Source organism: Arachis ipaensis, chromosome B8 (assembly GCF_059453495.1).
Source record: "Arachis ipaensis isolate K30076 ecotype BB chromosome B8, ASM5945349v1, whole genome shotgun sequence".
Classification (NCBI taxonomy): Eukaryota; Viridiplantae; Streptophyta; class Magnoliopsida; order Fabales; family Fabaceae; genus Arachis; species Arachis ipaensis.
Window position 1 is genome coordinate 21,451,175 of NC_142443.1, and position 72,089 is coordinate 21,523,263.

General features: G+C 33.1%; 4 protein-coding genes and 1 pseudogene across 12 annotated transcripts; 1 reads left to right on the forward strand and 4 right to left on the reverse strand.

Annotated features, from left to right (window-relative positions):
- Window positions 1-8,063: 8,063 nt before the first annotated feature.
- On the reverse strand, window positions 8,064-11,412 carry LOC107611882 (G-type lectin S-receptor-like serine/threonine-protein kinase At4g27290). 4 transcript variants are annotated; one of them, XM_088496089.1, is made up of 7 exons: window positions 10,078-11,412; window positions 9,818-9,943; window positions 9,523-9,671; window positions 9,232-9,442; window positions 8,898-9,135; window positions 8,650-8,800; window positions 8,064-8,372 (listed from the first exon to the last, which is right to left on the reverse strand). In XM_088496089.1, exons 1-7 carry the CDS (start codon window positions 11,345-11,347, stop codon window positions 8,076-8,078), a joined length of 2,442 nt encoding a protein of 813 aa, XP_088352215.1. In that variant the 5' UTR covers window positions 11,348-11,412; the 3' UTR covers window positions 8,064-8,075. The 4 variants fall into 4 exon arrangements, with proteins under 4 accessions (XP_088352215.1, XP_020964703.1, XP_088352214.1 ...); XM_021109044.2 differs by having other exon boundaries at window positions 9,818-9,946; XM_088496088.1 differs by having other exon boundaries at window positions 8,898-9,442.
- Window positions 11,413-11,959: 547 nt separating this feature from the next.
- On the reverse strand, window positions 11,960-16,510 carry LOC107610687 (G-type lectin S-receptor-like serine/threonine-protein kinase At4g27290). 5 transcript variants are annotated; one of them, XM_021109048.2, is made up of 8 exons: window positions 15,138-16,478; window positions 14,908-15,030; window positions 14,662-14,822; window positions 14,370-14,580; window positions 14,040-14,277; window positions 13,800-13,950; window positions 13,157-13,482; window positions 11,960-12,085 (listed from the first exon to the last, which is right to left on the reverse strand). In XM_021109048.2, the coding sequence occupies exons 1-7, from the start codon at window positions 16,393-16,395 to the stop codon at window positions 13,186-13,188; spliced, it is 2,439 nt and encodes an 812-aa protein (XP_020964707.1). In that variant the 5' UTR covers window positions 16,396-16,478; the 3' UTR covers window positions 11,960-12,085; window positions 13,157-13,185. The 5 variants fall into 5 exon arrangements, with proteins under 5 accessions (XP_020964707.1, XP_088352556.1, XP_088352557.1 ...); XM_088496432.1 differs by lacking the exon at window positions 11,960-12,085 and having other exon boundaries at window positions 12,968-13,482; window positions 14,662-14,819; window positions 15,138-16,510; XM_021109047.2 differs by lacking the exon at window positions 11,960-12,085 and having other exon boundaries at window positions 12,968-13,482.
- Window positions 16,511-19,947: 3,437 nt separating this feature from the next.
- Window positions 19,948-20,571, forward strand: LOC107610688 (uncharacterized; annotated as a pseudogene).
- A 9,953-nt stretch (window positions 20,572-30,524) lies between these two features.
- Window positions 30,525-34,259, reverse strand: LOC107611878 (G-type lectin S-receptor-like serine/threonine-protein kinase At4g27290). Its single transcript, XM_016313759.3, has 7 exons — window positions 32,774-34,259; window positions 32,319-32,459; window positions 32,071-32,219; window positions 31,776-31,986; window positions 31,449-31,686; window positions 31,205-31,355; window positions 30,525-31,044 (listed from the first exon to the last, which is right to left on the reverse strand). The coding sequence occupies exons 1-7, from the start codon at window positions 34,257-34,259 to the stop codon at window positions 30,739-30,741; spliced, it is 2,682 nt and encodes an 893-aa protein (XP_016169245.2). The 3' UTR covers window positions 30,525-30,738.
- Window positions 34,260-42,379: 8,120 nt separating this feature from the next.
- On the reverse strand, window positions 42,380-44,780 carry LOC107614213 (large ribosomal subunit protein bL19cz). Of its 2 annotated transcripts, none has more exons than XR_015896948.1 (5): window positions 44,535-44,724; window positions 43,720-43,971; window positions 43,538-43,624; window positions 43,032-43,435; window positions 42,380-42,982 (listed from the first exon to the last, which is right to left on the reverse strand). XR_015896948.1 is itself a non-coding variant. In XM_016316443.3 (5 exons), exons 1-5 carry the CDS (start codon window positions 44,652-44,654, stop codon window positions 42,627-42,629), a joined length of 699 nt encoding a protein of 232 aa, XP_016171929.1. In that variant the 5' UTR covers window positions 44,655-44,780; the 3' UTR covers window positions 42,380-42,626. The 2 variants fall into 2 exon arrangements, 1 of the variants encoding a protein (XP_016171929.1); XM_016316443.3 differs by having other exon boundaries at window positions 42,380-42,732; window positions 43,302-43,435; window positions 44,535-44,780.
- Window positions 44,781-72,089: the final 27,309 nt, after the last annotated feature.

Sequence of the window (72,089 nt, forward strand, 5' to 3'; positions counted from 1 at the left end):
ATTCAAAATTAAATTAAAAGTTACAAATTAAAGTGCTACAATAACTTTTGTGTTATTTGATAAAAAAAATTATTGGACACAACTACCTCAAATCTAATTACACTCCAAGTCACTAATAACACTAAAACATCATCTCAATTCAAAAATTTATACAACCTTATACTTAGAAGTTAAGTGATTTTAACTTTAAAAAACTCTTAACAATACACTGTTACTAAAATATTTGTCCCAATAAAAAATACTGACACAACATATCTATTAGGTAATACTATAAAAATTTTATTTATTCAAAATATTATTTATATTGCTAGTTTATATTCTTTATTGATTATAGGAATCAACTTCTGTAACACCCTACCATACTTAATCTTATACTTAAGTCATAAGACTGAGATAGTAAGGTATTACGACCTCTAAGAATAGTAATATATATATATAATAATAAAGAAAAATATATTTAACTAGGAGCCTTGAAAAATGGGTAAAACAAAATCGCAAAATAAAAAGCGTAATGCTCAGGAAAGGATTACTTGTGTGCTAAGAAACCTAATAGGAACATGATAAAGATAAGCAAAAGAATAAAGGACAACCAAGGAAGCAGCATAACTAGCCCCTAACTCAGCCTGCGAAGCTAAGGCTGGCCGGAGGGTATATATATACATATAGACATACATAAGTGTTCTCAAAATATCCCAAAATACCAAAATAAACTCCTAACTCTCCCTTAACCTATAAGAGGAGCAGCATACATAAGTTACTTGGAGAGTAAGCTAAACATATATATATATACATATATACAGCCAGAAGCCAAAATACACCCAAAGACTACTTCGCTTTCCAGGATCCAGACGCCTAGTGAGGAGTCTCTCGACCTGCATCTGAAAAACAACAATACAATAGGTTCTCAGCATGGTAAAAGTGCCACGCGTATAATAAATAAGGTCCTGAGAATGCCATAGGCAATCCTAGAACTCCGTTATACAATTATCCAACTTAATTACTAATCAAAAACCATAAACAGGGGTAGGTATTCTAAATTTACCTAACTTACTCAATTTCAATCCACACCTATCACCAAACCAATTCTCCATTTCCTCCATCCCTCCATCATCCATAATTCAACAGGAACAAACAACCAAACAAGTTCAAGCACAAGTAATGAACATATAATACAAGTAGCAAATATACAAGTAGCATGTGATATATATCAATTAGGCATTCCCAATTAAGGCATAGCAAACAAAGCACACATATGCATATGATGAATGTCTATCCTACTGGCCGTGAGCTCACGTGTCAGTTATTTTGCCAGAACCCGACACATCTGGTAGCTAACCCAGACATTGGTCTCTAGGTTGCGCATCTTCAGGAGGATCATAAACGAAGGAGAGTGCCTTTCCACATCGAAGGAGTGTGCCTTTCCACCTTCTCCTGGAGGATATACGAAGGAGAGTGCTTTTCCACATCGAAAGAGTGTGCCTTTCCACCTTGCAACCAGAGAAGAATGTGGGAGAAACAATACGAAGGAGAGTGCCTTTCCACCTTCCCCACATCTGCATCACGACAAGAGAGGAAACTTCCGTCCTCAACTTGCCATATCGACCATTTCGGCCACACACAGTCATTCCCAAATCTCATCATTTATCATCATCATTTCCTTACATTCGTTCCTTATAGCCATAACAACATGTATTCATTTAGCTTTCACATTATTCTCTTGTAATTCATCATGTTTACCCTTTCCGGGTCCCGATCAAACTATTTATCAAACTCTTCTCAAACTTCTTAATATCGAATAATCTTAAAATCAACCCAACTCTAACATTAAATCAATCACATCACATGAAGATTAAACTTTAACTTCTCGAACCCATGACTATCACTAAGACATCCTCGACACTCTATTTTCTTTTCTATTTTTAATATAACAAATGAACTCGGAATTGCACAAACTTTATGTCCAGGCGTTCATCTTGAAATAAGATTTCTAACAAATCAAAGATCATAATTTTTTGATTTCTCTAGCCTCAGGAATAAAGGAAAAACCGTGACTGCTCTGTAGTGCATAAAACCATAAAAACAGCAGCAGCATGTGATATTCAAAATTCAATATAAAATTTAAGTTAAATCCAATGACTTTAAAAATTAATGTAGTTAAACTTTACTCATCCAGGTTTCTTTCTCAATTGGTTTCGAGTTAATACCATTTTTAATGAAGAAGTTACATTACCTGGAAGTTAAGTAAAAATGAGTCAAAATCTGTTTTAGAAACTAACAAGCTTAGTACCTTTCAATTTGAATAACTTTTATTACAAAGCTCCAATTAAGCTAAATTTTGGTTTGGAAACTCCTAGCTCATCCAGAAACAAGTGTGTCTTGGTTGCAACCTAATTGCTATTCAATTCTAAGAGTTACAAGCATTGGAAGTTGATGCATAGCTTGCTGAAATCTATTTCTTTTCAGCTTTGACCACCAATATTCAAAAATTCACAACTCCTAATCCTCAACTCTTAAAATTCTGAAGTTTTAGAGAAATAAAGCAAGTTAATCAAATTTTATAAAAAAATTGGTATCAAAATTCTCGTTTTAACGAGCTCTATCCTATTTTGATACTAGTTTTTTATTTTTAATTTTTCTATTTAAAATTTGATTTATTGACTAATTATTTTCCGATTTTAGCGGGGTTTACAACTTCACTAACACTAATATCATCCGATCTAGATAACATACCAATCAAGAGATTAAAGAAAAAAAAGTAAATGAATTCAAAGTACATTTTCAAATGAAGAACATACATACAAAGATAGAACAAAAAAGACAATAAAAAATGTATACAAGTTAACAGTTTAGAAAAAACACGTTTTCATAAGAATATATAGAAAAAAGAATCAAGTCTAGCAACAACCAAAAATAAAAAAAATACTACATAAAAAGACTAAGTTAATCAATTAAAACAAATGTAAAAATAAAAACAACAAATAAAAATATAACTTTATACAACTTTAATATAAAAAATTTTGATATTATAAAACATTAAATAAAAATACATCAAATTTAATATTAATTTATATATAATTTAATTAATTTTTAAATAATATAATATTTATTAAAATATATTTTATACTATCATTAATTTATTATCCTACGCGATCAATCTAATTAAATAAGTTGTGTATTAGCTATTTAAGCTGAATAAAAAAAAATAAAAAATAATATAATTAGATAATATAAATGTAATGTTCCAAGTTTTTCACTATCGTACCCTCTAATTTTATCAAAATTCCTAAATTACCCTTATTCTTTCTTCCCAACCCTAATCCTAATTTTATCCATACTAACTCTCTTCTAACACACACACACACACACCCTGAGAATAAAAGAAAGAAACAGAGAGAGAAGAGAACCAAGACGGGAGAGAGAGAAAGAGAAGGGGGTGCCTTCCTGCGTTGCCGTGCCTTGTGGCTGTCGCCGAAGCATCCATCGTTGCTGCGATTGCTTGGGTCGTCATTGAAAGGAGCCATTGTTAAGCTTGAGGGAGCAAATAAGGGAGAGAGAGAGAAGGGAGTTCGCGGAGGAGGAAGAACCGCTACGAGGGAAGAAAGGGGGTCGCCTCCGTCGTGGATCAACCATTGCCGTTGAGGCTGCCGTCATCACTGTTGGGGGCCGCCGTCATTGCTGAATGAAAAGGGAGGGTTTGAGCTGGCCAGAGAAGCGGGGAAGAGAGAGTCGCGATAGAGGAGCGGTTCACCATCATCGTGTCTGTTGTTGCAATCTACGGAGCTCGTCGTCAGGGGAGCATCACCGACGTCACTGCTAGTGAACCGTCTTTGGTCTTACTCAGCCCCACACCTCCCTTCATTCTTGTCTCTGAATCAGCACCATTTTCCCCCGTTTTGACTCCATTTGCAAAATTTACTATCGCTTTGCTTTTGTTGTGTTTCTTCTGGAGATTATCTTGAGTGCTAGTATTGGTGATATCATGGAATGGTTGGAGCTGTTGATGATTTATGATTACATCTGTGATCTAGCCCTGGAAGTTTCTGTCACCGTCTCCGTCCAAATTCTCTTTCGTTCCATTCTATTCCAACCTCTCACCTTTTAATTTGGCACTCCGGGCTCGGTCTCTTCGGTCCTTTAGGACCAAGTTGTGAGTAGGCTTTACATTTATAACCGTTAATTTTCTTTTTGGTTCATGCTATTCTGAGTTTCTATTTATATTTATAAAACTATTGTTGAAGAACTTTGATTTGATTAGAATAATTGATTTATTATAGTTGAAAAATAAAATATTTTTATGAAGCTTATATCTTAGAAATTTTACATGAGACTATATATATGTTTGATGAAGTTTTATATTATTTTAGAACATTTGATTTTACTCGAATATATACTTTTGAAGCATTGAAGTATTTGTTAGTACTTACTGACTTTGAAATTGTGAAATGTGTTTGAAATTACTTATGATCGAAGAAGCTATGATAGAAAATATTTCTTATGAGAAAGTATTATTTGATTTGATTCAATACCGTATGTATTTGAAAGATCGAAGATTTATTATATTTGAATTTATATGTTTTGAATTGGTTTGGGAGGCTCGTATTAGAAAACTGTAGTTAATGACGGTTATGACGTTAACTTAGATGCATCTAACTCAGACTCCAGCTAGCAGGGGTGTTGCTAGCCTAACGTGTAGGCCACACGTTAGATCTGTTATTCTGTTAGGACACACGAGAGGAAAGGGCTACCCATTGAGGTGGAGCCGCCCAAGTGTGGACTTTTGATTTGATTTCTGTATGAGAACTCCCTTATTGATTCACTTATTATTATCAACTATTATTTTCTAATTAAAAAATTTCTTTAATAATGATGTTTATATGGTCTCATGTCGATTATAGATGTATTGTCTAGTCACTGAGTTGCAAAACTCACCCTGTTTTCCTAAAAATATTTTTCAGGAATAAATATTTGATTATGTGAGCCTTTCAATTCAAGAGTAATGACCTGCAATGGGTATCTATTCGTTGTTGAGTTCTTAGACGTCATCTGCTCCATATGTCACAGGCAGGATCCACTCATATTTATTTTATTTTTTTGTTTGTTAAAAATATGTAATTATTCATTTCATACATTGTAAATTCATTTAAAATATTTGTAATTTTTTTATTTAGCTTATATTTGAGTCGGTTAGACTTGCTTGGGGATTATTTTCTTGAGCGCCGATCATGGTTCATTTTGGGCCATCTATTCTTAATATATAAAAGTAGATACACAAGTTTACCCACATTACTTTGAAGTTATTCTTCTTTTTCTATGAACGCCATGTCAGCAACATTGCTTACTTGGCAAAATGTTAGAATCAACAAATCAAATCTTGCCAAATCAACTCTTATTTTCAAACAAAAAAAACTAAAAAAACACAATAAAAACGAACAACTTAACTTTTTCCAAATCAATCCTTATTTCTAAAACAACAAAAACACAAATTAACATTTACCCAAAAAAAACCCTTACCTTTCTCATACTTCTAGAAACCCTCTTCCTCTTGCACCTCTCCATACCATCTCATGAGCCATTATTTTTTCCTACCTACATCCTCTTCCGGTCCCATGAGCCATTGTTTTTTCCTCGAAATAAATTGTCCATCGCGATGTCCATCTTCGGTGGAGCTGCATTGCATAAATTGCAGAAACCAAGCCAAACTCCATTCCTCCTATTGCGGTTTCCTGACGGAGCTCGATTTTGGATCTCAGGCCAACGTCACCATTCTTTCCATGTATTTTTCTAAAGATTTTCAAATTTGTCGTTTACTCTTCTCATTCTATTGTTATAAATAATATTTTAATTGTGAAATCATTGCAAGTAGCACAGGTTTATGTATTCCTCTTTTTTTAACGGGTTCTGTCAACTAAAATTAATGTGCATTTAAAATTATTCCACAATCTACATTTATGTGTTCTTCTTTTTCAAATTGTTATTTCACATGTGCAATATTGCTTCCACAATTTACTTGGAATGGATTATCATTCTTTGACCATGTCTTATTCTCTTTGTTGTAGAAGGATTTGCAATGGTAATGACAGACTCGAAGAGTTAATACCCAAAATTGCTAGATTAAAGAGGCGGAGAACAATCCTTTAAAAAAAAAAAAAAAGAAGACAAGAAGATATGTGCCTCCAACATATGATTCTGCAGCTTGGTTTGTTTAACATAATTTTTATTGCTCTTTCCTTATTTTATTGTAAATTGATTCATAAGGTGATTTTGATGCCTATTTTGAAAATGTAGAAACACAATTATTTGAAACACTTAGATCTATCCAATTTAGACAAACAAGAATGAGGAGAAAGTAATATCTCCGGTCGTAGAGGAGTGCCAATTTAGCTTCCAGTTTAGGTTAGTACAAAAGAGTCTTATAACATATTCTGTTCTATTTTTTGTATTGATTTTTGGTACGAATGGAAAAAAAATTCTTTTGTAATTGTTTATGAATCATTACGTAGGATTTAAATAAAATATTTTGTATTTTATTAAAACTCATAAAAATCAATGAAAAAAAGGATAATTTTTAGGTCAAAAAATCACATGAATACTAATTTTGTAATTCGTAGAAAAATATGGATATCTTTTCAATTTTATTGTGTAATAAGATTGTCCAATCCATTAGTTAAATCAAATTGTTGAGAAAGAAATTGAGAAGCCTATTTGTATTTTTAATACTTCATAGGATAATTTTAAAAAAAAAAATTACTTCAATAATAATTTTACAACCCTTGAAGAAAAAGCTATGTCTTAGATTAAGAAGTATTGCCAATTCAGCTTTCACTTTAGGTGAGTACAAATTATTTTATAACATGTTTTATTCTAATTGTTGCTACTCATAGCTAATTAATAGGAAAAAATCCATATAATTTGTTGTAGTTGTTTGCTATGTAGGATGAAAATGAAATATTTTGCATCTATCTATCTATCTATCTATTTAAAACCTGATACCAACTCTCTCCATAATGAGTTTAAGCCATCTTTTTTTTACTAATGATGCCACATCAGCAATTCTAATGACTTGGCAAAAGATGAAAATCAACCAATCACTATTTAGTAAAATGTTTTAAAAAAATTAAAACAAAAAACTCTTATATATTATTATTCAATTGAAACATCAAGTACTAATTAAATGCAATAAACATGGATTAAAAGTGTCATAATAATAATAATAGTTATAAAAAATTTCAGTTACAAATATTCAAATTTTACAACTTATACATATTAAGACTCTTACTACTCTTCATTTCTTAATCTCTCATACAAATTGTCAAAAATTTCTTAAATTTAATATAATATCCACAATGAGTTTAAGCAGTCTTTCCTTTGCTAATGATGCCACATCAGCAATTCTAATGACTTGGCAAAAGATGAAAATCAACCAATCACTATTTAGTAAAATGTTTTAAAAAAATTAAAACAAAAAACTCTTATTTATTATTATTCAATTGAAACATCAAGTATTAATTAAATGCAATAAACATGCATACATTAAAAGTGTCATAATAATAATTATTATAAAAAATTTCAATTACAAATATTCAATTCTACAACTTATACATATTAACACTCTTACTACTCTTCATTTCTTAATTTCTCATACTAATTGTCAAAAATTTCTTAAATTTAATATAACATTTTTATGTTTTTCATTCTCATTCATTTATTTTTTTAATTATTTACAAACAAAAAAGCTACAAGAAAAGACAAAGTATAGCCATTAATGTAAATCGAAAAATGAAAAAAAAATGCAATTTTGTATAACTCTAATATAAATAACCTATATCTTTTTTAAAAATAAATAAATTCAAAATCTATTTATAATATGTTCTTTAAAATATTTTTAATATAACATTAATTAAAATATACTATATAGTATAAATAATTTATCTCTCCGCGCATTGCGCGGGTCTCACTCTAGTGACAATAAATTTAGAAGGCTAATAATAAATCTAAAGGTAACTTATTTTAATATATTACTAATAGATATATGAGTTGATTACACAACTCATTTGCATTGAAACTAAAAAACATTACTATCTTGCCTCTAACAATGTGATGGAAACATCATTTTTTGAACAGGTTTCATTGTTTATGGGTGAAGAACTACTTTCTTGGTGAGGATAAAATGCGGGCTGCTTTGGCGGAGCAAGCGGCTTATCATCATTGAGCATATGGATTACTGATGACATGTTAGGCCTTTGTTCTGGTCTCTCTTGCACACACAAAAGCCCTATGTGAATGCATCTCAACACTTGAGCTTCATCAACTGAATCACCAAGTGATTCATCTACCAGCTCCAGAGACCTTCCTTCACTCCACAATTTCCATGCCTGAAATAAATTTTAACATGGAATGCAATATATTTCGGTATGAAAACAGAGAGTGTAAAATATATTATATAAGAAATATACTCATGGCGTTTTGATACCTAGGTGAATTATGAATTGGTTAAGCGATATGTCACCTAATCGGTAAATTCATGCTGTAGTTCCAAGACACTTATCAAACACAACTTAGGAATTGATAGCTTTAAAGGATTGGCAATGTACAAGAAGCAAGCTAAAATCACATTCAACAAAAACTAATTATTATTGATTATTTACTTACATATCCAAGAAGGTTCAGATCTTGGTGTGGAATTGAGAATTCCCTGTTCCTCTTCGCACTCACTACCTCAAGTACGATTACACCAAAGCTGAACACATCGGATTTCATTGAGAAAGAACCACGCACTGCATACTCCGGAGAGATATAACCACTGCATTGTATTACGTTTATCACATACTGAAAATCAAGGGGGGAAAAGAAAATAAAGAAGGCTGCAGCTACAATTAGCCATATTTTAGCCTACTTACTGAGTTCCCATGACTCTCTTTGTATTTGCCACAGTTTGATCTCCTCCAAACGTCCTAGCAAGGCCAAAGTCTGATATTTTAGGATCTATACCCTTATCAAGAAGGATATTGCTCGTTTTCAAGTCTCTATGAATGACTCTTAGCCTAGAGTCTTGATGTAGATAGACTAGTCCTCGAGCTGTCCCGCCAATAATTTGAAATCGCTTGCCCCAATCCAATAATTTTCTTCTAGAATCATCTGGTATGTCGAGTGCATTCAAGGTTAACTTGACATCTACTATATTGTGGTAATTGTGAAATATAATGAGAAATTCAGAATGGTTTAGAAATGAACCAAAAATGAAGTAGTCCAAACTCCTATTGGGCATGAACTCATAAATCAAGAGCTTCTCTTTTTGTTGAATGCAACAACCAAGAAGTTTTACAAGATTGCGATGCTGAAGTTTAGCAATTAACTGAACTTCAGTTTTGAACTCCTGAAGTCCTTGCTGAGAATTCTTGGAAAGCCTCTTGACAGCAATCTCTACCCCATTTGCGAGTACACCCTAAAGTGATAACAATTGTTAGGACCATATAGCATATAACAGCATCCCAGACATATTCATGTTAGTTACTAGTTTAGCACCTTGTACACAGGTCCAAATCCACCTTCACCTAATTTGTTGCCATTAGAGAAGTGATTAGTGGCAGAAGCTATGGTTGATAACTCAAAGCTTGGAAGATCAACATCCTCATTTTCTATTTTGCAAGCATGTTGCTTCCAGCAGAATATTTCTAGCAAAACAGGAATGATTATCAAGCAGAAATATATCATATGTTCTTTAATAGAAGTATTGGTTTGATTTGTTGGAGTGAATGATTTGTAATATTGCAAATTCATATGGTAGTTGCAGTCACTAATTAATGTATCATGTATTCACCTGGCTTCTTAGGTTTGTTTCTCCATACATAGATTGCCAGTCCAAGTACTAAGCACATGACTAACAATGCGGATCCAACGATGATTCCTGCTAGCTTCTTCTTGCTGGAATCATTGTTCTGATTATCTTCTGAGATATCAAAATTCAAGAGCATTGTTCCTTAATAATTCTTACATTAGTGTATTTTGAAAAAATAATGTAGTCAATCATAAATGGAAAAAGCTTGATGAGGGAAAGGAACAAGAAACCAAAGTTTATACCTAGATCTGAAATAGTTGTTCGGATATAAAGTTCATTTACCCCTTCTTTCATGTCAATGAGATCATGAAACCAAATTAAGCACCCACTTCCTTGGCCGCGGATATCCAAATTAGCATATGCTGTGCAAGAACAATTTTTCAGACACAAATCCTCACATTCTTGCAAGTTCATGGTCTTGTTGTACCAGGAAGAAGATGTGTCAGGCAGCACCATGTTTGTGAGCTTCTTAAATCCATCTTTGCTGCAGCTCAATGGAGTGATCCTAACACAACCATCAGACCAATGTGATTCCTTCCATTTTTCAGGATAATTTGGTTCAAATCCGTTCAGGCATGCACAGGTTGGAAATGCAGTGTTAAAGACACTACAGATAGAATTTGCACCACACACTGCATACTTGTCACATTGTGTCGCCGGCATTGAAAGAAGAGTCTCCCAGCTGCCGGTTTGTCTTAACCAATGAAAAGACTGAAGATTTCCCCAAGTTGTCACCACAATTCTCACAAAATTAGATATATTCAAAAGATTGTACTCATAAAATATCTCTTTCTCATTGAATACAAATTCATTTGACAGTTGAGTATAGCGCAAGTAAAGTGTAGCCCCTGAGAAAGTAAGACCAGTCCATGGTCCTAATCTAACCATTATAACGGTTCCATTTGTTATAACTACTTGTGGATAGCCTCTACGGTCTATTTTAGCTTCGTAGTATCCACGGCTAGGATCATCGGTGCTCTTCCACGACGATACAGATCTCTCTAGGCCTGTCACAAGATCCAATCCAAGCTTCATTCCTGGCAAGAATGTGTCACTGGGATAATCAAAGCTCTGCCACAGAATTTGCTTCTCATCATGTCCATCTTTAACAACAAGGTTTCCTGAGTCCAAGATCTGCGCAACTAGATTCCGATTCTCTGATTTTCTTGACATGTTGGAGGACCACACAGTGCTGTTGGTGCTGCCATCAACAAGAACAAGTCCTTGATCAGTGACTTTTAGAATTCCAGATGTGTTGTTGAGTGGTTTTTCTCTATTGGCCACCCATACTACTGTTAAAGGGGACACATTATAATACCAGATGCCGAAGTATTGGCTATTTGAGTTTCCTGGTTTAAAGAAGCCAACTTCAAAGGTTCCTCCGCGCGAAATTAATGTCTCTCCATCACTGATGGACTGACTCAGGGCTATACTGTCCATTGAAGTGGAGGTTCTTAATATAAGTGAGAATAGGAAAGACCAAAACCATAGCAGAACCTTCAAGTTCTGCATTGTTGTATTAAGGAACTTGTTTCTCAGACAAAAACAGGGAAAAGTGGTATGAATTATGGAGCTGATTTTCCTGGATTGGTAATTTTTAAGGAAAAATATATTTTATTTTTTATGTAAACGTGAGTGTTACTGTGTTAGTACCAGAGGAAGAGCAATAATAGAGCCACTATTGTGGAATATGTTTTGGTCAAATCTGTGTGTAAGAGATAATAAATTATTACTTGACCATATGGTCAAAGTATTTACAAATTATGTTTGAATAAAAAAATGAGGGCTGCTACACATACAAGTCTTTATGATTACAAGTCTTATAAGTTGGCACAAATCCAACAAAATACACGCATTACACTCCCACATTCAAGAGTAAATAAATGCACGTTATTCAACCACTTTCTGTTTCCAAAGCACACTATTCATCATGCATTATGAACGACTCTTCTTCTTCTTCCTCCATGAAAACGAGTTTCTTGTCAAATTTGAAGATAATGGAACTTCAAAAATACACCTAAACGATTACAGAAATACACTCAAAGGATTACAGAAATACACCCAAACACTTACAGGAATTCACCCAAACGATTATAGAAATACACCCAAAGGATTACAGAAATACACCAAAGGATTACAAAACTACACCCAAAGGATTTAAGAAATACACCCAAAATTTGTTGAAATACATCTTATGCATAATTCAGAACTCTTTCTCTTTCTCCTCCTGATCTTCTGCTGCTTCTTCTTCTTCAAAAACAATTTCAGAGCTTGATGTCAAAAACAATGGAAATCGAGAATAACGAAGAAAGAAAACAGAGAGAAAAACACGTAAATGAAGAAGGAGAAAGAGAAGGCAAGAAACGAAAGAAAAAAAGAAGAGAAAGAGGAAGAAGAACGTGCAACAAAAAGAAGAAGAAGGTGCGGTGAAAACGTGCAGTACGGTTCGAAACGCGTTAATATAAATGACTTGTATAAAAAAACGCTTGTACCTGGAGAATTATTCTAAAAAAATTGACTACGATTCAGAACACAGTTTAGAAGTCATACTCATATCTAAATTAAGTAGCACAATCTACGCTTAGGTCCCACAATGAAGAATTACTTGTCTTTCCATTTCACTCTTCAACTATCCCATGTTAGTAGTAGTAATATCAGGGAAATATCATTTTATGTTTTTTTGAGAATAAGAGAATTCCATGGACCTGCTGTAACCTTCATTATAAGCATTGTACTTCATTAGAACTGCTTTTGGATCTTCTCCAGTCTTGGTATAGTTACAATATAGAGCTGAGTTATTTGTACACCGAGCCATTACACGCTTCTAAATTCTAATGGTGGAAGAGTGTGTTTAGTTCGATATACGAGGCAAAATAAGTATATGGAACATTTCTCTTTATTATATACTCTCCCTAACTGGTTTTATTAAAACTGCTTGCAAAAAAACATGTCTCAGATACTAAAAACTGTGGCATAAGAAATGTTTAGTGTTGCTTGCTACCATTTCCTCTTCTATTTGTTTGTGATTTTAATATAAGGGAAATACTTTCTCCTCAAAATTCTTTAGAAGCATGTTGTTTGAAAAAGCATGAATTTACCAAACTGTTTACATCTCATGATGCCATGGCTATTAGAATTTCAGGACAGAAATGCACTATTCAGAATTGAGATAATAAGACTTTGCTGATCAACATGGCTCCAATTATATCTATTTGAAAAATGAATGATGCTAATGCCATCATGAACCACATTGTTAATAACGCCATACACACATAGACAAATGAATTTTCGAGCAAGAACTTCATGAAACAAGTTACTTACAGAGCTAATTTGCATTGAGACTAAAAAGACTATCTGGCCTCCAACAGTGTGATGGAAATATCATTATTTGAACACATTTCACTAGTTTTAGTTGAAGAATTACTTTCTTGGTGAGGATAAAATGCTGGCTGCTTTGGCCGAGCAAGCGGCTTATCATCATTGAGCATATGGATTACTGATGACATGTTAGGCCTGTGTTCTGGTCTCTCTTGCACACACAAAAGCCCTATGTGAATGCATCTCAATACTTGAGCTTCAACAACTGAATCACCAAGCGATTTATCTACAAGCTCCATAGCCCTCTCCTTAGTCCACAATTCCCATGCCTGGAAAAATACATTAAAATTTGCCTATTTTGGCATCACATTAATTTATCTATCAGTAGCTCTAAATTTTTAGGAACCACTTTTGATTTAGTTATTAGGCCTTGTTTGGTTAGTGTTTTGAGACAGAGATAAGACAAAAAGAGTTGAATCTCTTTCCCTATCCCTGGTTTTTGAAAGGATAGAGAGTTGGCAAATTTTGTCCCATGATAGAGACATTTTTATATGTCTACCAATTTCTGTATGTATCTCCTTCTTGAGTCATGTTATATATCTATCCTATGATAGTTACCAAATAGGGCCTAATGATCATTACTTACATGTCCAAGAAGGTTAACAAATTGGTGCGGGATAGAGAGTTCCTTGTTCTTCATCCCACTAACGACCTCAAGCATAATTACGCCAAAGCTAAACACATCAGATTTCATCGAGAAAGAGCCATGCATTGCGTACTCAGGAGAGATATAACCACTGCATTATTTTAGCTTTTATGTCAAACAATAAAAATCATAGCACAGAAAACAGTTGCACCATCAAGTAACACATGTTAGCCTACTTACTGAGTTCCCATCACTCTCCTTGTACAGGCCTCGGTTTGATCTCCACCAAATGTCCTTGCGAGACCAAAGTCTGATATTTTTGGATTCATATCATTGTCAAGAAGAATGTTACTTGTTTTAAGATCTCTGTGGATGATTCTTAGCCTTGAGTCATGATGTAGATAAAGTAGGCCTCGAGCTATCCCACTAATAATTTGGAAGCGCTTAGTCCAATCTAATAATTTTCTTCTACCATCATCTAACATGTAAATTAAATCCAAAGTCAGCTTGACATCAACCTGGGGGTATTGCAAACCAGAACAATAAATTTGGGATGGTTAAGAAATGAACCAAAAATAAAGTGGTCCAAACTTCTGTTTGGCATGAACTCGTAAATCAAGAGTTTCTCTTTTTGTTTAATGCAACAACCGAGAAGCTTTACAAGATTGCGATGCTGAAGTTTAGCAATTAACTGCACTTCAGTTTTGAACTCTTGCTGTCCTTGCTCAGAATTCTTCGAAAGCCTCTTGACAGCGATCTCAGTGCCATCAGCAAGCACACCCTGATAACAATTATTTGTATCATATAATTTGCAAAGACCGAAGAATATAATATTATGATGTACATAACCAAATTTATATACCTTGTACACAAGTCCGAAGCCACCTGCTCCTAATTTGTTGTAGCTAGAAAAGCAATTTGTGGCATAAAATATGGTTGATAAATCAAATGTTGGAATATCACTGTCCTCCTCCACCCTTCTGCATAATAATTCTTTCCAGAAACCCACTTTCGACATCCCTGCTGGAAATTTTGTTGGCAAAGATTAACAATATATCAGAGGTTTCTAAAATTAAAGTAGGGTCAGGCTTGAAAATCGCACACTGACCTGGCTTCTCAAATTTATTTTTCCATAAACATATGGCAAGTCCAAGTATTAAGCATATCATGAATACAGCAGAGCCAGTAATGATGCCTACAAGCTTCTTTTTGTAAATCTTCTTGTTATGTTCTGAGATATCAATATTAAAGAGCACTCTAAATTAGCATACCTTTTACACTGATAGATTACCAAAAATATCTTCTAGTCAATCAGAAACCATAAATCAAAGAGGCTACCTAGCTCCGAAGAAGGAACTCGAATATAAATATCTTGGCCACCTTCATATGATTGTCTCATATCAATCAGATCACCGAACCAAAGTAAGCAGCCACTTCCTCCGTCGCGCTTATCCAAATTTGCATATGCTGTACAGGAACAGTTTTGCAGACATAAACTCTCACATTCTTGAAGGTCAATGGTCTTATTATACCTAGATGAAGACGTGTCAGGAAGAATAATCCCCGTGTACTTCATGAACCCATCTTTGCTACAACTTAATGGAGTGATCCTAACACAACCATTAGACCAATATGACATATCCCACTCTCTTTGAACCTTTGGTGCAAATCCTTCCAGGCAAGCACAATCTGGAGTCTTCACTGAATTGCAAACAGAATTCTCGCCACACAATGCATAATTGTCGCACCGAGCTGATGGTATAGTTATGAGAGTCTCCCAGACATTGGTTTCACTTGTCCAATGCAAAAGCTGCCGATTCCCCGAAGATGTCATGATGTATCTAAAAAAAGTAGAATTGTCAAGGACTTGGAACTCATAGAATATTTCCTTTTCATTCAAAACAAACTCAGATTTAAATACTGGACTTTGCTTATGATATGGAAGTGCTGTGAAGCTAAGTCCATTCCATGAACCTGCCCTGCTCATTATAGAATCTCCCTTCAATTGAACTGCTTGTGGATAACCTCTAAGATCTATTTTAAACGAGTAGTCTCCGGAATCAGGATCGTCTGTACTTTTCCAACAAGTTAGGAACCTATTTAGTCCTGTCTCTAGATTCCATCCAAGTTTCATTCCTGGCAACAAAGTATCACAAGGATAATCAAAACTTTGCCATAAGAGATTCTCCATTTTACCACCATTTCCATCTCTCACAACAAGATTTCCTGAGTCCAAGAGCTGTGCAACCGGATTCTCTGCTGCTTTCGACACTTTGGAGGACCAGAATGTCTTGTTTGAGCCATTGTGCAGTACAAGAACTCCTTGGTTGTTGATTTCCAACACTGATGAGTTGCTGTTGATTCGTTTGTTCCGGTTGGCAACCCATGTCAGTGTTGAAGGAGATTGCTTGTACCATATTCCCAGGTATCGACCACTTGAGTCTCCGGGCCTGAAGAATCCAAGTTCAAAAGTTCCACCAGCTGAAACCAAAGTATCACCATCTTTCATGGATTGACTTGGTGTAATCATGTCTAGTGAAAAGGATTTTGTTATAAACACCAATAATAAGAAGCAAATAGCTCTAGTTCTCATCATGTTTTTTATTGGAAAACAGAAAGGAGGATGTTTCACGAACACAGAATTTATGTTATCAAAAACTAAAAGATCTTTGAACAGTATTGAATGCAACAGAAAGGGAGCAAAGTGAAGTTGGGATGAAAATATTATTCTATTCTTATATCTTTTATGTTATAGATCAAATAATAATCTATATATTACAATTTTAAGGATTTTTTAGTTTAGGGAATGGAATTAGAAGATTTTGTACAAAAATAAAACTTATAGAATTAATTTTTCACTTATGGTGCGAGTCAAAATCTAATTTAAATAGAGTTTGACCAATTAAAAAATGGGTAATGCTAGGGAGACAAAAAAAACAGACAGAAGTTACCTTATTTAGCATTCGTTAAAAAATTAACCCACCACTCACGTTTTCATTGGGTTATAGACATATTTCGTCATGTAGTATAACTTTCTCGTGGCAGTAAATATAAGTTAATACTCAATTTGATTTTTGAATATGCATAAAATTTTAATTTAATCCTTGAATTTTTAATAGCTTTTACTTAGTCCTTAAATTTGGTAAAACGTGACTTACAATAGTCCTTGGGACAATTTCGAGTACCCAGACGTCAATGGAGCGTTGACATAGTCAGATACCACACTGAAATATGTAAAACGACGTCGTATTACTTGTTTTTGGAAGAAAAGTTTTAACAAATACAATATTGTTTTGTACTATTTGAATGTCAAAACAAAAACAATGTCATTTTATAGAATCCAGCCATCTAACTATCCATGTCACGTCTGTGCATTGTTATGGGACATTCGCAAAATTTAGATACTAAATAGAAATAATTAAAATTTTAAAGACTAAATTATTTTACGCAAGTTTAAGGACCAAGTTAAATATTATCTCTAATAAATACGCTACAAGAAACATTTTTCAAAATATAAATCTTAATGGATTATGGATGGCTCTTATAACAAGTAATTTTGCATGGACAACGGAGTTTGATTGTCTACTCAAGTTTTTTGATATGTTGTTGGCGTGCTGCATTAAAATAGCTCACTCAAGCCTTCAATTCTGACTTTTAAAGATCCCAATTTCAACTATGATCTGAAACAGAATGATGCCGACATTTTTAGTATCCTTCCTTATTACTGTTGAATTTGCTCGAAGTCTCGAACAAAAGTATAAGAAAAGCAAATTGAATTATATACTTTTTAATTGACCTTTATTTTTTATTTTTTTCCTAATAAAAAAGAGACAATAAAATGCTATAGGAAATGTAGGACCTAATAAAAAAAAAACAACGATGGGCCAAGCCCATAACATTTCTTTCTTTTCTTTCTACTCCAACGGCACACAAACATTTCAATGCAGCAATACACATATTATTACATTACAGAACTCCTCACCACCAATGCTACTCTCTGATCTTCTCTTTTCATGTCACTTCTTCAACAATAATTTCATACACTTTTATTTCAATTAATTTTTCTACTCTTCTTCTATTCCAACTCTATTATGCTCTATTTATTGTGTTCTCTTATATTGACTTTTATTTCAAAACTCTATTGAAGTAGTCTAAATTTAAAGAAGAAAAAAAATCACCTTTAATTTAAGCATTACCAATTATTAAGACATTAAGGTGATTCTTTAACTTGATAATTATTTATATCTTTAATTTTTGTCATGTTTATAATTATGAGTATCAATATATCCAAAAATTTAGGATTAAGATAAGATAGAATTTGAGACATTTTAGTATATAGGTTCTATTATATCAATTGATGTTAAGATTAACTTATTAGAGTTGTTATTGTTATGTTTGTGGTGTTAGATACTCAAAGGAACCACTCTCCTTACTTGTTAGAACCTCTGGAGTAGAAATTTCTCTCTTAAAATTTAGTATGTGAATAAACTTTGTATCTATAGTTAAATTTTAGTATTTGCATCATTTTTATAATTATTGAAAATAATTTTATAATTTATTATTTAGTTATTTACTAACTTATTTGTCAATATGATGTTTATGTAAATATTTTACAAAGAAAATCCCACTTGAGACATAATATTTTACGTTGAAATGAATGAAGTGGTTATTTGAGAAATTAAACTACAATGTAAATATTATCTTGCATATACACTTTGAATGTAAATTTAGTATTGAATTTGGATAAAGTTATTACATGAATTATTACTATTGAATTGATGGTGTATTTATTGATTTGTTTGACAACTTTTAGCTTGATAATAATTTGTATGTCAAAATATTTTAGCTTGATTTGATCCTTCTTGAAATGATGGATGAATTTGATGTCATTTTGGATATGGATTGGTTATCCTCTTATCATGCCGATGTAAGTTGCTACTCCAAAATAGTGAAATTTGATATTCCAGGCATTTCACCCTTTGTTTTCTTTGGTGGGGGTTGTTCTATCTTGACTAATCTTATCTCTTCTACAAGTGCTTTACACTTGATGGATAAAAGGAATCAAGGATTTCTTGCAGTAGTTTGGGACGTTTAAGGTACATCTTTCAACAAAAAGATCTTAATATCAGACAACATAGATGGATGGAGTTGCTTAAGGATTACGATTGTACCATTTTATACCATCCAGGTAAGGCTAATGTAGTTGCTGATGCATTGAGTAGAAAATCTATGTGTAGTTTGAATCACATTATTTTATCAAGGAGACCTTTAGTGCAAGAGATTCACAAGTTGAAATCTGAGGATGTATACTTTAAGTTTGAAGGGTCAGGACCACTCTTAGCTTATGTACGATCTTAGTCCTCTCTAATAGAACAAATCAAGTTTGCGCAAGGTGATGATCCAAAGTTAAGAAAGCTAATGAAAGATGTTCACAATAGGAAGAACTCATATTTTTCTCTTGATCAAGGTATTTTACGTTTTGGTAACCGTTTATTGTGCCAAATAATAATGACTTAAAGAAAACTATTATGGAGGAGGTTCACAATTCTAAATATGCCGTTCATCCGGACACTAATAAGATGTACTAAGATTTGAAGCAATTATTTTGGTGGGAATGCATGAAAAAAGATGTAAGTACTTTTATTTCTCATTGTTTGACTTGTCAACAAGTTAAAACTGAACATCAAAGGCCTGGAGGGTTGCTACAACATATTGAGATACCTGAATGGAAATGGGAGAGAATTACCATAGACTTTGTAACAGGTTTACCTCGTAGTTTTAAGGGCTACGATTCAGTTTGGGTAATAGTAGATGGAATGACGAAGTCATCTCACTTTCTTCCTGTGAAAATTACTTATACCGCAGCCCGATATACTAAGCTTTATGTTGATGAGATATCTAAGCTTCATGGAGCCCCAATGTCCATTATCTCAAATCGTGGGCCACAATTTAAATCTCATTTTTGGAAATCCATTCAGAATGCACTTGGAACAAGAGTATATCTGAGTACAGCCTTCCATCCACAGACAGAGAGAATAATTCAAATTTTGGAAGATATGTTGAGATGTTATGTTTTGAATTTTGGTGAAAATTGGAACTACCTTTGATTGAGTTTTCTTATAATAATAGTTACCAAGTCAGTATCTAAATGGCACCATTTGAAGCTCTTTATGGAAGGCGATGTAGATCACCAGTCGGATGGTTTGAAGTTGGTGAAACCAAACTGTTGGAACCCGATTTGGTACAAGATGCGATTGAAAAAGTTCGCTTGATCAAGAAACATTTATTAGCAGCTCAAAGTAGACAGAAGGCCTATGCTGATCATAGGAGACGTAACTTAGAATTCTCGGTGGGTGATCAAGTTTTTCTTCGAGTGTCACCTATGAAGGGTGTGATGAGGTTTGGCAAAAAAGGTAAGCTTAGTCCTCGCTATATTGGTTCTTTTGAGATCTTGGAATGAATAGGCACAGTGGCGTATCGCTTGGCACTACCACCTGATTTGGCTATGATTCATCCAGTATTCCACGTGTCTATGTTATGTAAATATCTTCATGATCCATCTCATGTACTTACTCCCCAATCAGTGAAATTGAAAGAGGATTTATCATTTGAAGAAGAACTTATTGCTATAATTGATCGACAAGTAAGGAAGTTACATTCTAAAGAAGTAGCCTCTGTAAAAGTAGTCTGGAAGAACCATTCGGAGAAAGAAGTAACCTAGGAACCTGAGAATATAATGCGTGACAAATATCCGTATTTGTTCGAAACTTAAGGTATTTTCATATTTGAAATTCGAAGACCGAATTTTTTAAGGTGGGAAGATTGTAGGGCCTAATAAAAAAAAACAAACAACAACGATGAGCCAAGCCCATAACCTTTCCTTCTTTTCTTTCTACTCCAACGGCACACGCAAACATTTCAATGCAGTAATACACATATTATTATATCACAGTATCCCTCACTGCCAATGCTACTCTCTGATCTCCCTTTCTCATGTCACTTCTTCAACAATAATTTTATACACTTTTATTTCAATTAATTTCACTACTCTTCTTCTATTCCAGCTCTATTATGCTCTATCTATTGTGTTCTCTTATGTTGGCTTTTATTCCAAAATTTCATTGAAGTAGTCTAAGCCTGAAGAAGAGAAAAATCACCATTAATTCAAGCATTACCAATTATTAAGACATTAAGGTGATTTTTTAGCTTGATAATTACCTATATCTTTAATTTTTGTCATGCTTATTATTATGGGTATTAATAAATCCCAAAATTTAGGGTTAAGGTAAGATAGACTTTGAAACTTTTTGGTATATAGGTTCTATTATATCAATTGATGTTAAGATTAACTTATTAGAGTTATTATTGTTATGTTTGTGGTATTAGATACTCAAAGGAACCACTCTCCTTGCTTGTTGGAACCTGTGCAGTAGAAATCTCTCTCTTGAATTTTAGTCTGTGAATAAACTTTGTATCTATGGTTGAATTTTAGCATTTGTATTATTTTTATAATTATTGAAAATAATTTTATAATTTTTATTTAGTTATTTACTAAATTATTTGTCAATATGATGTTTATGTTAAATATTTTACAAAGAAAACTTCACTTGAGACATAATATTTTACGCTGAAATAAATGAAGTGGTTATTTAAAAAATTAAACTACAATATAAATATTATCTTGCATATACACTTTGAATGTAAATTTAGTATTGAATTTGGTTAAAGTTATTACATGAATTATTTCTATTGAATTGATGGTGTATTTATTGATTTGTTTGACAACTTTTAGCTTGATAATAATTTTTATGTCAAAATATTTTGGAAGGTTCTATGACAGAAACTGCAGCTAGCGGTAGTAAGCACTAAACTTGGTGCACCTTGTCAATATATAATTGCATTTTCAGGACCATATGAGATAAAATGGTTCCTATCTGTTTCATGTCCACAAAACTAGTAGAACATATCTGTTTCAGAACTCACACGAAGAAAAACAACCTAAGTGTAATTTCTGTCTGTTATTTTGACTTTTTTGGATTAGATAACCTTCTGTGTATATTGTTATAAATAAAGAAGTTTGAATACTTGATATTTATAATTAATTATCATTGTGTTTGAGTATAATTTTGTCACTATTATTAAGGTGGGTTTATTTTAACTAAGAGTTTACTAATTATACAACTGTCTCTTGTGGGGCTATAGATGCTCTGCTCACTCTGTTGTTCTTTCATTTTTTTCCAGATATAGGCCTTGATCCTAATCCAATTTTATCAGTTCCGCTCTAGTTTTTTTTGTATTGGATATCCCTTTACTGTTTAAGGGCTTGATGTTTTGTGTAAATAGCTTTAAAGCTCTTTAGACCTGTTAAACTTCTCCATGTGACACAGGTAGGATCCGACATTGGTGACTTGAGTATGTTGCTTGTAAATATCCTAGTAGATAAAACTAATAAACTATACTTTAATGTGAATATTTGAGTCGAATTTTTTATAAATATGCTGAGTATGTTTTAAATATAAGGCTGAGAATGTGTTGCCTTTTTCGTAAATTTGAAAATTCTATTTTTTCTGTTTTCTGTAATATCAATTTTTGAGGCTTGCTTGGGAAGATTTTCCTAAGCGCCAGTCACGGCCAGATTGGGTCATGACAGGAAACACCTTCAATTGAATATTTTAATACAATTAAAACTAATCTAATTATGAATATCGTTGGACAGTAAAAGCAAATTTGAATTAAGAAAATATAAACTCATAACAGATGTGATGCTTGGAAATGGTAAATTTGAAAAAAGGAGCACAAAGTCTCTTTGAATTTTAGGTCTTTTGATGTCATCAACATTAAGATAGAATATTCCAAAGATGAATGATGCTATTGAATTTTCTATCTGTAGTCGGAGAGATCAAGTCATGGTCACAATTTATCAGACTATCAGAATGCAGGCCGTTTCAGTTTAGACAGATTGCTATCACTAGTTAATATTAGAGTCATAGATGACATATCTGGCCTATCTCTGTTGCATACGTAGTAGTCCGATATGTAAGCATCGCAGTACTTTGCATAAATCAACTGCGTTGCCTAATGAATCATTAATCAATTTCAGGCATCTGTTTTCACCCTTGATACAAGAAATCAGTAACTTATATGAGTAGATATTCAATATTCATCAATCTAGAATGACTTTCCTTCTAATGAAGTATGGTTGTAATAAAATTAAATCATTCTATAGTATAAAAACTCCAAAACTAAAGATATCTGACTTGGTGGATACTTTTTTATGCATTGCATACTCAGGAGGCATATAACTCTGGAGAAACATCAATTTTTCACCTGCAATTAATGACATGAAGAAACATCAGGTAGCATTTAAGGTTGAAAGTTAGCTGTGTCCGGCATACTTACTAACTTCTAACTATCCGATTCGTTTGGCCTCAATTTGATCTTCCCAAAAGGCCTTTGAAAGTCCAAAGTTTGACATTTTTTATTCATATTATCATTTAGTAAAATGTTGCTAGTTTTGAGATCTCTATGGACAATTCTCATTCTAGAGTTTTGATGAAGATAGTATTAGAAAAAAGTTGTGGTTCAAACAACAACTTATTTGACAACGGAAGAACCAAGAACAATTTTTTTCATAACCAGTTCAATGAGACTAAAATGGCACTGCTTTTTTCCCTCAATTTCTTCTTCTCTTAGTCGACGAGCTCTCTCTCACTCTCTGTTTCTTTTTCTCTTGTGTGTAAAAAATTATTCACACACTCTCTCTCTTCTATTTTTCCTTTTATTACTCATGGCTATAAGCCATGACTTTCTTTTCTTTTTTTATTTAGAAACGTGGGTCCACTTGAGTTGAGACCCCCAACAAATTTTCTCTTACTGACTCAAGTGAGGATAGGTTACTCTACCAAGTTCGTCTTCTCTTTGCAAGAATCAAACTTCACTATAGGTAGACTCTTAGTCATCATATCTGAACTATTATCATTAGTGTGGATCTTCTCAAGTGCATACGACTTCATCTCAACCGCTTGACGTATCCAACGATACCATACCTCTAGCTATGTGCTTCAATCTAGAATGAAACGCTAGATTCTTGCTGAGATGGATAGCACTTTGGCTGTCATAAAATAACACAAACTTCTCTTGATTGATGCCTAACTCTTGTAGAAATTTCTGCATCCACAAGAGTTCTGTAGAAGCTTAACAACAATAATGTATTATGCCTCTGTAGTAGATAAAGCAACACATTTCTGAAGTCAAAATTCTCACGACACAACTCCCCCTGCAAAAGTCATCATATAACTAGAAGTAGACTTCCTTGAATTAAGATCCCAGTCATATCTGCATCTGTTAACCATCCAACATAGGTTGGCCACTTCCAAAGAAAAAATAAACTCTAGACGTACCATTAAGATATTTGAGAATCCACTTCCCTGTTCGCCATTGTTCTTAGCCAGGATTAGAGAGAAACTGACTAACAACTCCAACAGTATGAGCAATATCCGGCTGATATAAACCATAGCGTACATCAAACTGCCAACTACAAATCCATATGGAGTCTTTTTCATTTCTTCTTTTACTTTCTCACTTGTAGTACATTATCGTGAACTCAGTTTGAAATGATTGGTAAGTAGAGTATTAATGGGTTTGGAATTACTTATGCTAAACCTCTCTAAAACCTTCTCAATATACTTCTGCTGCGACAACCACAGTTTTTCATTCTTCCTGTTACGAGCAATACTCATGCCAAGGATTTTCTTTGTAAGACTCAAATCTTTCAGAGCAAAGAATTTGTTTAAGTCTTTCTAAAGACTTTCAATCTTCTTAGTGTCATGACCAACAATCAACATGTCATCAACATATAGCAAGAGAACTATAAAGTCACCATCAGAGAATTTTTTGACATACACACAATGATCGGAAGAAGTCTTACTATACCCATTTATTCTTAAATACTCTCTTACCGTTTACCAGCATCACTAATTCAAATGTATAATTCTCATGCAAGAATTTCATTTTTTCTTGCATGGCTTTCAACCAATCTTTCTTATACTCATCAAACAGAGCTTTCTGGTAGCTGTCTGGCTTTTCAGTCTCAGTATTCATCACATACTCATGAGAAGAGTATCTCTAAGAAGGATGATGCTCTCTAGTAGATCTTCTCAATTCAGGCTCAACTGGTAGTTCAGGTGAAACTTTAACATCTGGTGAAACTTTTCATTTAGCACCTCAGGTTGAGGTGTAGGTTCATCATGCAAATCATTACCATTATTATCAACTTGTTCATCTCCCCCATCAACAAGAGGTCTAGTGGAAGGATTAGGTTCATCACTAGCAGAACATCTAATAGTTGTTGTTGGCTTATCTGTCTTCTTAAGATATTCAATAGTTTGGTCTTCAAGAAAAATCACATCTCGACTTCTGATTATTTTCTTGCTCACTAGACCCTATAATCTATAACCAAAGTATTCATGACCATAATCCATGAAGATACACTACTTTGACTTCCCATCAAGTTTGAACTTCTCATCTCTTGGAATGTGAACAAAAGCTCTGCAGTCAAACACTCGCAAGTGACTATAGGAGACATTTTTTTCTCTCTAAACTTTCTTTGGAACATTACCATTTAGTGAAACTGAAGGAGAAAAGTTGATCAAATCTACTGCAGTTCTAATCGCTTCACCCAAAAAGATTTAGGCAACTTTGCATGAGAGAGCATACACCTGACTCTATCATTGATAGTGCGATTCATTTTTTCTACAACTTCATTATGTTGAGGAGTCTTAGGAACTGTCTTCTCAAGTTTGATCACATGTCCTTTACAATACTCTTCAAATGGACTCCTGTATTCACCACCATTATCTACTCGAACACATTTTAATTTTCTTTCTGTTTTTCTTTCAACACTTGCATAAAAGTGCTTGAAGATACCGAACACCTGGTCTTTAGATTTCAATATAAAAGGCCACACTTTCTGAGAATAATCATCAATAAAAGTAACAAAGTATGATGCACTACCTAGTGTCTTAGCATCCATAGTTCAAACATCAATGTGAACTAATCTAAAACATGTGATCTCATATGACGTCCAAAATTATGAAATGATGCTCTAGCATGATTTCTAACAAAATAATGAGTACAAGTATTTAAATTTGTACATTTCACTAGAAGTGAGTGTTTTTTGGTTAAGACACTAAGTCTTTTTTCGCTCAAATGACCAAGACGCATGTACCACAAATCAGAAGAGGAATTATCAGCTATATTCACCTCTTCTTTGTCTAACTTTGCTTGCAACTGGTAGAGAGTAGTGAGACTATTGTCTTCTTTAGCAACAAAGAGAGCACTTTTGGTAATCTTGCATTTTTTACTACCAAAAGAAGTGTAATACCCCTCTTGATCCAATGCCTTCACTAAAATCAAATTAAACCGCATATCTGGCGCATGTCTAATATTCTTCAACTGTAACTTGTATTCCATATTGGTTTCAAGCCACACATCACCCATACCAATGATGTCACACACCCCTTTATCTCCCAATTTGATCTTGCCAAAATTTTCAGTAGTATAGGAAGTAAAAAATTTATACCTTGAAGTGACATGATATGAAGTACCAAAGTTCATAATCCAAGCGAAATCATCACAGACAATATTAACATAGTTTTTATTATAGGTAATAAGAACATCTTCATAAACAATAGTAGCAGTTTCTTTATCACTATCTTTACCTTTGTCTTCGTTTCTTTCTCTTAATTATTCTCTTTTCAAGAACCTACAATACCTCTTGATATGCCCCAACTTGCGACAATGGTGACAAATGAACTCTTTTTTTGGCTTATACTTTTCTCTTGACTTGCTTCGACTCTAACCTGTCAGAATTGTGAGGTTTTCTACTTTGTCATCTCTCTGCTGACACGTGATGGTATTTAGGTGTGTCCGGAGAAGAATTTTTTATTTTTTATTAAGACACGGTTGGACATAGCAGACACGGGTGTTGGACGAGTGTCGGTGAGTGTAGTGTCCGAAATGTATCCGACATGCAAACACGGTAACTCAGCAAAATGTCTATGCTTTATAGCATTCTACTATTTTATAATTAGTAAATTTTATGTTGTCTATAATTTGATATCTAACTTTTGTTTAACTTATTTTTTATAAAAACTTTTAAATATTTAATAATTATTCACTTTTATATTTTTAAAATTAAATTTTATTTTTTATTTTTTTTTATAAGCTAGGCAAACATTTTTAGACACTATAACAGCACCTTTATAATTTTATCATAGAGGTAATGACCAATTCGGTACCCGAAAGATTCAAACGCTGACATTTTAGTACCCAACTATTGTTATTGACAAAAAGGTACCTGAATGATTAAAAATTTTGCCAAGCGTGTCCAAGTGCTTGCCGGAACATAGTTCCGGTGAGTACAATGCTTACGTGGACGCCGGTTTTTGCTGACAAGTTTAGTCTTATATTAGATGGAATTTCTAATTAAATTAATGCTTATCCTACCTGGAAATTAACTTAACCTAATTGAAGGTTGGTTTAGCCCCAAATTAATTTTGCCTTAAAGCCCAATTGTGCTCTCTTCGCTCTCTCGTAGAGCACGATCCCAATCTGGAAGATGCAAGCAGATAAGAGTCGTAGAAAAGGTGGAATCATGAGAAAGCACTCATCCATTCAAGCCTTCGACGTTGATGGTGGTTCAGAAGGGCTATACAGTTCATCAGATTCATATTGGTACATCTCAGGTCCCATGTCTCCATCTGCTCTGTTCGGGTTAGGCACCTCTACCCTTGGTGCTTCATCATCCTTTCCAGGTACAATCCTCTGCCCAGATGGTTGAGGCCTAGGATGATTTCTCCTTGTATTTGTCCTCTCCTTTTTTTGTGTTTCTGTATCTGTTAATACATTAGGTGATATATTTCAGCCATCATGCAATATTTATCAAAAAATGCTGTAACAAAACAGAAATACTAGTTTTACCTGCTGCATTTTCTGTAGCTGTTTCCTCTGCCCTCAAATCATCCACCACTAGTTCTTCAATGTTAGCACCTTCATTGGCAAAATGTGCATCATAATCATTGGATTCATAAACCCAATACTTATCCAAAATGCTATAACAAAATAGAAATAATAGTTTTACCTGCTGCATTCTGAGTAGCTGCTTCCTCTGCCCCAAACTCATCCACCAATGGTTCTTCAATATTAGCACCTTCGTTGGCAACATGTGCATCATCATCATTCCTCTCATGTGTTTGTTCATTTACTGTATCAGCTTCTAGAGGATCACCCTCAGGCTGTTCAGATTCAGCAGCTTTTCTTTCTTGTGATAAACCACTGGGTGGTGGTCTTGGATGCCTCTTTCTCACCCTCTTAACAACTTTCTCTGGAGCTGCAGGTTGTTCAGTCTCTTTATCCCCCATTCCCGTGATTCACATCTTCATCCATAACACCACCCTCACATTTATCCGAGTCATTAACATCAACACCCTTCTCAATCACAACTTCATTCAAAGTCTCCTTCCCAACAACTGTCAAAGCCTTATTCAACTGATTAACCTCGCCAGTTTCCTCACTCACAACTTCAGTTTCCCTCTCATCACCAGGTGGATTGACCTCAACCACACTCTCACTGCTACCAGAAACCACCACATCGTCATCAATGATTTCAGAGTTGGCATCAATAGGGTGATCAAAATAGAGATGGACAGTATTGTCATTTTTAATTGCACTCTCACACATCCTCATCACTTCAGCATCTGTCCTAAGCACTCTAAGACCCTGACCTAATTCGAAACCAGGTTCTAGCCAACACGCCTCATTATATCCAGGGTAACCCAGGTCTAAAAACAACCCCTCAACAAAAAATAAATTACATGTCTCCACATTCACCCTATGTATCTCAGTGACTAAACCCCCTTCGTATATCACATTCCCATCTCTAACCCTTTTCAAGCAACCCATGTGATGATACACAAACGTAACTACAGGATCCATCTAAGAAATAGTAGAGAGAAGATACAATGAATAAACAGGATGTCACCAGCAAACGCAAAAAACTAGAACTTAAACCAAGAACATGAAGCAGAACGTACCTCTTCGTAGGGTTGCTCCTTGTGAAGAATGGTGATCCCACGATGCCACTTGAGAACCGTTACCCTTGATTCCACAATGTCTCTCACCTTGTATCGTTCTTCTTCGCGCCAAGCTTCCAGAGCAACGTCTCTCCCTCTCTACGTGACCTTTGAGTTTCGCTAGTAGTGACACACTAACCACAGTAACTAGTAACAACATATGCTAATTGGGTTTTAGGGCAAAATTAATTTGGGGCTAAACCATTCTTCAATTAGGTTAAGTTAATTTCCAGGTAGGATAAGCATTAATTTAATTAGAAATTCCATCTAATATAAGACTAAACTTGTCAGCAAAATCCCGGCGTCCACGTAAGTATCGTACTCACCGGAGCTATGTTCCGGCAAGCACTTGGATACACTTGGCAAAATTTTTTAATCATTCAGGTACTTTTTTGTCAATAACAATAGTTGGGTACTAAAATGTCAGCGTTTGAATCTTTCGGATACCGAATTGGTCATTACCTCTTTTATCATAAGTCATAACAGCATTATTATATAAGTGTCTATCTTTTTCAGTTTTTCTATCTATAATGTTTCTAAAAACCGTTACAATGTCAAAAAAAAAATCGTTATAATTACATTCATTTTAGTTTTACTCACTAATTACAATCATTAACTCTCACTCATTACCATCATTAATTACATACAATATATTCTCTCTCATTCACTCATTTTTAGATCATGGTCAGAGAATTCATTCTCTCATACTCACTTCTACTCATATTTACTATATAAATCAACATCTGATCCATTTTACATTTTTTTTCACATAATTTAATGTCTTTTATTCTATCTTTCTTTCATTTTTGCCAATATTTTGCACAATTATTTTTATAATTAAAATATTTTTTATTTTACTAAATAATTGACTCATTATGTATTAGAAGATGAATTCTAAAATACTAAAATGTATATTTTTACGAGTTTTTTATTTTTATCTAATTGTGTTCATTGATTATGTATTATCTTTGTCACATATATTATTTTTTACCATTTCACATTTTATATTTTTAAATATTATTTAATTATAATAATAATGTTAAAAATACATGGTGTCATAATTTATGAAAAATAAAATTAAAAAATTAAATGTTATGTTCAGTTATTAAAACATTATACACTCATTTGCATGGTATCTAAAAGTATTATTCTCCAAATTCATACAAAATACAATGCAAAAAAAAAAAACTATGTAACGAATAACATTATCAAGAATAGGTTTGATATTATTTTTTTCTAATTTATATATCCATCTAAATTCCGTGTAGCGGTTAAATCTAGTTGAACATAACAGAACAAAGAAATAAGGTGAATAAATCATCAAGAATTAGATCCAAATTCTTTTACTCAGCACCATTTTTCAATTATTCTATCATATTTTACCTTTTTTTTTTTTTGTAATTTTGGACTACTCAAAGTTCTCCAACAACTCTATTGAGAACAATCAAAGTGTGACTTTCACACATTCTCTCTTTCATGTTTTAACTTTTGTTGTACTCCGCGTGAATTTGTATTTTTTAAATTTTGAATTTTCACTCTTGAATCGTTTTTCTGTCATATTTTCTCTTAGTTCCACCTATGAAATCAATGGTGATTTTATCCTCTAAAATAAAATTCAAAATTTAGAGGATCCATATCTTTCTGCTTTATAAACGTTGCAAACATTTTCATGTGTTACAAACTACTTTTACAAGTTACTAACTAAAACTTAGTTCGGTATATAGACAACTTTTAGTTGTTGTTCATAGAGATTTTCATTTTGATCTGACACCTATCTAATCAAACAGCTACCTCCAATTTTCAACATGCTACCTTGCCTCTACCACTGAGATTGTAACTTCATTTTCAGAACATGTGTTCTGATTACTTGCTAGAAAGCCTTTATTGTGACAATTCCTTTCCACATAAAATGCAGGCTGTTTTGGCTTAGGGAGATTGCTATCACTAGTTAACATTACAACCACAGAAAGCATGTCTGGCCTGTCTTCCGGACTTTGTTGCACACATAATAGAGCAATATGTATGCATCTAAGTATTTCAGTTGCATCAGAAGCGTTGCTTAATGAATCATCAATCAGTTGTAAGTGTCTCTGCTCAACCCACAATCTCCAGCTCTGAAGAAATACAAAAGTCAGAACGAATATCTAAGTACATGTTCATTAGTGTGTCATGGACCTCATGTTGAAGAAACTTTGTTGTAATAAAAACATGTCAATCCATATCGTATCACAGTATCATTACTCTCATTATTTATTTTTCGTTTATTATACTTACATGTCCAAGAAGATTAAGGCTATGATTCGGGTCGCTGAAATCTCTATTCTTCTTGCCGCTTAGTATCTCCAGTGCCAAAACTCCAAAGCTAAAGACATCTGACTTCACAGAAAATTTCCCATGAACTGCATACTCAGGAGGCATATAACCACTGCAAAACATTATTTTAATATAGAATCAATAACCTCTCAAACATCAGAAAGCACCAACAAGGATGTAAGGTATATGCAAACAGCACTCTTACTATGTCCCAACTATCCGATGAGTTTTCGCCTCAGTTTGATCTCCCCCAATGGCCTTCGCAAGCCCAAAGTCAGAGATTTTTGGATTCATATTGGCATCTAGAAGAATATTGCTAGCTTTGAGGTCCCTGTGAATAATCCTCATTCTAGAGTCTTGATGAAGATAAAGAAGCCCACGAGCAATGCCAACAATAATATGCATGCGTGTTGGCCAATCTAGTAATTTTCTCCTTGTTTGGTCTAAATGGTTCAATTCATTTTCAAAGTCAGTGCAGACCATAACAGGCTATAAACTCAAATGGAAACTATAAATGAAAGATGGCTCATACCAAATATAAAGGAGTCCAAGCTTTTGTTAGGCACATATTCATATACTAACATTTTCTCTTCCTCCTCAAGACAACAACCAAAAAGCTTAACAAGATTACGGTGCTGAAGCTTAGCAATTGTATTGACTTCATTTCTCAATTCATTTAGTCCTTGGCCAGAATTTATGGAGAGCCTCTTCACAGCTATCTCTTGTCCATCAATTAATGTGCCCTGAAAAGTGAAAACAATAACATCCATATTGAATTTGTACTTTGTGAAATGGGATAGTTGATCATCTTAACATTATTATATTACCTTGTAAACAGGGCCAAATCCACCTTCTCCCACCTTGTTATCACTAGAAAAGTTGGCTGTTGCATTAGCTATAGTTTGAAAATCAAATGTTGGCCAGTCCACCTCTTCCTTTCTTTGTCCACATCTGTAATCCTGGTTGTGAATTTTCTCTGCCACTCCAAATTCAGAGGATAGAAGTAAAGAAAGGAACAAAATGGCCTCAGACTGATACTATAAACGTAATCAGTTATCAACTTATTCTAATTTACCTCTCTTTCTTCTGCTGTCACTTTGTTTATAGGTTAAGTGTCCCAGAAAGAGGAAGATAATCATGACCAAAACACCACATACAATTATGATACCCACTAGTCTTTTGTCTTTGTTGGATCGCTCCATTTTCTTTACACTATCTGTGAAATTTTGAACATAATCAGAAGGGATTTTGAGGAACTTTGATGACACTATAATTATCTAGACATTTCAATATTACTTCAATACAAATAAAAATTCTAAGATAACTTTATGACTAGATAATTGATTTTTTAATTTGTTGGAATCTTGGATGCATATGCTGATAAACATAGGATTTCTATTTCACCATTCCTTCAACACAAAATACATAAGGCAGAAAATGAAGCCGGGTGATGTTTGAATTGTTTTGAACTTAAGAACTACCAAAGATATCTAATTAAATGACAACCAACAGAAACTAAATAAAAATTACCAATGTCTGAAGCAGCTAGCCTTACATAAAGGTCTTGACCGCGCTGGCTATATTGGATTATATCCACCAGTTCGACAAACCAAAGCAAGCAACCACTTCCATCAACATATAAGTTTGCATATGCAGTACAGGAACATTTACTTAAGCACAATTGAGCACATTCTTTAAGATTCAAGGTTTCACTGAAAAATGATGAGGACGTATTAGGCAATTTAACTCCTGTGTACCTCAAGAAGCCATCATCATGGCAATTCAAGTTCGTCCTGCGTTCACATCCAGTAAACCAGTTCCCATTATTCCAATCTTTTGGAGACTTAGGACTGAACCCGGTCAAGCATCCACAAACAGGGAAGTTATTGCTATTGCAGACGGCATTAGCACCACACCATGCATAATGTTGGCACTGATTTGACAGAGACGTTGAGGAGAGTGCCCAATTCTGGATCCGATTGATCCATACGAATCGCTGCATGTTGCCTGATGGATGCAGTACATCTCTTGACAACATAGACAACTCAGAACTCTTCCTGAGTTGGTAACCCACATAAACTTCACTTTCACTATATGTGAATTGAAAGACCAATGATGCTTCTGACCTTGCTGGATTTCCTGTCAACTCAAGACCATTCCACGATCCAAATCGTGACACTATAGTGGTTCCTTTTCTGATAACCACCTGTGGCCAACCATGAGTGTCAAGATGAATTGAGTACTTACCAGGGGCAGGGTCATCTTTACTCTTCCAAGATGTTAAGAATGTCTCCAAACCAGTAACTAGGTTCTTCCCAATCTTCATTCCAGGCATATATGTGTCAGAAGGATAATCAAAACTCTGCCACAAATAGGATTCTGTGGTTCTACCATTAGAGGCTCTCACCACAAGATTCCCTGATTCCAGAAGCTGTGCAAATGCATCTTCTGCAGTTGCATATGCATTTGAAGACCAAACAATATTACCTGTGATATTAATAAGGTTAAGGATACCCCCCTCAGTGATCCTGAGAATTCCTGAACCATCTCTAATAGGAGCTTCTCTATTTGCTACCCATATAGGAGTTCTAGGTGAAGCCACGTACCATATTCCCAAATATCGGTTTCTGGAGTTACCAGGGCTGAAGAATCCCAGTTCAAAGGTCCCTCTTGCGGAAACTAACTTGTCACCATCTTTGATGAGTTTATGTGTAGTAAGAATGTCTAGAGCTGAGAAGCTTGATAAGAATGAAGCGAAAAGAGAAGTCACAAAAAGTGACACAAGGCTTCTCATGTTTTTGCTTAAAGGGCAGGTACTGGGTAGTGTAAATTTGATTGAAAAATCATAGTTAATAATATAAACGGTGATACCATAAAACGATTCATTAAGTCTGGAAGCGCTATTGAGGAATTTGTCTCTTTCTCGGGACATCATTTGCTTGGTCACAGATGCAATCGCAATCAAACAAACTGACTCTAACTTTGAACTTTCATATTTGGCTCTGACACGTGACATCCCAAAGCCGAAAAGTAAAACACATGCTTGTGGCAAATTCAATGTTGTTATGACTCATGAAAGTAACAATTTAACATAACATTATCCACTGGTGTCTTGTTCTGAATTAAAAAGGTTGATAAGCTCATTTTAATATTTTATAATGAAAATAAATTGCTAAAAAGAACATAATCAATCAAGCATACACGTAACGTTAAGTTTCCAACCAGTGATTTGAATAAACCAAAAGAAAAGGGAAAGAAGGACACGGTATTTAGTATTTACTATTTAGTGTTGAATTCAAATGCACACTTTCTTTTCCAAAGGGTCAGTATTAATAAAAGAATGTAAGCTATAGTTTTACTCTGAAAAGTCCCCATGTTTTGTTAGTAGGAGAGCATGACCGCCGCCGAAGTATCATGTGCCAATTGCTAATGATTCCGTCAACAAGAAATTTCCAAAGCTATCAACTATCAAGCGTAATTGATACGGAAATAAAAGATAAATAAGAAAATAAGGATTCAAACTGAATAAAAAGATACATTGAAATTAAAATAGAAACAAAAAAGATAAGTTGAAATTGAGTACAAAGAGAATCACTCTACTTTCTACCCAATTTATTGACGCAACAAGAAAGGGACTCCTCAACCTAACTTGTCAACGCCATAGTTTGGAAATTGAATCGAAGGGACTCCTCAACCTTCTATTCAATTCCCCGATGTAACAAGAGAGGGACTCCTCAACCTCAATTGTCCACACATGGTTTCATCACGAAACCAAAAAAGGTTTAAAACCTCTAAATCATTCTATGCTGTGACTACAATAGCTAAGGACCTCTTATTAAGTTAAAACAAAGAAAACCCTAAAGCCCATAAACATACGGCCCAATCTAGTAATTAAATAAACAAAATCAAAATATATTAAATAAAATATTCTAAAAATATAAACTAAAATATCTTCTAAATAACTCTTGAACTCTTCATATCACGAACATTTGAAGCACGTATCATTCTCCTCCTCTTCAAAAAGATTCGTCCTCGAATCTTGTAGGTGGAAAAAAATAATATATGAAAGGACAATAATTATAAGGAAGATAATTTCTTTTTTTTTTGTTTTTTTTTTCTTCTTTTTTTTTTTTTTTTACTTTATGCTTTTTTTTTTTACAATAATGAAACGCAAACGAAAACAATAACACAAGAACAAAAAGAAAGACGCGACAAATACTGGACTCTTTTTTTTATGATAAAAGAAGAACAAATATAGATTAATAAGAATTAATCTAATACCTGAGCTCTGATACCAAATGATACGGAAATAAAAGATAAATAAGAAAATAAGGATTCAAACTGAATAAAAAGATACATTGAAATTAAAATAGAAACAAAAAAGATAAGTTGAAATTGAGTACAAAGAGAATCACTCTACTTTCTACCCAATTTATTGACGCAACAAGAAAGGGACTCCTCAACCTAACTTGTCAACGCCATAGTTTGGAAATTGAATCGAATGGACTCCTCAACCTTCTATTCAATTCCCCGATGTAACAAGAGAGGGACTCTTCAACCTCAATTGTCCACACCATGGTTTCATCACGAAACCAAAAAAGGTTTAAAACCTCTAAATCATTCTATGCTGTGACTACAATAGCTAAGGACCTCTTATTAAGTTAAAACAAAGAAAACCCTAAAGCCCATAAACATACGGCCCAATCTAGTAATTAAATAAACAAAATCAAAATATATTAAATAAAATATTCTAAAAATATAAACTAAAATATCTTCTAAATAACTCTTGAACTCTTCATATCACGAACATTTGAAGCACGTATCAGTAATGCTTTGATACCGTAGAATGCAAACCAAGTAACGATGATAAATAAAAAATAAAAATTGTGGAAACTGTTGTGATAAGAATGAAGAATGTGAATGTCCATTTTTAAGAGAATCATATTAAATGAAGGTTGAAAAATCAACATTTTATGTATGTATAAATAGGACATGATTTGAGGTAGGGGTGGCAATGGGTAGGATAGGGTAGGGTTTGGATCCAACCCTAATCCTACCCGCGGGTTGAGAATATTCCAACCCTAACCCTACCCGCTTTTAACCCGCGGGTACTCGATTCTACCCGCGGGTTACACAAAATTATTATATAACTTGATGATAATTTAAAATAGAACTGATTTTTATTTAAAAAAAATATTAAATTATCAATTAATGATTTTCTTTTAGTGGCTAAGGATTTTTTGCATTTAGTGAGAGGTCTTTGATTCAACATCCACTTAAAACATATTTTTATATAAGTATATAATATAAACATATATAGAGTGCGGGTTGGTCGGGTATGGTTGAAGCTCAACCCGCACCCTACCCGACCCGCACGAGAACCCTACCCGCACCCTATCCTACCCGCTGCGGATTGGGTTGGCAACCCTACCCGAACGGGTGGGATCGAGTTGGGTACCCGCAGGTAGGGTACATATTGCCACCCCTAATCTGAGGCCAGATATACACGAATAATCAATAACAATAATTTTCTCTCCCTATATTGTTTATATAAAAAACTTTTTTCCTCTCTCTTCTCTTTCATACGCTTGCTAATATATAATATAGTAATAAATATATAAGTTACTTCTATTATTATAGTGAGATAATTATATTGGTGAATATCAAAATTAGAGTCTTCTATTTATATTTTATTTTATATTATATCTTCCTTATTTATTTATTCTACAATACGTTATCAACACGAGACTCTAACCAAATTTTAGAAGATTCCAGGTAACAAATTTTTATTATGTCGAAACTCTCTCATCTTGAATTTAATGCTCTTGATATATCTAAAAATAATTATTTATCATGGATACGTGATGCTAAAATCCATCTTGATTCAATGGATCTTGGAGATACGATTAAGACTGAAAATAATGTATCACAGAAGGATAAAGCCAAAGTCATGATTTTCCTTCGGCGTCATCTTGACGTATGATTGAAAAATGAATATCTCACATTAAAAGATCCGGTAGATCTGTGGAAAGACCCTGAAGAAAGGTACAATCATCAGAAGACGGTAATACTTCATCAAGCGCAATATGTTAGAGAAAATTTTTTTGACCTTCCATGCCTCGAATGTGCTCCTGCAACAACAGTATCGAGAAAAAGAATTTAAAAAATATTCTGAGTTAATTTCTTGCCTTTTTGTTACTGAACGCAACAATGAATTACTTCTAAGGAATCATGAAGGGCGCCCAGCTGGTGCCGCCCCATTTTCTGAAGTAAATGCGGCAAATCATTACCCCAAAAGAGGTAAATGACAAGGTTTTAGTAACGAGAAAAATTATGGAAGGAAAATGAATTATGTTCACAAAGAATCTCACCAGAAGTGGGATAAAGAAAGAAACAATGGGCAAAATAAATCAATTGAGGATAAATGTTTCCATTGTGGTGGAAAGGGTCATTGGTCGCGTACCTGTCGTACACCAAGGCACCTAGACAATCTTTATTAAACATCTTTGAAAAAAGACAACAAAGAAAAGAAAATAAATTTTGTTTCAAATGATACCACTCATTATGATGTATCTAATTTCTTTGAGGATCCTGAAGAAAATATTGGCTATTTGATCAATGATGGAATGGTTTAATATATGTATTTGTTAAGTATTCATGTGAATAAATAATGTAAAAAACTTCTTATTAAGTTTTATACATTTGAATTTCAAAATTATTGAATGTGCTAATAATAATAAAATTTTTAGTATATACTATATTTTTTAGAAAAATATTTTCAATCAAGGAAATAATTTTACTGAACAAATATTTCTACTTATTCTATTATTATTTGTCTTTGAAGAGAATAGCAAGGACATATAGTGAAGATGTTTGCCTTGCGGATAGTGCAAGTTCGCACACCATTCTCAAAAGTGATATATATTTTACCCATCTTGTGCCAAAAGAAGAATATGTTAATACTATTATTGGCTCAGACAATGTGATTGAAGGCTCCAGAAGAGCTATAATTTTCTTTTTCGAAGGAACAAAATTCATAATAAATAATGCACTATTATCTACCAAGTCTCTAAAAAACTTGTTGAGTTTTAAAGATATTCGCCGAAATGGATATCATATTAAGATTATGAATGAGGAAAGTCATGAGTACTTATGTATCTCAACTCATGATTCAAATAAAAAGGTTATATTAGAAAAGTTCCCCTCACTTTCATCTGGGTTATATTATACCAAGATTAGTGCAATTGAATCACATGCCACTATAAACCAAAAGTTTACTAGCCCAAATGAATTTATAACTTGGCACGACCGATTGGGTCATCCAGGAACAACCATGATGCGGAGAATTATTGAAAACTCCCATGGACATTTACTAAAGAACCAGAAGATTCTTAAATCTAGTGAATTTTGTTGTGCTGCATGTTCTCAACGGAAGTTAATTTTAAGGCCATCACTAGTAAAGATTGGATTTGAGTCCCCTGAATTCCTAGAAAGGATTCAAGGTGATATATGTGGACCTATTCATCCACTCTGTGAATCTTTTAGATATTTTATGGTCCTGATAGACGCATCTTCGAGATGGTCATATGTGTGCTTATTATCTTCTCGCAACTTGGGGTTTGCGAGATTATTTGCTCAAATTATTCGATTAAAAGCATAATTTTCAGAAAACCCAATCAAAGCAATTCGTCTTGATAATGCTGGTGAATTTACTCCCTAAACTTTTGATGCTTATTGTATGGCTAATGGAATAAGTGTTGAACATCCAGTAGCTCATGTTCACACACAAAATAGGTTAGCAGAATCACTTATTAAGCGCCTCCAATTAATTGCTAGACCCTTACTTATGAGAACAAATCTTCCAACCTCGATTTGGGGGCATGCTATTTTACATGTCGCAGCACTTATTCGTTTGAGGCCAACGAGTTACTATCAATTCTCTCCTATACAATTAGCTTTTGGCCAGCAGACAAATGTTTCCCATTTAAGAATATTCGGATGTGCGATATATGTTCCCATTGCACCACCTTGTCGCACCAAAATGGGAGCCCAAAGAAAATTGGGGATATATATTGGATATGATTCTCCCTCTATAGTGAGGTATCTTGAGATACAAACTGGAGATGTATTTAAAACCCGGTTTGCGGATTGTCATTTTGATTAATCAAAATTTCCAACATTAGGGGGAGAGAATAAGCTTCCTGAAAAGGAACTTAATTGGAATGCATTATCATTGATGCATTTAGATCCTCAATCAGGGTAATGTGAACTAGAAGTTCAAAAGATTATACATTTGTAAAGAATAGCAAATGAATTGCGTGATGCATTTTCTGATAGAAAGAGGATAACCAAATCTTATATACCAGCGAAAAATGCCCTAATTCGAATTGATGTCTCAGTTGGACAAATTAACACCGAAGCAAATACACGCCAGAAGCGTAGCAGGCCTGTCAGTTCCAAAGACAAAAATTCTCGAAAGAAAAAAGAGATAAATACTATTCCTGTTGAAAAAGACATAGTAAAGACACCTGCAGTTGTCCAGAATTCTGATATAGTTTTAACGCTAGAAGACGTTTAGGTACTTGAAAATTATGAAAATGATGAGATCTCGATAAATTATGTTTTTACAGGAGAGAAATGGGACCGAAATAGCACAATTGTCAATGAAATATTTGCATATAATGTGGCATTAAATATCATGCATGAAAGTAAAGATCTTGAACCAAGATCAGTCGAAGAATGTCGACAAAGGAATGATTGACCAAAATAGAAAGAAGCCATGAAGGCTGAGTTAGACTCACTTACAAAACGTGATGTCTTTGGATCTGTAGTCCGTACACCAAAAGATGTAAAACATGTTCGATACCGATAGGTATTTGTGAGAAAACGAAATGAGAAAAATGAAGTTGTACGCCACAAATCTCGACTTGTAGCACAAGGTTTTTCACAGAGACCCGGTATAAATTATGAAGAAACGTATTCCCCTGTAGTGGATGCAATAACATTTCGTTATTTGGTCAGTTTATCTGCATATCATAAACTGCATATGCATTTAATGGATGTGATAACAGCCTATTTATACGACTCATTAGATCGGGATATCTATATGAAAGTCCCTGAAGGACTAAAGATATTTAAACCATCCAATGAATATTCGCAAAGGTTATACTCAGTCAAATTGCAAACATCTTTATATGGTCTAAAGCAATCTGGACGAATGTGGTATAATCGTCTTACTGAGTATCTGGCAAAAAATGGATTCAAGAATGATAATATCTGTCCATGTGTTTTCATAAAGAAATCTGCATTTAGATTCATTATAATTGCTATGTACGTTGATGATTTAAATATTATTGGAACTCCTGAAGAGATTCCAACAATTATAAAAACTCTAAAAGAAGAGTTTGAGATGAAAGATCTTGGAAGGATTAAATTTTGTCTCGGCTTGTAGACCGAGCATATAAAAAATGGGATCTTTATTCATCAAACAACATACACAGAGAAGATCTTGAAAAGATTTTATATGGATAAGTCACATCCCTTGAGTACCCCAATGATCGTAAGATCTTTGGATGTGGAAAAGGATCAATTCCGTCCTAAAAAAGAAAATGAAGATATTCTTGGTCCTGAAGTACCATATCTTAGTGTCATTGGAACTCTAATGTGCCTTGCTAATAATACAAGACCGGATATATTATTTGCTATGAATTTACTAGCAAGATATAGTTCCTATCCAACCAGAAGACATTGACATGGAATCAAACAAATCTTTCGATATCTTCATGGAACGGTTGATATAGGATTGTTTTATCCCTATGGATCCAAGTCACAACTAGTTAGCTATGCATATGCTGGATACTTGTCTAATCCACATAAAGGGAGATCTCAAACAAGATACATGTTTACATATGGTGGAATAGCTATATCATGGAGGTCCACGAAACAGACAATTGCTGCAACATCCTCTAATCATGCCGAAATACTAGCGATTCATGAAGCAAGTCACGCGTGTTTTTGGCTGAGGAGTTTGATCCAATATATTCTGTCATCATGTGGACTGATTAATCAGAAGATAGCTTCAACTGTCCTATTTGAAGATAATACAGCATACATTGCTCAACTTAAGAGCAAATATATCAAAGGCGATAGAATAAAGCATATTTCTCCCAAATTCTTCTTCACTCATGATCTTCAAAATCAAGGGACAATTGATGTCCAACAGATCCGCTCAAGTGATAATCTGATAGATTTATTTATAAAGTCACTCCATAAATTCTCTTTTAAAAGATTGGTACATCAGATTGGGATGTACCGATTTCGAGACATTAAATGACGTCGACAAGAGGGAGAGACTGTACTCTTTCCTTGGTCAGGTTTTTTCCCATTGGGTTTTTCTTGACAAGGTTTTTAATGAGACAGTCCCCATCATAAAGGATATTGTACTCTTTTTCCTTCACTAAAGTTTTTTCCTATTGGGTTTTTTTTTTTAAGTAAGGTTTTAACGAGGCATAATCCTCATTCAAAGGGGAGTGTTGTTATAAGAATGAAGGATGTGGATGCCCATTTTCAAGAGAATCACATTAAATGAAGGTTGAAAAATAAACACTTCATGCATGTATAAATAGGACATGATCTGAGGCCATATATATACGAACAATCAATAACAATAATTTTCTCTCTATATATTATCTATATACAAAACTTTTCTCCTCTCTCTCTCTTTCATACATTGCTAATATATAATAGTAATAAATATATAAGTTACTTCTGTTATTATAGTGAAATAATTATATTGGTGAATATCAAAATTAGAGTCTTCTATTTATATTTTATTTTATATTATATCTTCTTTATTTATTTATTCTTATTTATTCTACAACAGAAACTTCTATTTGTAAACTCGTATGTGCAGTTAGAGTTTAACTTGGTTGTGCAGATAACTCTCTTATACATAAGAGGAATTACTGCGTGTAGTTAATTCAACAAGGAATATATTTTCGAGTTAAAATTTGCAATTTACCTATCAGATACTGATAAAACATATAAGCCAATAAGCCATTGCTGTGTCATTTCTATCATAGTTGCAAACTGCAGCAAAAATGGCATCCTATTTTTACTGATTCAATACAGCATCGGTAAAGATCAAACATGCCCTTGAGAAAATTTAAATATAAAAGCATCTTATTACAATTTCCTAAACATTGCCTTTTCAAAACATGGCATCCCCTGCAGACTGAAATCACAACTACATAAAGTTGGGTGGAACAAAGCTACATTAAAACAAACATCTAATTCATGAGAAAACAGCCGCAAGCATATTAATGCACATGGTAAGTATAACAAAATTATGAATTGTAAAGAATTTCAATCAGGATGAAGATTGCTATTGGTTTTTAAGTGCATTCATTTTCTCCCTCAGGTAGTAGAGTTTGGCCCTCCTGACTCTCTTCTTGTCTAGCACCTTTATCTCCTTTATATTTGGTGAATACCTACACATATTGGATATGTATTAGGAACTGACTATTAATATGACTATTTGCCATTAAAACAAGCACAACCAATAAAGAAGTAGAAGATAGCAAACAACAGTCCTCCTCCCCCTACGGCCTCCTTGGGGATATTCTCGAAACCCAAAAGGAGGATTACTAAATATCACTAATAGTAGAATACAATTTACATCATGCTCTTAACTGTCACTGTCCACTCAACACCATGGTTCTTTAGTGCTACTATAGCACTCTATACTCTATAACTGCTTTGGTTACATGCAATTCCAAAATCTACGCACTCTATAACAGGGTTACATGCAATTCCAAAATCTACGCAAGAGCACACAAGGAACACAGAAAGTTTATATGACAATCACAAACCTTTTTCATAAAGTGATATAACTAGAATATCAAATAACACTGATGGTTCATCAACCTATGGTCAGTTCTTAGTGGAGCCATGTTTTTGTTATCTTTCATTTTTTATGACGAAGCACAAAGCAATTTACCAAGTCAAAAGAGCTTGTCTGCAATGAGATCTATTTATAAATTGGGAAATTCATACTTACAGCGGGAATAGAGATTCGATCCCAACACCAGCCACCAGCCTTCTAATTCTGAATGTAGTGTTAAGACCAGCATTACGCCTTGCAATAACAATGCCTTTAATGATAGAAACTCGCCTCTTGTTCTCAGGTACTTCCTGTTATATCAAATGTAGAAGTACATACAAATCATGTTAAACAATGAACAAAATACAAGCACTGCACAAATATAAATAATTCTTCAAACAAACCTATCATACCACTTTGAGCTCCACAATATAACCAGGCTTTATGTCAGGGATCTCTCTCTGCGCTCTCACCTCCTCTACTGCCTCCTTGTTTAAAATCTATGTAACATAAAAGATAAAACCAACAAATTTCACAATGAGAAAAATAGAAATTAAATTCTTCTTGCTTAAAATAATACAAAGTAGTCACATGCCTGCATAATGTGCCTGCCAGTTTTATCTAATCTCTTAAATTTGATGCGAGGAGGCACATCTGGCACAGGATTGGGAATATCTTCAGAAAAACCAATAGAATCTGTCGCTGTTGACATAAACCTGCTGGAAAAAGAAGGTCGAAACATAGCAGTCTGCTGAAACGAAGCCAGTCCAGAACTCCGGAGTTCAGACACTAAACCATTATTGGACTCGAAACTTGTTAATGCCTCAGACCGAGATAATCCCCTAGTCTGCGCAGGAAATCACATGAGCATTCAGCCATATGAGCTCATATCCCATAAGGACAACGCCTAAAATCCAAGAACACACTTCCAATGCGAAAGACGGAATAACAGAAGCATGAAACATCATAACACTTCAGGTAGGGGGAACATTTAAAAAGAAAAAAAAAGGAAACAAAACTCGCTCGTTAAGATTATAAGCTGACTAAAACACCAAAGAAGCTAATTCCAAGTTCAAAGAACTGTTTTGTTATTCAATCAGCCATAAGTAAAAAAAGCAGGATTTAACAGAGCATATTAGCATAACCGAGTTTAATCACATTTCAGGATTATACTAAATCAAATGGTATTTATAGTGCTAACTTTATGTTATATCATATAATTCTAAATCTATAATGATTCGAACATATAAAAGCTGAAATCACATTACGAAGCTTAGCTCAACCTACACGTTCATCACCGAAACCATTATAAGTCTAATGTTACATACAAAAAGGTAAATTAAAAAGCATGATAATAAAATTCAAGCACGAAAAGCGAAAGGAAAATGAGTAAAATGAAGAGGTAGTTACAGCGATGGGAGAAAGAGGAGAAGAAGAGAATGGGCGAGAAGTGGTGGGAGGATGAAATTCCTGCGGAGAACGAAGGAGGGTTGATCGGAGCAGAGAGGAGAAGAGCCTGCGGGAAGCCATGTCGATCCAGAGTGATCGAAGGAGAAAGCCCACAAAGGATTAGGGTTTATGGCCTGCGCACGTGTGCCATTTTCGGGTTCACACGCTTAGCATTTGAACATCTGTGGTTAATGACCATTGTGTCCCTCAAATTAACTAATTAACTAACTATTATTTCAGATTATGAAATATTTGATAATTTGATTACTCACGATTTTAGTTTGAAAGATATAAAAGAGCATGACTTTTAATTTGTTTCTTGTTAATTTATATATTTTATTACTATAGTTATCAGCATTTAAATATTTTATGATAAAAACTAATAGTTTACACAATTTTACTTCTATTGATATTGGTTAGGAAATTGATGAGAATAGAAACTAAAAATTTTGAAATATAAAATTGTAAGAAAATATATGCCTTATATTTAATACTTATACTTTATTTTTTGACAAAAATACTGAATAGGTATATTTTGTGTATTATTTTGTAATAATATATTTTTAAACAAATAATAAACATATATTATTGTGATCATATTTTCAACAGACATGAAAATATAATAAACATGTATTTTCATATTCATATTTTATAAGTATATTAATAAAATAAAAACATAAAATTAAGTCTATATTAAAATTAAAAATAATAAAAAATGAACTTTATGTTAAAATTACAAAAGAAAAAAAAATATAAATTTGATTTCTGTCAACTTCATTATATATGTATAATAATTCAATAATATTAAATGTATACTAAAATTAGATAATTGATTTTAGTGTATAAATAATATTTTTAATTATTTTAACTACATATGTATAAATAATATTTTTTATTATTTTAACTACATATTATAATATATACCAAAAGTTTGGATAGATCAGATAAGATTAGGCCTAAATTCACACTCAATTCTATCTGTATCTCAATTCGCTCCACTCTTAACTCGATTCGTTCGGGTCAAATTGTCAATTCCTTCGTAGGTCGAATTATCAACTTTATACGAATGAATTGGGTCAAATTAGATACAACAAAACTAGAATTGTCAATTCTACTTCAATAATTTTCATATACTAAGCTGTATTATCACATACTTTTTTTTTCAAGTTAAATAAAAATATATTAAATAATTACACATTAATTCCTCTAGAATCAACAATAAAAGAATGATGGATAATTTTATTGATGATATATCAACTATTCAAATTCGAGAGTGAATTTTTTTAATTTTTTAATTATTTAATAAAATATACTTTTTTATTATTCAATATCTTCTTTTACATTTTTTTTATTTTATTTAAAGAGTGTAAGATAAAAAATCACATTCTATCAAACAATTGAAAAAAAATTAAGAAGATCATTTTTCCCAAATTGTGATCACAACGTTGACCTATGTTGCATAATTCTAACGAATTCAGGTTGCCATCAAGTTCATATTCGAAAGAATGATTATCGAGTCAATAATACTGATTTCGTATTTTCGTTGTCGATAAGTCTAATTTTAAAACTGAGGTTAATAATATAAAATTATACCTCTTAATTCTAGTTTTTACTTCCTCTTTCTATCTAATGTTTCTCTACATTAATTAGGAACCACACACTAATCACCCACTCAGATTGTAATCGTACCTTAGACCTATGTTACATAACTCTACGGTAAATTTCTTCTTCAAGAAAGGAGTTCATATTTTTAAAAAAAATTATTGAGCTAATAATGGTGAAATGGCGATTTCGTTGTCTTTTGTGTAAAAAAGAAATGAGGTAATGTTTGAAAGAAAGACTATTGAGTCAATAATAATAATCTTTTTGTCAATAAATCTGATTTAGGAATTTGTATTAATAAAAAAGTTATATCTTTATTTCTGTTTTTTTTTTTTCTATTTAATATTTTTCTTCTATATTTCAAAAGACGATAATATTTGAGAATCAAAAAATAATAAAAAATATTAGAATTTGAGCCATTAAATTTTTAGTTAAGCAACCACGTACTCTAACCAACTAAGTTACTCCAACTTTATTTTTATATAGCTAAAGAAAAATTTGAGAGGTTTAGGATTAATTAAACTTTAAAATTATCCCTTAGCATTTCTCTTAACTAAGTTGTTTTATATTCGATAGAACTATATAATTTAATTAAAATAAATATGTTAAATCATCCCTCACAAAAATGTTATACCTGTTGAGTTTAAAACAAAACAACAATATTGATGATGACTAAAGATTACGATAAAGGGTCAAAAAGTCTAAAGTGGTGTGAATAATTTTGTTTGACTTAGTGTGCATAAAGCATTCCAAAAGAAGAGCAATATTATAAGGTCCAAATAGTGGTTGAGGTTCATGTTCAAAGTATTCAATTCCTGACCAAAAGAAAAAAAGTATTCAATTCATTCGCTGACTATTGACCCAAGAAATAGTTACATATTAATATTCAAAATGAAGAGAAGCAAATTCATTCTCCGCTTAACCAAAAACAAAGCAATCGAACTCATTCTGTCTCTCTTCTCTCTTCTCTCTTCTCTACTCACGTAATTATTTCCAAAAAATAAGCAAGAAAAATGTCATTTTTATTAGAGCTCAAATCAAAAAGAAAAAAATGAATTATCAAAATCAAAAAACAAAAAGAAAAAGAAAAAGAAAAAGAAAAATAAAAAACTAGAGTTCAAAACCAAAGGTCAAATCTAAAAGTGAATCAGAAAATAATTTTTTTCTTTGTGTTTCATTTTTAGTTTGTTGAAGATGTTTTCCTCCTTCATGCACCAAACAAAAAACTTGAAAAAAATTGAGGTTATGAAACTCTGTTATAAATAAAGGGTCAAAAACTAAACTTGGAGCCGAAGTATTGATGAATGGCTCAAATCATTGAAGAAATTTGAAAAAGGAAGAAAGAGAAACAGATAGGTAAGAATGCATGTTTGCTTTATTCACTGCTGCTATCAAATCTCTCTTCTGCATTGTTGCTACTATTATGTTATTTGAGGAAGAAGAAGTCAAAGCTGTTCAAATCAAGTTTCAAACTTTGGAAGTTTTACTCTTCTATTAAAGGGGTAAATGGCCAGAGATTGGAGTAAGGAGTAAACATATAAGTTTGGGTCTTCATAACTTTCAAGCTAACCATTTTTCTCCTTCATGAGTTTACATTAAATTTTTTGTTCTTGAGTATTCATCTTTCTTTGTTTCTTTTCAATGAAAAAAGACATTAAATGAGGAATCAATAAAATTCATTGAGAGAAAAGGCAAAAAGAGTCATAAAAAAAAGCCAGAAAATTATGTTAAAACTCTTTTGTATGTTTTTCTGTTTTGTACACATAATTCTGAGGGAATTTTCTTGCTAAATTGGGTAAGCACTTAGTGGTTGAAAGTCTAAGGAATGAACCTATCCAAATTGAACTTGGGTAGAAGCTGAGTTTGTCCCAAATAGGATTGAGTTTAATCCTAGAAAAATTGGTATTTGTAATCTTGTGAAAAGATAGTAAAAATTTCTCCATTGTTGTGGGAGAGACTGGATGTAGATCACATTGCACATGGTAGCTGAACCAGGATACACGGCTATGTGATTCTCTCTTCTCTACTCTTCTACTATTTTTCTTTGATATGAGAGAAAATAAAAGTGTCTCCTACATTGTTTATTTATCAGAAGTCATAACTATTTAAAAGCAAAGATTTGCTATGTTCTTGATTGCATCGTGAAGAGACAAAATAAAATTATCTTCTGAAATTTCATGTTGACAGACTAAACAGCAACTAAGTTTCTATTCCAGTTAGAAGCAAAAGCAAAAAGAAGTTCAAAAAGGAGGTCATAGATTCAAACTCCTTTTCTCTAAGTCACTCACAAACCTTCAATTGGTATAAGAACTTTGGTCTCAAAGAAATTAAACTTCACAACTTGGAGAAAAGATCCAATGGCCAACAACATGAGTTCGAATACCGTGTCTTACACACTCACTGAAAGTCAATCCAATAACAGACCTCTCTTCTTTAATTGCAAGAACTACAACTACTAGAAGAAAATGATGTGATTTGTCCAATCTGTTGATTACAATATCTGAAAAATCATCATGAACGATCCGCAAATTCCAACCAAAACAAATGCAAAAGGAGTTGTGACACTCAAAAAATAAGATGAATGGAATGATAAAGATAAGAAAAAGGTAGAGCTGAACACTAAAACAATCAACATGATGCACTGCTCAATTAGTTTTGAGTAGTACCAGAAGGTATCAAGGTACAAAACAACAAAATAGATTTGGGATAAACTCTAAGTCACACATGAGGGTACAGAACAAGTGAACGAAACAAGGATCGACATGTTGAAAAAAGAGTATGAGATGCTTGCCATGAAAGAAGGAGAAACAATTGATGAAATGTTCAAAAGGTTATCTGTCATCATAAATAGCTTGGATGCTATGGGGATGACTCACACCGAAAAAGTGCTAGTGAGAAAAATACTGAGAAGTCTTATAAAAGAGTGAGAAATAAAAGAAACTGTCATTGCTGAGAGTGGTAACCTGAAACAGATGCTATATAATAAGATGAGAGAAAAATTACTTACCTATGAAATCACCCACTTGAACCGAGACACAAAAAAGAAAGGAGTGGCCTTGAAATCTACTGTTGAGTCATTGAAAGATGATTCCAATGATAGTTTATCAGATGAAGAAATTATATTTTTTGCTAAGAGACTAAGGAGGCTCATGAGAAACAAGGAAAGGAACAAAGGATTACTCTAAGGAACAGAAGATAAACCTTAGCAAGATAATCTATCATCACTATAAGGAGGCCGACCACTTCAAGAAGACAAGATGAGAAAAAACAAAAAAAAGGTTCTGATGGCTTCTTGAAAAGATTTGAAAAATGAATCAAAAGAAGAAGAAAAATTTGAACATGAAGCTCATGCTTGATTCATGGCTGATCAAGATCAAGTTGAAAAGGCACTACAAAAAAAAGGTCTATGGTCACAGTGAAAAACCGTGACCATAGCTAGTGAAAAGGGTGACTATAGGTCTATGGTCATGGTTTTTGACCTATGGTCACGATTTTTCCGCCGTGGCCTATTCTCTCGTGGCCATAGACCTATGGTCATGGTTTTTTTATCTATGGTCACGGTTGTAATGTTCAAATTCTGGCACTTTAGGCCACGTTTTTTTACCATGACCATAGGTTAATTTATGGTCACGCGATAAAACCGTGACCATAGCCTATCTATGGTCACGGTTTTGGCCGTGACCATAGCCTCTAAAGTCACCCCTTCCCAAAACCGTGACCATAGATAAGGCTATGGTCACGGTTTTGGCCGTGACCATAGCCTCTATGGTCATCCCTTCCCAAAACCGTGACCATAGCCTTATCTATGGTCACGGTTTTAGCCTCTATGGTCACTCCACCAAAAACCGTGACCATAGCCATATCTATGGTCACGGTTTTAGCCTCTATAGTTACCCTTTCCCAAAACCGTGACCATAGCCTTATCTATGGTTACTCCACCTAAAACCGTGACCATAGCCATATCTATGGTCACGGTTTTGACCGTAACCATAGCCTCTATGGTCACCCTTTCCCAAAACCGTGACCATAGCCTCTATGGTCACCCCACCAAAAACCGTGACCATAGAGGTACCTATGGTCACGGTTAAACCGTGACTATAGCCTCTATGGTACCCCACCTAAAAACCGTGACCATAGACCCTTTCAGGCTACCCCCAAAACCGTGACCATAGACCCTTTTAAGCCACCCCCCAAAACCGTGACTATAGACCCTTTTAGGTCACTCTTTTTTGAAAAACTGTGACCATAGACCCTTTTTGGTCACTGTAAAAAACCGTGACCATAGACCCCTTTAGGTCACCCCTCAAAACCGTGACCATAGATCCTTTTAGGCCACCCTTTTTTAGAAAACCATGACCATAGGTACTCTATGGTCACCCTTTCTAAAAAATCGTGACCATAGCTTTTTTTTTGTCACCCTAAAAAACCGTGACCATAGAGGGTATATGGTCACGGTTTTTTACCGTGACAAAAAAAATCGTGGCCATAGACCCAAAATGTTGTAGTGAGGTAAGTTATCCCATCTTAACTAATGAAGAACTCCACTAAATGATTGATGATTTAATTGGTCATGTTAGAAAAATTTTGGATAAATACCATGAACTTGAGGCTAAAAATAATTCTTTAAAAGCAGAAAATGCATACCTTAAAGAAAAATTGAGTAAAGCCAAAAATACAGTTGATTTAATGGAAGAAAATAAACGGCTTAAATCTGAAAATGAAACAATTAAATTGAATCATTCATTTATTTTTTTTAATGGACAGAATTGAGAAAAATGAAAAGTTGTACAAAGTGATTAGAGGTCTAAATCAAGACATAGCTAAATTTGTTCAAATTTTCAGTAATTTAGACATCTTACTAGCTAGTCAAAGACCATTATTTGAAAAATTTGGATTGAAGTATTTTGATAAACATAAAACTATTTTTGAGAAATCAAGTGTTGAAAATGAAGCCCCAACTTCCAAAAATAAAATATTTCAAACCTCATATCATTTTGAAAAATCAACAAAAAAGAATCATTGTCAAACATGTAAGAAACATGGACATTCATCTCATTAAAGTTTTATTTTTGAAAGAAAAATTGGAAATAAAGTGTACAAGATTGTTAAAGATTTCAATTCTCTTGGACAACCAAGATGGTTTAACATCAAATTATCTAAATTGATTTGGATACCTAAGGTCACTTAAAGTGTTGTGCAGATTTGTCTTGCATCTAACAAGAAGAAAGACATATGGTACTTCGATAGTGAATGCTCAAGGCACATGATCAAAAAGTATAATTTCTTCATCAAATTTAACAAGTATGATGGAGGTTTTGTGACTTTTGGTGATGATGGAAAGGGAAAAACCATAGCCATAGATAAAGTTGGTAAGAATTTTTCTACACTCATTGATAATGTATTCTTGGTTGATGGTTTGAAGCACAACCTTTTAAGCATTAGTCAACTTTGTGATTTTGGATATTAGGTTACTTTCAAAAAATTAAAATGCTTAGTTGTTAATGAAAGATCTTTTGTTTGTTGCGAGAAGATGTAATAATATGTATGGTCTTACTTTGGAGGAACTTAAAGAACAAAATGTAGGATGCTTTACCTCCATGGAATCCAAAAAATAGTTATGCTAAAGAGATTGAGACATGGTAGCATATTTCATATTTTTAAGCTTGTCAAAAAGGACTTAGTTAGAAGTCTTCCTAAAATTCAATTCGACAAAGACATTACTTGTGATGCTTATCAAATGGGTAAACAAACTAAAAGCTCTTTAAACCCAAGGAAGATGTTTCTACTACGAGACCATTGAAATTGTAACATATTGATCTTTTTGGTCCTACTAGAACTCAAAATTTAGGAGGTAAACACTATGGTTTAGTTGTGGTTGATGACTATACTAGATTCGGTTGGATTTTATTCTTAACTCACAAGAATGATGCTTTTTTAGCATTCAATGTTTCATGCAAAAAGATTTAAAATTAAAAAAAATTAAAAATTACTTCTATTAGAAGTGACGATGGAAAAGAGTTTGAAAACTAAGATTTCAAATTATTTTATGATGAATTTGGTATATCACACAATTTCTCTTGTCCTAGAATACCTTAATAAAATGAGGTTATTGAAAGGAGAAATAGAAGCCTTCAAAAAATGGCTCAGGCCATACTTTGTGAAAGTGATGTACCCAAATTTCTATGGGTTGAAGCTGTGAACACAACTTGTTATATTTTGAATCGAACCATCATTCGAAAATTTAAGAAAAAACCCCCTATGAGCTATGGAAATGAACTCCTCCAAATCTTAAGTACTTTCATATCCTTAGATATAAATATTTTGTTTTAAATACAACAGACAATCTTAAAAATTTGATGTAAAGTCATATGAATGTACTTTTGTAGGTTACTCAACCACTAGTAAAGCTTATAGAGTATACCTTAAAGAACATAGGATCATTGAAGAAACCATACATATTACTTTTTGTGAATCTAACTTAATTTCAAGTGTTATAGAAGATAATGATGGAGAAAATCAAGCTGAATAAAACCTAAGTGGAACCCAAGTTCAAGACAAATCAGAATTCTTGCAAGAAGTCTTTGACTCTAATTCTGCAAATCAAATTGTAGGAGACAAATCTATTTTGTTTCCTACCACAGCAGAAGATTCTATAAATCTCAACAGTTTTAAACCAAATTAGACCGGATTTGCTCTCGCATCACCCAAACATAGAGAATGGAAGTTCTTGAAGAACTATCTATAAGAATTTATAATCGAAAATCTATCATAATGAGTCATCATAATAAAATCTTCTAGTAGAAAGATGAAACAAAATGACATTACCTTGATATCTTAAATTGAACCTCAAAATATAAAGAAAATCCTTGAAGATCCATCATGGGTGAAAGCTAAGGAAGAGGAGCTCATCTAATTTGAGAAAAATAAAGTTTGGCAATTGGTGCCAAACTCCAATGGAAAAAAGATGATGGAAACTAAATAGATCTTTTGGAACAAGTTGGGTGAAGATGGTAGCATTGCAAGAAATAAAGCAAGACTCGTGGTTCAAGGGTATGATCAAGAAGAAGGAATTGACTAGATGAGTCTTTTATTCCGATTGTAAGAATAGAAGCAATAAGATTGTTACTTGCTTATATCGCATACAAAGGGTTTAAACTTTTTCAAATAGATGTCAAATGTATTTTTTTAAATTGTATTATTAATAAAGATGTATATATGGCACAACCTCCAGATTTTGAAAACAAAGATTTTTCAAACCATGTTTATAAACTTTCTAAAGCTTTTTATGGTTTGAGACATGCTCTTAGAGTTTGGTATGAAAGACTTAGCTCTTTCTTATTGAAAAATAATTTTCAAATTGGTACCATGGATACAACTTTTTTTATTAAAGAATCTAATGACCACTTTATTCTAGTTCAAATTTATGTAGATGATATTGTGTTTGCCTCGACAAATGAAGTCTTGTATGCTGATTTTGAAAACTTAATGACTAGTGAGTTTGATATGAGTATGATGGAAGAACTCACATTCTTTCTTGGACTCCAAATCAAATAAATTTCTAGTGGCATTTTTGTGCACCAAGGTAAATATGCCAAAGAGTTGGTTAAGAAATTTGGTTTAAAAAATTCAAAACCAATGAGCACACCAATGCATCCAAATTCCAAACTTGAAAAAGATGAAAACGACAAAAGATGTGAATAAGACAAGGTATAGAGAAATGATCAAATCTCTCATGTATCTCACATCCTCTAGACCGAATATAGTTCAAAGTGTTGAAATTAGCTTTAGATTCCAATCACACTCAAAAGAATCCCATCTTTCAGCCATCAAGAGAATCATTAGATATACACACAGCACTTCTAATTTTGGTTTTTGGTATCCTAAATCTGATAAGTTTGGTATGATAGGTTATTACGATATAGATTTTGCTGGTGATCGAATTGATCGAAGAAGCACTTCAGGGATTTGTTGCTTTCTTGAAAAGTCACTAAATGTGTGGTCCAACAAGAAACAAGCTATTGTTGCCTTGTCCACGGTCGAGGCTGAATACATAGCTGTTTTTTCTTGTTGTTCACAATTATTGTGGCTTAAAATTCAACTTGCAGATTACAAATTACAAGTCAATAGTATCCCTTTAATGTGTGATAATATGAGTGCAATAAACATTTCTAAAAGTCTTATTCTACACTCTAAATCCAAGCACATTGAAGTGGAATTTCACTCCATTAGAGAACATGTGCAAAAGGGAACTATTGATATTCAATTTGTAAAATCTGAAGATCAACTTGCTACAAAATTACTGTCTAAAGATAGATTTTGCAAGTTGAGAACTGCCTTGGGTATTGTTTGTGCTTAATTCCTAAATTAATTTGATGATAATATTCTCTGACTGTTTTTATCTCTCAAGTCGACAGGAGACAAAATCGGACAGATGATGAATCCCTCTAGGTTTTCTTAATATATGGCTGAGTGTTGGTACTTTTAAATTAATATAGGTCAAAGCTAAATCTTGTTGGTGGTCCATTGTATTTTCTTAACACCACCATTGGACACAAAAGGAGAAGTTCTATTCAATGAAATTGGCCTTATTATTTTTAGTCACAAATTCAAAATACTTGTTTTTAGGGTTTTTCACCAAGTCAAATCAAGTTCAGTTTTTTAAAATTATTTGACTTGTCTTTTCAACTGCTTGCTTGCATATCTTTTCAAAATTATTTACTTTAAAATACATTTTTATTTTCTTTAAATAATATTGTGTTTTCTCAAAAGCTCAAGCATTTATAGCAGTTATTATTTGTAAACTGCACTTTCTCTCTTCCAACTTCCATCAATTCTCAAAACTGCATTCATTGAGCACTCATAAAGATAAGAAAGAAAGTGACTACTAGAAGAGGCATTGGTGTCTATCGTGCTCCAAAAAATTCTCTACCAAAATGTCAAGCATACACCCACATCCACATACACTTGCATTGTTTATTTATCAGAAGTCACAGTTATTCAAAAGCAAAGAATTACTCTGTTTCTAATTGTATCGTAAAGAGACAAAATAAAATTATCTCCTAAAATTTTATGTTAACAGATTAAATAGCAACTAAATTTCTATTCCAGTCAAAAACAAAAATAAAAAAAAAAGAAAATTCAAAAAAAATGTTATAGATTTAACCCCTTCTCTAGATTATTCACAAACCTTCGATTCAGTGTCCAATTGTATTACTTCATTGCATATATTTTTTTTAAACTCATGCAGTTAAATAGCATCTTATTATGCTTTTGGTTGCTGATAAACTTAATCCAAACAAAGTAATAGGACATTTCTTATTTATCCAACACAACTTAAAATTGTAATAGAAAAATAACTTAGGCTCAGTCAATAGCTTAGAAATAAAATAAACTTAGGCTCATTCAATAGCTTAGAAATAAAACTTTATTTTAGCCTATAAATGTGAAGCTTTTTTTGGTTGAAATATCCATATCTTAATTATTTTTTATTTAATTTTAAAAATTTTCAATGAGCTAAATAAGGGATTAAATTTAGAATTTCTTTTAAGCAAATCATTAAAAACAAATTTGAAATAGAAGTAATACATTGTTGGTTAAAACAAATATACAAAAGACAAGTTATTTTTGTCTTATAACCACAATAATAAAGATAGGGCAGAGAAGACCAACTTGCACCATCATATATCTTGATTTAACCACTTAGTATAATGTGACTTATATTTAATATTCACCACAACAATAATAAAATATTTATTATAATTTTAGAAAAATTACATTCAATTTTTTAGAATTCTTCCTAATACTATTAAAGAATATACAAATTTCTAACTAAATTTGTCACCACTAAATTAATTTAAATACTCTTTCAACTTAACAAAGAGATCGAAACTTTTCAAATTCAACACAAAACAGAAATTACATAAAAAAGATATGATATAATTTATTGTTTTTTTTTTAAATTTATTTTTCTTTGTCTTTTTTGTCAATGCCTTTTTTCAAATTTTTTACATATTAGTCTTTTTTCTTGAAATAAAAAAAGATAAATTAAAAAAATATTATATTCAATGTAAATAACGAAGGAAAAAAAAAAAACAAATATGCTCTAGAAAAAACTAAATTTTTGCTTATTCCTTAATCTCAAAACTTGGTAAAATACTCTTTTTGTATAGGTATATTGCTTCTAAAAATTAAAGCTTTTCTTGATAACAAATTTTGAACACAGCAGATGGGATTGTGATTATATTTTTCTCCCAAATCAGAGTGTTACAGCAAGATAGTAGAGGTGTGAAAATGCAGAAGAATAAAATTACAGAAGAACGTGATGGGTGTGTGTTGTTCTTTTTTTGGATAGCCACACTTATTCTTGTTGTACTAGTTAAATTAACATCTTTAATCTTTTCTTTGGCTCTAAATTTTTATCTTTGCTCTCCATCAAATGGATGAAAAGAAACTTTTCTTCCCTCTTGCAAATGCTTTACCGGAACTGATATAGGAGAAATTTGTAGCAATAATAAACTATATTGTTTGTCGAAATTGGTTCAAATAGCTGTAGCTTTTTCTTTAATTTTTGTCCAATATGAATAGCTGAAGTGGTAGCCTTTTTATCACCAAAAAATTCTAATATGAACAGGCATAAATAAAATACACACAAAATAAACGTTGGTCTTTCAAATTCAAGTGCGAGAACTTTTTTTTCCTTCGGTGAACAAGTGCGAGAACGAATCTTCATTATGTTTCAACCTTTGTTCAAGTTGGGCTTCAATAATAAACATGACCAACACGCATCCAATGCACACTGATCTTCTCTTTGCTTGGGCTATCATCATATTGGGCTGTTTCCCAAGATAAGAATTTTGGCTAAGCCCAATGATATATTATTTTACCTGTGTCCAAAACCGATTTTTACCAAGATGAATTGGTCAAATGCCAAGACCAAAAGAAAAAATTGGTCAAATGCGTGAAAAAACTTGAGAAATTAGGGTTTTTCTTGTTAGAGTCAGTGAGTTAATAAAGGAAAAATTATATAAAAGTTTCTAAAGAAGTTTGAGTTTTACTCTACCACGCTAAGCACCTATAAAAAAGGGGCTAAAGTTAGTCCTCATTTTACTTCATGGTTACTCCGACAATCATCCGAAAATTCCGGCCATCAACATAATCTCTTGATAACTGAAAGTACCACATTCAATAGAAATGTCACTATATATCGTTGTCATCTATCACCATGCATAGACCCTCAAAAATCCAAAATATAGACATAGTCCCTTTCCAAAAGTGTGTTTTGTGAGGTGTGAGGTGGGAGCAGTGCTGTATAGTGGACACACATGCAGTCATGCATGTTGATCACATTCTCAAATCTCAATGACAAAGACTAATATTTGGTAACCAAAATCTTTGAATAGTTAATAATGTCGCACATTTTTAAGGGGGGTTAAAATTAGAGTCAGGCTGATGTGTTTTACTAAGATTATTATTAGTAAAAATTTTAATTTTAGTTTTAATAAATATATAATAAATTTATTGAAAATTTAAATTTTACATGTTTTTGATAAATGATAATAGAGAAAACTATCAAAATGATATTCGAAAGTTCGCATTATTGACAAAACAAACTCCAAAAGATGCTAATGACAAATAAGCATCTGAAAAATTTAAAAGCACAACAAAAAGAATTAGATATTAAATATATTTTCTAAAAAATAATTTAGAGATTAAATTTTGATGCAAATTTTTGTAATCATTATTAGAAAAATAAGATCTTTTTATCTTTAAAATTTGGCAATTTTTTGTCAGCGAATTTTTTTAAAATTTTTTAGTGTGAATGACTATATTTTTTGAATAATAAAAAGAAAAATTTAAATATCAAATTTTGCTCTGAATTTTTGTACATTTTTTAAATATTTATTCAATTATTGCTACAAAAATTTAGATCTAATAGATAAGTTATTTGTTAAATATGAAATTTTTTTTGTTACTTAAAAAATTATAATATTTATTGATTTTTTTATCGTATTTTTAAATTATTCAAGGATTATTTTATTGATAATATTTTTTAAGAATTTTTTATCAGTGACAGAATCTTTTGAATACCAAATTGATAGGTAACCCATGATAATATTACATTACCAAATTGATCTAATAGTTTAAAAATTGATAATTAAAAAGCATAGCTGAAGTAGAAGAAGGAAAAGAGGCATGAGAGGGGAAAAAATCTTAATTAAACTTAATTATAAAAATAATTTATTCACTTAGTATTAAAATCAATTAATAACCCTGATATGTATTCTAACCAAGCTCAAAATTTTGTTATGGGTGTGACGTGCGTGAAATTTCCCAAAATGAAGCAAAAGTAAAAAAATTCATGAGCATAGGTGTAATAGGCCATTCGCTAGAAAGGGAATTGCTAAAAAAAAGATAAAAAACAAACAAAAGTTTTTGTTTGGTGAGAAGAGGAGCTACATGTTATCATCACAGCTGTAATCCTTTCTTATCTATTTTTGTGGTAGTTGTCTGGCTGAAATGGGGAGAGAGTTGATAACATTATAACAAAGCCAACAATATTATAACCATATGCCTTCAATCTTAAATAAATGTAATAATTATTAAATTAAATACATTTAAAGAATAAATTACCATTTGTACTCATGAAAGATACAGACGCTGACAAATGTACTTATATAAGAATAAAACGACAATTATAACCACGAAAGATGGTTTCTGTGTGCAAGAGTACCCTAACGGACCAATTACGTAACCAACGTCTGGGCACTCTTGACACACGGAGGCTATCTTCCGTGGTTACAATTGTCGTTTTATTCTTATATTGATACATTTGTCAGCGTCTGTATCTTTTATGGGTACAAATGGTAATTTATTCTAATTTTAAAAGTTATTGTCAAAATCTGTCCGTCTTTCTTATCCCATTTATATTGTGAATAAGATAATTTTATACGTATTTCGTTTACCATGTAAACGAGATAAGATACGTGTATATCTCGTTTACACTGTAAATGAGATACGTAGAAGTTTATTTCGTTTATAATGTAAACGAGATAAGGCTGTGCGACGGCTATAAATATAACTCGTTGACAGCATTTGACTGGGCTCCAATTTAAACTTTTCAACCACTTTTTCCTCTCTTTTATCCCCTTTTGACCATATAATCGATAAATACGACGATGGCGCAGCTGATAATGATGGAGACATCAACTGGCTGAACTAGATTTTGCATTACGTCGGGGTAGTCGATTTTGCGGTTAGTTCTTGTGTTGAATTTTATGCAATGCATATAGATATATGTGTGATGTAGTCATGGTTAGGGTAGTCGACAAGAACTAGAATATAGTTTGTATAGTTAAGAATAGATTACTGATAGAAATTTGGAACTTTATTTTATTTCACTTGTGTTAGGTTGTTACTACATATTTATTATACTGTAAACGAAATACATTTGCACGTATCTTGTTTACAGTATAAATGAGATATACACGTATTATATCTCTACGTGTCTTATTTTATTTATATTATAAATAAAATACATATAAAATTATCTCGTTCACGTTATAAACGAAATAAAAAAGACTGACAAATTTTGATAATACTTTTTAATATTATTTAATTCAATAATTATTACATTTATTTTATTTATTAAAATAAAAAAAGATAATTAGTAAATAGTAAAAACGGAGAGCCCTCATTCATTCTTTAACAACTATTGCATATTAAAATTTGTTATTAAAATTAATTATCAATATAAAATATATATTTAAAATAAAATAAATTATATATTATTTTAAAATTATTTTATTTATCTTAAATTTTAAATTTTAAATTATAAATTTTGTCTTAAATATTAAATTATAAAATTAAATTTTAAAATTAATTAATATTAACTAACTAAAATTTGATTTTTTATATTTTTTATTCTATAATTATTTTTCTAATATAGTAAAAATTGAAATATATATTTTTTGAAATATTAAAAAATTCAATTTTTTATTTAAAAATTAAAAAATAAATTAAAACTCTTAATTTCCTATGCCTTAGAGGTGTATTAGGCCTAAAATGACTCGGGCCTTTTGCTGATCCTAAATACAAATAAAAGTAAGCCATCCTATTTATGTGTATAAATATTTATTTTTAATCATGGACTAATATTCAAATCAGTCTCTAACCAATTTAGTCAAATATTTTAATGCTCAATAATCTTTAGTTACTAAATCAATTATAGATATTTTATTTTGTTTGACAAATTACTATCCAAATTAAATTTTAATAAAAAGATAACCAAATCAATCATTATTATTATTTACTAAAGATATAATATTTTTTAACGAATAAAAATATGAAAACTAATTCAATCAATAAAATAAAAAATTTAAAAATTGATTTTAATTAAAATTTATTAAAAATTAACATATCTAATTAAAAATTCTTAGAAATTAATTTAACATATTACTCTTTAATATGTTTTCTTCTAAATCTTTTTTTCAAAGATAAAAGTACTTCATTAATTAATAAAAAAAGTACAGTTGTCCAACAATAGACCAACCAAGTAAAAAATGGCATCTCGCCAAATACATCACTACAACAAAAAGAAATAATAAACTTAAGAAGAAGAAAAATTCTTGAATCATAGAGAAAAAAGACTTGATGGAGCATGTAGCATCTGGAGCTCGACCAGCAGCTTGGTGGAGGCAAAAATCACTTCTGATGGAGGTCTTCTTATTTTCACAAAAATTCAGGAGTTACGTTCTTTCTAGTTATACCAGAGAAGGATCGCCAAGAGAGCAGAATCTTCTTCACCATTTAGGTTAAATTTGAGCTTTCCAACCATCGCTTGCACTATTGTTGAAAGCAAGTTGGGGGAATAGCTGGGAGAAACATACTCAGGGGAGAACGCACTCAGATCTCCTTGAAAAATTTACAGTATATTAAGTAGTGAATTACTGTCTCTGGATTTTTTTTGGCAGGAAGGGCAAGTGTCGCTGGTTAACAGGAATCTCTGGTGGAGCAATTGAAGAACTGAAAGTCATTCGTAGAGAGCTTTTCACAAAAAAATCTTGATCTCATGGGGAATTGAGAGTTTCCAAAGACAATTTCACATTTTCTTTTGTTGCAATAACAGAATAAGAAACAGTAGTGACAAATTCTCGAATCCAACCAACAAAAGCATCATCGAATCCCAACTTTTTTAGGATAAACCACAAAAAATGCCATTCTACTCTATCAGAAGCCTTACTCGTATCTAACTTCACAGCCATTTCAGTTTCACAACCTTGCCTTTTAGTCTTGAGGTAGTGCATATATTCGTGAGCTATAAGAATATTATCTAAGATCAGCCTTCCCTTAATAAATGTACTCTGATTAAGACTCACTAGTTTATTCATTATACCTTGAAGTCTATGGACAAGAACTTTAGATATAATTTTTAAATGACAAAAGATAAACTAATGGGTTTCACCTAAGTCATATTAGAGACATCTGGGATCTTCGGAATCAAACATATATGTGTGTGATTGAAACTTTTCAGTATTCTTGCACCTGTATAGAAACTACGTACTGCTCGAAATACATCCCCACCAACCAAATTCCAAAAATGCTGAAAGAATTTTGCAGTCATGCCGTCATCTTCTGGAGCACTCTAAGGATGTATACTAATAGTAGCCCTGTTCACTTCCTCAAAAGAGATCAACCTTCGTAACCAATGGTTCATGGAAGCTGTAACCTTGGGTTCGAAGTGCGTAAAAAACAAATCTGGATCAGCTTGGGAAGTTGAGGTGAAAATTCCTCGGAAGTAGTTTTCAGCCACTACTGCAATATCCGTATTCGAAGTAGTTACCTCGCCTTCAGGACTCACAAGCCTCCAAATTTTATTACCCCTCATTCTGATTTTAAGCTTTTGATGAAAGAATTTTGTGTTTTGATCCCCCTCTTTGAGCCCCTTGACTCTGGATTTGGCTTTCCAATACATTTCTTCATCATGATAAGCTACCTCAAGTTTTCTCTCCAATTTGGTCAGTTCGGTGTCACCAAAAATCCCAGCTGATCTCAGTTCCTTTATACGATTAGTGAGTTGCTCTATTGCCTTTCTTGAGTTCTGGTTGCCTGATTATTACCATTGTACTAATTTATGTCTGCACCCTTTAATCTTCTACACTAGAACAAATATAACTGATCCTTCTATTCTCTCCCTCCAAACATCACAAACAATCCTCCTAACGTCTAGCATAGAGCACCATCTTTTTTGGAATTTAAATCTTCTTTTAGATCTTTCAACATTCGGTTTGGAATTCATAAGAAGAGGCACATGATCCGAATCCGTTTCTGATAATCTAAGCGTCACTGAAGAAGGATAAAGATTCATCTAATCAGCATTATCAAGAACCTGTCTAATCTTTCTTGGCTAAGATCGGCCCCTCTACATTTATTAGATCATGTAAATGGCCTCCCCAACATGCCTAAATTCAAGAGAGAGGTATCATTAATGAAATCCTGAAAATTAGTGATAGAAGATTCAAATTTATCATTATCACCCTGTTTTTCAGCTTGGGAAAAGATGGCATTGAAGTCACCTGCAACCACAACTTTAGAATTAAATTGCTGAATTATAGTTTGTAAATGCATGAATTGAGAGTAACAAATCTACTCATTTGTGCTCAAATAAACTCCTATTAGCTCCCAACTCTCTGCCAGAATTGGATCCTCTATTCTAGCTGCAGTGTAAAACTGGTCAGATTGTAAAATTTTGATCTTGATGTCTTCTTTCCATGCTAATACCAACCACCAGCCATACCATTCAGGTCCACCAAGAACCAGTTTTTAAAACCCACAAACCGCATTTTAGTTTCCATCTGGCGAGCTTGGTTTTTTATCTCGCAAAAAAAATCAAGCTTAGGAGAGTGGGATCACATCATCCCTTTAAGATTACGGGCTATCAGGAGTCTCTCCAAACTCCGACAGTTCCATATCGGTAGCTTCATGTCTCCTAGGGTGTCATTTGACGGATGGCACCCTTCACCTCAAAGTTAGCAACACATTTCTCATCTAGACATAATTTATTTTGAATACCTTCATTCTCTTTGTTTGTCATCTTTCTTCAACACATTTATCTCCTACATACTTCTTGACTGAAGAACTTTCCTGTCGCGCTAAATGTTTCATGTTTGGAGCTCTAGTCTGTTTTATAGTGATAGGAGTAATGGTATTTTTCGAGGCGATCTCTTTTAATGGTAGTCTAAACTTGTCCAAGAGAGTTGGAAAAGAAGCTTCTGAAGTAGCTGAGTCAGTTTTGGTAGCATCACTCTTATTACCTTCTATGTTGGAATATGTTTTGCTCCTTGTGTTTGCTCTGGAATTTCTCTCATCTCCCATACTTAGTTTTGAAAAGCCATCTAAAAGCCAAGAAGGTGTAGGTTTCTTTTTTGGTTGAGGAACATTCTCATGTGCTGACCTAAATTTGGAGGAATTCACATTTTATTTTCCTTCAATCTTCTTTCCTACTTGATCTGCCTTTACTCAATCTCTAATTTTGTTCTGCAGTATCTGATTATCTGCCGAATCAACAATTCAAATTGGGCATGTCTTAGCTTCATGTCCTAACCTGGCGCAATAGATGCAACAAGTGCCTAATCATTTATACTTCAATTAGTTTCTTATAAAGGCCAGCAACTTTAACACTATCTTGGATCTCCTTCTCTCCGTCAATGAAAATTTTTTCTTTGAAAATCCTTGTTTTCTTGCCCCGAACCTCAAAACATCCCATGTCGTAGACTCCCCAATTGTTCACCAATTTTTCTCCCTACTTCCAAAGTTTTGAACCTCTCTGGCAAACCCCAAAATTGTGTCCAAACTGAAAACTTTGTGATAATCACTCCCTTCAATTCCTATGAATATCTCCACATTTTAACGTGTAAAACATAGTTCTTAAATATTCATGGAGAGCCTTTTTCAATTCTCATCAATTCGACTTTCAAATAAAAAAAGAACTGAAATTGATTATGGCTAATTCCAATCACGTGAAACCCAATTGGTTTTCTTCATATAGCCCTTAAAGCATTCTCCATGGTGCCTACTGAAAAGGATCTGTCTGCAAATACTCTCCCTCTTAAGCTATTGGCACAAGATTGTACTTTCTCAAATATATCCTCTTCTCCAAGATAGATAACTCCCTCATCATGCTCCTCTGGTTGTTGTTCAAACACATGGTGATTCTCATGTCTTTCATCCATGCTAAATTACCAACGTCTACTAGTCACAATGTATAGATTAGAGATACTCAGATCTAAAAATAAAAGTAGAAGAAACCCTAGTAGGCACTAAAATCCTAACGGAGCACAAATAACCTTAATGTGCTATGCTTTTTCTCCTAAACCATGAATAGACATACATTGTTAAAATACATTTTGCATTGTGTTTTTGAAAAAAAAAACATATGCACTTATTAGTATCCTGGACACATGTTAGTGTTTAGACATTTTGTCCCCAATAAAATGTGGGTATTCTATCATAAAATAATTTTTTAAAAAAATGTAAGCTAATAGAAAAAGATACGTGAATAATTATATATATTTCTAACACGTATCTTCATATAAGAACCTCTTTTTGGATTTATATAAATATTTAAAAGATTTTTTTATTTATTGTATGTTAAAAAATTTTTTTAGATTAAATTAAACTCTAGACTTTTCGGTTATAAAAACTCTGATAATATGTCATGAAATTACATATCTAAAAAATTTAAGCTAATAAAAAAAACTCATGAATAATTATATTTTTAACACTATTAAAAAAATCATATTATTTGATTATTTCTACAATAACTTGAATTACACCAATTTTTAATTCCATTATAAAATGAAAAATTGTTTTGAATGATTAGGATATAGTTTTAGTTATACATATAATATGACATGCCCAAACCAAAGGGGGACAAGTCCTGATAAGAAGTCTAGTACATATAGAAATCAAAGTAGTATCTAGGGGTGTTCATGGGTCGGGTGAAATCGGGTTTGATGTGACTCATATCCGATCCAAAATATATATCGGGCTTATTTGTTAGACTCAAACCCAATCCTAGATCCAATGAAATCTATACACTTTCGGGCCACGATTATAACGGATAAAAACTGGGTAAAAATCGGGCCGTTAACATTACATTATCTTGATACCTTCTTGTAAGCTAGCATGTGAAAATATCCAAATTTTCAAGACTCCAACCATTATTTGACATGGTAAAATCCACTTAGAAAAATATAACAAGAACCAACCCTTCTCTTAAATTAAAGCATAACCATAATCAATACTAAGGGCAATTTACTGAATTAAATAAAATGGCCTTCAAATTTATCAGAATACACATTTTGCAAAATGGATACTGAAATACATTTTTTCTATAAACTATGTGGCGACAGGGGTTCCGCGGTTTACGAATGCACGTAATCTGCTACAGATGTGTTGCGGATTACGTTCGAAGCAAATCATCATATAATCCGCGGTAGGGGTGTCGCGGTTTATGTGTGATTTGCAAACGTGCATAAACCGCTACAGGGGTCTAGCGGTTTATGCTTTAGTGTGGACTTAGTTTATTTTTCATGGAGGATGAGTTTTTGGATGAAACTTTGGTTTGCATTTTTTATGTATGGCGCAACATAGGTTGGTGCTTTGATTTAATTGAAATTAGTCTCTTGAACTTATAGAATTACCAACAAAATTAGAACACCTTTACTCAAGAGAATCACAACTACATAGAGAATCGCTAACAATAACCACGTCACCGTAAAACAAACAGTAAGTACAACTTTACTTAACAGTAAGTACAACTAAAACAGGACATGAACACAAATAAGAAAAGAAAAATGAAAGCTAATCATGACGACCTAATGACACCTATGCCTCGACACTGGGGGCGGATCCTCATTGAGGGCAAGTCCTGCAAGTGTGTCCTGTCTGTCTGCATAGCCCACATCGCTTCGGCTGACTAGTATCGGCCTCATCCATGGTGTTACGGATTCTTGTTGACCTTGGTCACCCTTCTTTGGCACGTCTCATGTTAGGATCAGGAATGATAGTAGAACCGGTGTACGGTGGCCACAGACCCTCTGGAATAGGGGGCAAAAATCCCATTCGGTAAACACTGAACACCTTACTGATGGTATAAACTTCATGGACGTACGTAGCCCAGTCTAACTGGGACTGAGCACAACATGCAATCGCATGGCAGCACGAGTAATGGAGAGCTTGAAAGTACCCACAGTCACAAGTGCGATCTCTGAGGGAAACCCGATACGTCCCAAGGGCGAAAAGTTACCGGTAGGAGTCGTCTCAGCCACGGTATACTCAGGCTTATGTCTGTCAAATAGAGTAACCATGAAGCACCTCAAATCTTTCAAGTTGCGCTTTATCGCCTTGACCAGTGCCTAGCAAAACCGTTGGCCTGATCCTAACTGCGCCTCTGCTGTCTACCCTCGGATAACAAAAAGCTCTGCTAACCTCCCATATGTGGATTTCACAAGTGCAGTAACCGGTAGATTCTGTGTCCCTTTCAATACAGAGTTAACACACTCGGATATGTTCGTCGTCATATGGCCGAATCGTCTGCCTCCATCCTCGTGTTGGGTCCACTTATCGTACTCCAGTCGGTTGGCCCAATCACACATGGCCAGATTCTTAGTCCTAATAATATCAAATCAGTAGTCAAACTCGGCCTCAGTCTTGGCATACGCCGCATTTGCGAGCATCTGCCTTGCATCTTGACCCTTGAAACTGAGAGCAAAATTAGCTGCAACGTGTCGAATGCAATACGCTCGGTATGCATGAGGCGGTTGCCAACCACTATCTGGTGCCTCCAGTGCAGCCTTAGTGTCATTGTGTCTGTTAGAGATCACCAAAATCCCTTCTTGTGGGGTCACATGTTGACGCAAGTGGGATAAGATAAAAGCCCACGACTCACCATTCTCCCCCTCAACAAGTGCAAATGCAACTGGCAATATATTCGAGTTTCTGTCTTGCGCAATAGCCAGAAGCAAAGTCCCGCCATACTTCCCATATAGATGCGTACCGTCAATGCTGATTAGTGGCTTGCAATATTTAAAAGCCTTAACGCATGGAGGGGATGTCCAGAAAAGTCGCTGAAAGTACTCTGTAGACTCATCAACCCGATCACCTACACGCACTAGAGATGTCTTCAACAAAGCTACGGTTCCATCCATCGTTGCTTGCATCCCAAGGATCCACTGGGGCAACTTCGCATACGACTCTTCCCAATCACCGTAAATCTGTGCGACTGCCTTCTGCTTTGCCTTCCACACCTTCCTATAACTAGGCCTGAATCCGTAGGTTGACTTAGTAGCTTCTTGCAACACCTTTATCGTAACCGCTGTATCCACCCTAACCAACGGATAGATCCTCGCACAAATTACGTGGTAATCGAGCTGTCGGTGGTCGCTTGAAATCGAAGTGGCCAAGCAAGTGTGGGCTCTGTTGTACCTTCTAACCTCCTAGTTACCCTTGCGGTGCCAAAGTGCCACGCGAATCATCCACGTGCAGCCGTTTCCAAACTCCCTGGATCTCCCAACATACTTCAGATGATCTGATTCCATAACCCGATTCTGAACTCCACGACGAATGCTATAATCCTTAACACTCATCACAGCTTCCTCCTTAGTCTGGAAAGATTGCCCAATCTGAAATTCCTCAGAAGTATTGTCCTCGTGTAATCCTTGGCCTCCGAAGGTGTGTGCCTCATCCGGTTGTTGACTCACTGCTTCCAGGTTCAATATCGAGAAATGCGGTGGTTGTTGGTGGGACCCAGAACTGGATGGCCCCTGAGGTGCAGGTGGAGCCACTGGAGTCTCCTCCTCACTATCCCCCGATATGTGATCAGACTCATCGTCCGAATCATCTTTCCGCATCGCGTCCTCAACGTGATCTGGCTCACCACCACCAACAAGACCAGTAATCAAACCAGGTGACCTAGTTGCCGGTGCTAGAACAAGTGAAGGTGTAGCTAAGAGACAACCAGGTGCAACGACAGGCATCGAAGTAGAAGCACCCCCACCATCGTCGACTGAGGATTTGGCGCTGAAGCCCCGAAACTGTCGACACGGTCTTCCAACTTGGTAAACAACTCGTGTATTCTCACCTCCGGAAAATTTTACCGACAATGAAACAAGACCTCCATGTCTTCATTCGACCTTATCACAAATATTTCATACTAGACACCACTTGACACAACCGCCATCTGAATATTGTAGAACACCTTCTTCACCAACTTGGCACCACACAACCCCGCCTTCTGCAATATATTCCTCTTCAGATCCGACAAAGTATCAGTCGAACGGATAAAAACGCTCAACGGTTCTTTATCAGTGAACTTAATACCATGCCTATTACTTTTTTTATTTTACCAAAGTAGTGGACTAGAACCAACAAGCTCTCCTCACTATCCATTTTTGAAAGTGTGAAAATGACTCTTCTCAAATGCCCAACTCCCTATCTTGAGTGGTATATATAGGCAAATTTGACAAAGCATAAACCGCTAGATCCCTGTAGCGGTTTATGCACGTCTGCAAATCACACATAAACCGCGACACCCCTACCGCGGATTATGTGATGATTTTCTTCGAACGTAATCCGCGACATCCTGTAGCAGATTACGTGCATTCATAAACTGCGAGACCCCTATAGCGGTTTACATAGTTTATGGAAAAAATGCATTTCGGTATCCATTTTGCAAAATGTGTATTCTAGTAAATTTGAAGGTCAGTTTATTTAATTCGGTAAATTGCTCCAATACTAATATTGTCTAATAACACCAAATATTTAAATCAATACAAATAACACAATATTATGCCATTAGTCTAAAGTCTTATGCATTTTAAACATAAAACATTAACTTATAATCTTATAATACTAATAACACAAAATATTAAGGTTTACAATATTTAAATTTCACATAAGAATAGCCATCATGCATTACTAATAATACAAAATATTAATTGTGTATGATGACTGGGCTACCAGGCCGAATTCGGGAGACCTGAGCTATGACCTGGACCCAACTCAAAATAATGACCGGGTCTATTTTTAAGACTCTTATCCGGCCCTAGACTCGATAAAATCACACCAAATTAACCCTTAAAATATTCGAAACCAGACCAAATCTTTAGGCTGGACCGAACCATGTACACCCCTAGTAACATCAAAGCTTAGCCACAGAACCTCATCACAACCCAATATAGAAGCCATGTAAAGGTTGCTGCTAACCAGAAAAATACACGCAACTGGCTAAAAAATATCTCAACAGCACAAATAAGGTTTTAGTCTTAAACTTATATTCGATAAATTAAAATAACATTTTGTTTCATATAAACATTATAAGTGCATTCAAATGCATTATTCAAGTCATAAAATTTGAAACGTAATAATGTACTATAAAATATATTCATAATTTTTTAAATTGAATAACCCAAGTTTTTAAAATTAAGTATAAATTGATACAAATCTTAAAAAATTACAAAAAAAAAAAAAAAACACCTGTTACATGTACTACTTTTAGATGAGTACACACGAACCCTAATTCACTCACAAGCATATAAGAGAGAAAATCCAAAGAAATTAAAGGAAAAGCAAGAGAGAAAATAAAAGACAAAGGAGTGATTATTTATTTATCATAAATAATTTTAATTTATGCTCACGTATTGTTCTATCAAACAATATTTTTATTGATTATTTTTAGTTAACACAGTAAAAATACAAAAGAATTATAACTTAAAAATAAAAGAATTTGTAAAAAAATATAATTTAAAGATTAAAGTGACAAATAAACTTTTAAAAATTTACCGTTCAAACATATTAGTTCCTAAAAAAATATCAATAAATTCATCTAGAATAATATATGTAGACATACTACTTTTAATTAACAGTCTTTATAATTTTAAGATAGAAGGTATTAATTTAAACTAACTTATCTATATTTATTATTTTAAAAAATTTTATTAGTATCTTTTTTTAAGAATTAACCTATCCAAAATATAAATTCTCAGAAATTTATTTGTTAATTTACTCTAATTTAAATGTATGATATTCTATTAATTAAGGAATGCGCCAACTCTTCTGCTCCCAACTCCTACGGATTTTTATACTGACCATCATATAATGTCATGGGGACGGATGCGATGAACTACAACCAACCACCATTATTTCACACATTTGTAAAACGTGTTGAATTATTATTGATAAAGTCAAAATGTGAATATATAATTAAGCAATTAATAAACTAGGTAAATAAAATTTCACGTATAGTAATAATAGTATTGATCAATTCACACGATGGATCAGTTCATATATATACGTCTCTGTCGGCGGAATAATCAAGCCGCCATTGATTATTCTTTGATGAGTAGCTTCTGATCTTAGCTGTCCATGCATGAATGATTTGACTAGCTATACTTTTCCCATGGATTCCGGGTGATTCAGTTATGTTGTAGAATAGTGACCACTCTTCCCTCATCATATCATTCTTGCAAACTTTATCTGATGATATATATCTTCCAATTTTCTTTCATAAAATTAGGGTGAGATTCAAATTTGCGATTTCTAAGTGAGTATAAAGAGAATAGGAGATTGTGCTATTTGAAATATAATCCGTTGGCAATGAGTCCTGCTAGAAAGTCAATAGAATATTTGTACAATGTGTACAATGAGTTATATGAGTTACAAAATAAACATCACTCATAATATATAGAATAACGATCTAGGTACTAGATTTTCATTAGCATAAACTTTTGGGATGAGTGGTATCATGACATGGTATTGTTATCTCTAGTATCCTTGTACACATTGTATAAATATTCCATTGACTCCCTAGCAGGAATATATCCTTCCAAAAGTTAAAACTGATTTTGAGATTCATCAAGAATCAAATTTTTGACCTTTCGGATCTAGAGCTCTAAAATCATGTCATGATACCACTAATCCCAAAAATTTCAGTTGATGAAAAAAGATAACACTAAAAGTTATATCTCTAATACTTCCCTAAACTTTCATTGTACACATTATACAGATATTCCATTAACTCCATATACTTTCTCATATTTTAATTTGATGCAGGACCACTGACATCGATAGAGATAGATTTTCATCAATAAATTCATCATTACCATTTCGAAATATGGATATGTATTCAAACCTGTCACATACATTCATAATTTGAGCTAGCGCACTCATCTTCAATATTGAAATCCAAACAACTTAATTATGATCAAACAAGAATAAATTTATTAGACGCCGATATTCATGAATTGTCATGAAGAAGTTCCAATTGATTACATGAGAATGATAATTCAGGTAAGTAGGGATACATGATTATATATATAATTTTAGGATAAAATATATTTTTATTTTTAATTTTTTAAAATATTTTTAAAATATTTTTAATTTGACTTAACTTTTTTTCTAACGTTAAAAAATTAATTTTAATTTATCTTTTATAGTTAATTTTCAAACCGTTAATTATTAATAAAAAATTAAAAAATAATAAATTGACATTTAGAATTAAATTTAAATTTTTTAATTATAAAATTTTAATATCATATTAAAAAATTAAATTGTCAGATATATACAATAATATAAAATAATTTTATATAAAAATATATAACTATGCAGATAATATTATCATATTAATAAAATTAATTATTCTAAACAATAAAAAAACAAATTGAATAAAATTACAAATGTTTTTTATACTATTAATATATAAAAAAATTAAGTCATTTAATTTTTAAGAGTAGTGTAATAACAACTATCCGTAAAAAGTAATATTATTTCTTTTCTTCACTTTGTTTGATTGTGCATAATTTTTCTAACTAACTTTTTGACGGACAGGCGGTGTCCATTACTAAAATTATTGTAGATACC

Excerpts from the sequence above, each read along its gene's own strand:
- LOC107610687 (XM_021109048.2), bottom strand. The coding sequence starts at position 16,395 with ATGATGAGAACTAGAGCTATTTGCTTCTTATTATTGGTGTTTATAACA. Across the intron at positions 14,581-14,661 it reads GCTTCGGACTTGTGTACAAG|GGTGTGCTTGCTGATGGCAC; the intron begins GTATATAAATTT and ends AATTGTTATCAG. Across the intron at positions 13,951-14,039 it reads AGGAGAGTGATGGGAACTCA|TGGTTATATCTCTCCTGAGT; the intron begins GTAAGTAGGCTA and ends AAAATAATGCAG.
- LOC107611882 (XM_088496087.1), bottom strand. The coding sequence starts at position 11,347 with ATGCAGAACTTGAAGGTTCTGCTATGGTTTTGGTCTTTCCTATTCTCA. Across the intron at positions 9,672-9,817 it reads AAACAAACCTAAGAAGCCAG|AAATATTCTGCTGGAAGCAA; the intron begins GTGAATACATGA and ends CTGTTTTGCTAG. Across the intron at positions 9,443-9,522 it reads GATTTGGACCTGTGTACAAG|GGTGTACTCGCAAATGGGGT; the intron begins GTGCTAAACTAG and ends TTATCACTTTAG.
- LOC107614213 (XM_016316443.3), bottom strand. The coding sequence starts at position 44,654 with ATGGCTTCCCGCAGGCTCTTCTCCTCTCTGCTCCGATCAACCCTCCTT. Across the intron at positions 43,625-43,719 it reads CTGGCAGGCACATTATGCAG|ATTTTAAACAAGGAGGCAGT; the intron begins GCATGTGACTAC and ends TATGTTACATAG. Across the intron at positions 42,733-43,301 it reads ATCGAATCTCTATTCCCGCT|GTATTCACCAAATATAAAGG; the intron begins GTAAGTATGAAT and ends CAATATGTGTAG.
- LOC107611878 (XM_016313759.3), bottom strand. The coding sequence starts at position 34,259 with ATGTCACGTGTCAGAGCCAAATATGAAAGTTCAAAGTTAGAGTCAGTT. Across the intron at positions 31,356-31,448 it reads CATCGGATAGTTGGGACATA|TGGTTATATGCCTCCTGAGT; the intron begins GTAAGAGTGCTG and ends AATGTTTTGCAG. Across the intron at positions 31,045-31,204 it reads GCCTTAATCTTCTTGGACAT|AGCTGGAGATTGTGGGTTGA; the intron begins GTAAGTATAATA and ends GTATTTCTTCAG.